The sequence below is a fragment of the Acomys russatus genome, chromosome 31 (assembly GCF_903995435.1).
Source record: "Acomys russatus chromosome 31, mAcoRus1.1, whole genome shotgun sequence".
NCBI lineage: Eukaryota > Metazoa > Chordata > Mammalia > Rodentia > Muridae > Acomys > Acomys russatus.
Genome location: NC_067167.1, coordinates 2,494,609 through 2,563,213, shown reverse-complemented (window position 1 = coordinate 2,563,213; position 68,605 = coordinate 2,494,609). Strand labels below are relative to the sequence as shown.

The 68,605-nt window shown below is 55.3% G+C and overlaps 3 protein-coding genes across 4 annotated transcripts; 1 reads left to right on the top strand and 2 right to left on the bottom strand.

Moving 5' to 3' along the window:
• Window positions 1-27,808: 27,808 nt before the first annotated feature.
• Window positions 27,809-53,317, top strand: Nfic (nuclear factor I C). Of its 2 annotated transcripts, XM_051139889.1 has the most exons (10): window positions 27,809-27,911; window positions 33,949-34,480; window positions 44,363-44,434; window positions 45,741-45,815; window positions 45,908-46,031; window positions 46,511-46,635; window positions 47,994-48,119; window positions 49,044-49,228; window positions 50,879-50,955; window positions 53,208-53,317. In XM_051139889.1, the coding sequence occupies exons 1-9, from the start codon at window positions 27,882-27,884 to the stop codon at window positions 50,927-50,929; spliced, it is 1,320 nt and encodes a 439-aa protein (XP_050995846.1). In that variant the 5' UTR covers window positions 27,809-27,881; the 3' UTR covers window positions 50,930-50,955; window positions 53,208-53,317. The 2 variants fall into 2 exon arrangements, with proteins under 2 accessions (XP_050995846.1, XP_050995847.1); XM_051139890.1 differs by lacking the exon at window positions 50,879-50,955.
• Window positions 53,318-59,845: 6,528 nt separating this feature from the next.
• On the bottom strand, window positions 59,846-63,381 carry Smim24 (small integral membrane protein 24). The gene is made up of 4 exons (XM_051139894.1): window positions 63,250-63,381; window positions 61,885-61,996; window positions 61,671-61,733; window positions 59,846-60,052 (listed from the first exon to the last, which is right to left on the bottom strand). Exons 1-4 carry the CDS (start codon window positions 63,314-63,316, stop codon window positions 59,923-59,925), a joined length of 372 nt encoding a protein of 123 aa, XP_050995851.1. The 5' UTR covers window positions 63,317-63,381; the 3' UTR covers window positions 59,846-59,922.
• Window positions 63,382-65,930: 2,549 nt separating this feature from the next.
• Window positions 65,931-66,573, bottom strand: Smim44 (small integral membrane protein 44). Its single transcript, XM_051139887.1, has 2 exons — window positions 66,259-66,573; window positions 65,931-66,133 (listed from the first exon to the last, which is right to left on the bottom strand). The coding sequence occupies exons 1-2, from the start codon at window positions 66,551-66,553 to the stop codon at window positions 65,931-65,933; spliced, it is 498 nt and encodes a 165-aa protein (XP_050995844.1). The 5' UTR covers window positions 66,554-66,573.
• Between the last annotated feature and the right edge of the window lie 2,032 nt (window positions 66,574-68,605).

Genomic DNA, 68,605 nt, shown 5'->3' with positions numbered 1-68,605 from the left:
AAAAAAAAAGTCAATATGTGACTGTGCCTGTGGGTGACTGTAGGGACCTGTGGGTGACTATAGACAGCCATGAGTGACAGTAGGAGTCTGTAGGTATCTATAAGAGTCTGTAGGTGACAGGTGGTGGGTGCGGGTATTGTAGCAGCCTGTAGGCATCTGTAGAAGTCTGTGGGTGTCAATAAGTATCTTTAGAAATCTAAAGGTGACTGCTGGTGTTTGTGGGTACTATGGAAACCTCTAGGTATCTGTAGGAGTCTTTAGATGACTGTAACGGTCTCTGGGCGACTGTAGGTGATCATGAGTGAGTGTAGGAGTCTATAGGTATTAGTAAAAGTTTGTAGGTGATGTAGGACAGTGTAGGTGTCTATAGGAGTCTATAGGTATTTGTAGATATCTGTAAAAGTCTACAGGTGTCTGTAGGTGACTGTACGAGTCTATAGGTGTCTGTGACTATACTAGTCTGTGGCTATTTGTAGGAACCTATGGTAATTGCAAGAATCTTCTGTGGGTGTCTGTAGGAGGTTGTGGGCTGTTGCGTGAGGATGTAGGTGGCTGTAGGCTCTAGAGATATCTGCAGGTGTTTGTAGGGGTCTGTAGGTGACTGTAGGAGTGTAGAGTTGCCTGTAGAAGTTTGAGTGTCTATAAGAGTCTATAGATGGCACTGTTTGTAGAAGTCTATAAATGTCTTCAGCTGTCTGGAGGAGTCTGTGGGTGATTGGAGGAATGTACAATTACTTTAGGACTCTAAGGGTGTATGTAGGAGGTTGTGGGTTTCTGGAGAGGACTACAGGTGTCTATAGGAGTCTGTATTTGTCTGCTTGTTCAAAGGTGTCTGTAGGCACATATAGGTGACTGTAACTGGGTCTGGGTAACCGTAGGTATCTGTATATATGACTCCTAGAGTCTTTGGGCTTTATGGGTACCATAGGAGTCTATACATGTTTGTAGGAGTGTGTAGGTGTCCTTAGGTGACTGTAGGAGATTGTGTGAGTATGTAGGTGTCTGTAGGAGTTGGTGGGTGTCTGTAGGTGATTATATGAGTTTGTGAACGTCTGCAGATACCTACTGGAGCCTGTAGGCATATCTTGGTTTCTGTAAAAGTATGTAGAAGTCTGTAGGTGATGGTAGGAGTCTGTAGGTATCTGTAGGAATATATGGAGTTTTGTGTAAATCTATAGGTGACTTAGGATATGTGGGTGTCTATAGGTGTCTGTAGGTAACTATACAAGTCTGTGTGTGTCATTGGGAATCTATAGTTATTGTAGCAACCTGTGGGTGCCTGTGGGACAGTGTAAGTGTCTGTAGAAGTCTATAAGATGTCTGTAGGCATCTGTGGGTATCTATATAAGTCTTAGAAGTTTGAAGGTAACTGTAGGTGTCTGTAGGCATCTGTGGGTGTTTGTATGAACCTATGGGTGTCTGTAAATGTCTGTAGGAGTCTTTAGATGTCTATCAGTATCTATAGAAGTCTGTAGGTGTCTATATGTTACTATACAAATTTGTGAGTGTCTGTAGGAATCTACAGTTCGTAGGAATCTCTGGGTGTCTTTAGGAGACTGTGAGTATCTGTAGGAGACTCTGGGTGTGTGTAGGTATGTGTAGGAGCCTGTGTATGTCTCTCAGAGCCTTTAAGTGTCTGGGTGTCTATAGGAGTCAGAAGATGATTGTTGGTGTCTATAGGTGTCTGAGAGTCTGTAAGATTCTATAGATTTCTGTAGAAGTGTGGGTGTCTATAGGTGTTTGTGATTTCTGTAGGAGTCTATGAGAGTTTGTAGAAGCCTGTAGGGATTTGTAAGAGTCTGTAAGTATCTATAGGTGTCTCTAGGAGTCTGTGGCTATCTGTAGGTGTATGAAAGCCTGTACTGTCTAGAGGAGTCTGTATGTGTTTTTAGGAGTCTGCCAGTGTCTGAAAAGAGTTGTAAGAGTCTATAGGTGTTCATAGGAAGGTGTCTGTACAAGATTGTCTGTGTAGGAATCTATAGGTATCTTTAAGAGTGATTAGATGTTTATATAAGTCTGTAGATATTTGTAGGCAACTATGGGCATTGGTAGTTGTCTGTTGAATAGTGTAGATGCTTATAGGAGTCTGTAGAAGTATATAGAAATATGTAGATGCCTGCAGAAGAATATAGCTGACTGTAGACAATTGTAGGTGTCTATAGGTATTTGTGGGTGTGTGTAAGGATCTCTAGTTGTATGTACATTTATAGAGGAGTATATGTGTTTTCAGGTGTCTAGAAGTTTGTAGGCATATATAGGGGTCTTTAGGAGTCTGTAGGTGTCTGCAGGTGTCTGAGAGTGGCTATATGAGATTGTAGGTGTCTTTGGGAGTTTTGGGGTATCTGTAAAAGGTATCTGTAGGCATCTGTGGGTACCTGTAGGGATCTTTAGGTGTTTGTAGGTGTGTACAGGAGTCTGTAGAAGTCTGTGGGTGTTTGTGGGTGTCTGTGCAGGGTTGTAGGTGTTTTCAGGAGCTTGTAGGTATCTGCAGGAGTGTATAGGTGTCTGGAGGACTCTGAAGATATCCGTGGCATCACTGTGTGTCTGTAGCTCTTTGTTGGAGTATGTAGGTGTCTGTAGGCATCTTTTGGTGTCTATAAAAGTCTATAGGGAACTGTATGAGTCTATAGGTGTCTCTAGTAACATGTAGAAGTCTATAGGCATTTGTATGTGACTATATAAGTCTGTTAGTGTCTTTAGGAGTCTATAGTTGCTGAAGCAACCTGTGGGGGGTCTGTAAGAGAGTATAGGTGTCTGTAGGAGTCTGTAGGTGTCTATAGACATTGCGGGTGTTTGTAGGAATCTATGGTTCTCTATAGGTGTCTGTAGAAACATGTAGGTGACTGTAACTAACTGTATCTGGGTGAATTTAGATATCTGTAGGTGACCTTGAGTGACTGTAGGTGTCTACAGATATTTGTAGGAGTCTATAGGAGACCACTATAGTCTGTGTTTTCTGTGGGTATTGTAAGAGCCTATACATGTTGGTAGGAGTGTGTAGGTGTCCTTAGGTGAGTGCAGGAGGTTGTAGGAGCCTGTAGAAATCTGTAGGTTTGTGTAGAAGTCTGTAGGTGTCTGTAGGCATACCCTGAGTCTGTAAAGGTCTGTAGAGCTCTGTAGAAGGCGATTGGTAACTGTAGGAGTCTTTAGGTTTCTCTAGGCATCTGTAGGTGTCTATGGGTGTCTTTAGGAATCTACAGTTACTGTTGCAAGCTGTAGATGTCTGCAGAAAGGTGTGGGTGCCTATAGAAGTCTATAAGTATCTGTAGGCATCTGTGGGTGTCTATAAAAGACTGTAGGAGCCTGAAAGTAACTCAGGGTCTGGAGAGGTCTGTAGGTGTTTGTAGACATCTATGGGTTTTTGTAGTTGTCTGATGGAGTCTCTAAGTGTCTGTAGGAGTTTGCAGGTGTCTGTAGGCATTTATGGGTGCCTATAAAAGTCAGTGGGAGTCTATAGGTGATTGAGGATTCTGTAGGTGTCTATGGAAGCCTATTAGTGTCCATAGGTGACTACACAAATGTTTAGGTGTCTGTAGGAATCTATAGTTACTGTAGGAATCTGTGGGTGCCTGTAGGAGCATGCAGGTGCCTTTAAAAGTTAGTAGGAGCCTATAGGTGACTATACAAGTCTGTGAGTGTCTTTAGGAGTCTGTGGGTGTCTTATGGCATCTGTAAGTGTTTGTGGGTGTCTATAGGAGGCTGAAGGTGACTATATGTGTCTGTAGATATCTGGAGGCATCAGTGGGTGTCTGTAGTTGGCCAATGGAGTCTATAAGTGTCTGTGAAATCTGTAGGTGTGTGTAGGAAATGTAGGTGTCTGGAGATGATGATATTAGTCTAAGTTTCTGTAGGAATCTATGGTTACTGTAGAAATATGTGGGTGTTTATAAGAGCCTCTGTGTGTCTTGGAGAGTCTGTAGGTGACTCTAGGTGCCTGTAGGCATCTGTGGGTGTCTGCAGCTCTCTGATGGAGTCAGCAGGTGTCTGTAAGAATCTGTTTGCATCTGCAGGAGTTAGTCAGTTCCTGTAGGTATCTTAGGTACCTATATATAGGTGAGTGTAGGTGACCACAAATGGCTGTAGGAATCTGCTGGTGTTTGTAGGTGCCTGGGTGGGTTTGTCTATTGGTGACTGTTGATAAAAGTAGGGGACCACGGGTGTTTGTAGGTGACTGGAGTGACTGTTAAGTGGCAGTTAATGTCTGTAGAAGTTTATAGGGGATTGTGGGTGTCTATAAAAAGTCTGTAGGAGCCTATAGGGGACTGTAGGAATCTGTAGATGTCTCAAGGAATATGTAGGTGTTTGTGGGAAACTACGGGTGACTATAGGAGCCTGTCAGTGTAGAGGTGAGTATAAGAGTGTATGGGTGTCTTTAGGAATCTATAGTTAGTGTAGTAATCTGTGGATGCCTGTCTGAGGGCGTCTGTCAGAGACTGTGGGTGTCTGAAGGCGTCTTTGCAAGTCTGGAGGTGACTCTAGGAGTCTGTAGATATCTGTAGGTATATGAAGGAGCATAGAGGAATGTTAATTCAGAGCATGGCTGTTCTGGCAAGAGATCACACCCAAAAACCTTCTAGGTCTATGTGGTCCAGTTGGCAAGAGATCACACCCAAAGATCTATGTCTGGGGCCTGGAGAGATGGCTCAGTGGTTTAGAGCACTGTCTGCTCTTCCAGAGGTCCTGAGTTCAATTCCCAGCAACCACATGGTGGCTCACAACCATCTGTAATGAGATCTGGTGCCCTCTTCTGGCATGCAGAGGTACATGCAGATAAAGCACTCATATAAATAAAATAAAATAAAATAAAATAAATGAAAAAAATTTTAAAATAAAAAAGATTCATTTTTTAAAAAATATCTATGTCTGTGTGATCTCACTGGAATACAAACACACCTTTAATCCAGGAGACAGAGGCAAACAGATCTGAGTTCAAGGCCAGCCTGGTATAGAGCAAGTATCAGGTAAAGAAAAGCTTAGGTCCAGGCATGCTGGTACATGCCTTTAATCCCAAACAATGGAGGTAAAGTTAGTGCAGAAGGAAGCACCCATGCCTGACAGTGATGTCTAATTGAGTGGCAGAAAAGGTGATGAATCAGAGAAGATTTGACAGAATAGGATACGCCCAACTCTCACGAGAAGAGAGAGAAAAGAGGAGCTACTTAAGAGGCAGTTTTACAGAGAGAGGGGGCAGTTTTAACAGGACAGTAATAGATGGGTTGCAGAGAGAGAGAGAGAGAGAGAGAGAGAGAGAGTGAGAGAACTCAGATGAAGACATAACAAGCCAGAAAATGAGAAGCCTGAAGATTAGAGCAGATTGCTGAGTTAGTTTGAGGCCAAGCAGAGCAATTCTGGGTGGAGAGAGAAGCCAGATTGAAACAGTCAGCTGGCAGAAGGGTTTGAGCCAGAACAGCTAAATTGAACGAGCCAGCCCAGAATTCAGAAAGAACAAGAAAGGGTGAGCTTATTAAGCAGTAAGTCTCAGAGGCTAAAACATTCTAGGCCTAGGTTGGATTGTACAGAGGCTAGAAACTTCCGGGACTAGGCCTAGGCTAGCAGAATCTTCCAGACAACAATTGAGGCAAGAAAATAGAAGTTACTTTTGCATAGGAGCATGGAGGTGTCTGTAGGATCCGTACAAGTGTGTAGTTTTCTTTTTCTTTCTCTCTTTCTCTCTTTCTTTCTTTTTTTCGAGACAGGGTTTCTCTGTGTAGCCTTGATTGTCCTGGACTCGCTTTGTAGACCAGGCTGGCCTCGAACTCACAGCGATCCACCTGCCTCTGCCTCCCGAGTGCTGGGATTAAACGCGTGCGCCACCACTGCCCAGCAAGTCTGTATTTTATTGTGGGTGTCTGTAGGAGTATTGTAGATGACTGTAAGTGTATCTGGGTGGCTGTAGGTGACCTTGAGTGACTGTAGGAGTCTGTAGATAACTGTAGAAGTATTTAGCTATCTGTAAAACTCTATGAGTGATTGCTGGTATCTGTGGGTTTCTGTGGGTGCTGAAGTAATCTGTACATGCTGGTAGGGGTGTGTATGTGTCCTTAGATGACTATAGGAGATTTTAGGAGTATGTAGGTGTCTATAGAAGTCTTTAGGTGTCTGTAAGAATTAGTAGGTGTCTGTAGGTGAAATTTTTGTAGGAGTTTGTAGTAATCTGTATGTGGGTGCCTCAGAGTGTCTATACGAAGATTGTAGATGTCTGCAAGAGTTCATAGGTATCTGTAGGAGTATGTGGGTGTCTGTAGACATTTGTGGGTGTCTGCAGTTGTCTGTTGTAGTCTGTAGGTGTCTGTACAAGTCTGTAGGAGTCTACAAGTGACTGTAGAAATCTGTGGGTGTTTATAGGAATATGTAGACGTCTGTAGAAAGCTATAGGTGACTCTGGGAGTCTGTAGGTGACTATAGGAATCTGTGGGTATCTTCATGGATCTAAAGTTAATGCAGGAAACTGTGGGTGTCTGTAGGAGGGTGTAGGTTTCTGTTGAAGTCTGTAGGTGACTGTAGGCATCTGTGGGTTTCTGTAGTTGCCTGATAGAGTCTGCAGGTGCCTGTAGGTATATGTGAGTGTCAGCAGGAGTCTGTAGGTGTCTGTAGGTTTAGGGGAGTTTAAGAGACTGTTGGTGCCTGAAGGTTCAGTAGGAGTCTATAGGAGATTGTAGATGCATCTAAAAGACAGTAGGCACCTACAGGAGTCTGTAGGTGTCTTTAAAAGTTTGTAGGAGTTTGTAGATGTATATAGGCATCTTTAGGAGTCTGTAGGTGTCTGTGAGTATCTGAGGATGGCTGTATGAGATTGTAGGTGTCTGTGGGAATTTGTATGTCTTGTAGGCGTGTATGGGTGTCTAAAGGAGTTTGTAGATACCTGTAGGCATTAGTGTGTGTCTGTGATTGTCTGTTGGAGTCTATAGGTGTCCGGAGGCATCTCTTGGCATCTGTAAAAGTCTGTAGGAGTCTTAAAGGACTGTAGGAGTTTGTAACTGTCTGTAGGAATATGTAGGTGCCTGCTGATGTCTTTAGGTTTTCCTAAGAGTCTATAAGTGTCCCTAGGAGTCTGCAGGTGGATGTAGGCATCTGTAGATGTCTGCAGAAGTCTGTAGGTGTCTATAGAAGTCTGTAGGTGTCTGTAGGTGAACACATGTGACTGCAGGTGACCATGAGTGAATGTAAGTGACTGCAAGCATCTGTAAGAGTCTATAGGTGACTTAGGTGTCTGTAGGAGTCTATGGGTGACTTAGGTGTCTGTAGGAGTCTATAGGTGGCTTAGGTATCTGTAGGTGACTATGAGTGAATGTGACTGTAGGCATCTTTAAGAATCTATAGGTGACTGTGGGTGATTATAAGAGTCTGTACTTATCTGAATGAATCTGTGGTTGACTACATATGTCTGTGGGTGTTTGTAGGTGACTATAAAAGTCTGTAGGTGTCTGTACCTGTCTTTAGAAATATGTAGGGGGTTATAGGTCTTTGTAGAAGTCTGTAGATATTTCTGTGAGTCTGTAAGATTCTGTTTGTATCTGTAGAAGTTTGGTTGTCTATAGGTATTTGTAGGTTTCTGTAGCACCATGTAGGTGTTTGTCTGTAGGTGTCTACAGGTGACTGTAGGTGTATTTAGAAGATTGTTGATGTCTTTAGGTTCAGTAGGAGCCTGGAGGTGTTGGGTGTCTGTAGGAATCTCTAGGTGTCTAGAGAACTCTTGTGTTTTGTTTGGTTTTGGGTTTGGTTGTTATTGTTGTGGGTTTCTTCAGTATTTTTTTGCTTTGTTTTGTTTTTTGAGGCAGGCTTTCTCTGTGCAGCCTTGACTGTCCTGGAACTCACTCTATGTACCAGGCTGGCCTTGAACTCGGAGATCCGCCTGCCTCTGCCTCCTGGGTACTGGGACTAAAGGCGTGCGCCACCACACCCAGCTGGGTCTAGAGAACTCTGTCTTTTTAAGAGTCTGTAGGTGCCTGTAGGCATTTCTGGGTGTCTGTAGTTATCGGTTGGAGTCTGTACGTGTCTGTAAAATTCTGTGGGTGTCTGTAGATTGCTGTAAGAGTCTGTAGGAATATGTAGGTGTCTATAGCTGACTGCAGGAGTCTATGGGTATCTGGCTATATGAATCTGTGGGTGTCTTTAGGAATCTATAATTACTGTAGTAACCTGCAGGTGTTTGTGGTATGGTGTAAGTGTCTGTAGGAGTGTGTAGTTGCCTACAGGCACCTGTGGGTGTCTATAGGAATCTGTAAGAGTCTGAAGGTGACTGTGTGTGTCTGTCGGTGTCTGTGTGTGTGTGTGTGTGTGTGTTGGAATCTATATGGTTACTGTAGGAATCTGTGTCTGTAGGAGACTGTGGGCATCTGTAGTTTTTTGAAGATGTCTTTAGATATCTGTAAACGTTATGGGTATCTTTCAGAGCCTATAGTTGTCTGTGGGTGTCCTTCAAAGTCTGTAGGAGTCTGAAGGCAACTGTAGGTGTCTGTAGGAGACTATGATGGAGCAGTCATCTGATGGACTCTGTAGGTGCCTGTTGGCATCTCTGGGCGTCAGTAGGAATCTATAAAATCTGTAGGTATCTGTATGCAACTGTAGATGTCTCTAGGAGTCTGTAACTTTCTGCAGGTGATTATATGAGCCTGTGCATTTCTTAGGAATCTATAGAATTTGTGAATTTGTGAATGTTTGTAGAAGTAGGAGTCTCTGGGTGTCTGGAAGAGTCTCTGGGTGTCTGTAGGAGTCTCCGAGTGTCTGGAAGAGCCTGTAGGAGTTTGTAGGAGTCTGTAGGTGACTGTAGGAGTCTGTAGGTGACTGTAGGAGTCTATAGGTGACTGTAGGAATCTGTTGGTGACTGTAGAAGTCTGTAGATGACTTTAGGGGGTCTGTAGATGACTGTAGGAGTCTGTAGGTAACTGTTAGGGTCTGTAGGTGACTGTAGGAGTCTGTAGGTGACTGTAGGAGTCTATAGCATCTTTGGGTGTCTTTACTTGTCTGACTCAGTCAGTATGTGTCTGTAGGCATCTGTGGGTGTATATAGGAGCCTCTAGGAGTCTATAGGACTCTATAGTTTTCTGTAGGCATCTGTTTGTGTCTGTAGGAGTCTGTCAGTGTCTGTAGGTATCTTCGGCACCTATAGCTGAGTTTAGATGACCACAGATGACTGGAGGAGTCTTCTAGTGTCTTTTGATGACTGTCAGTAAGGGTAGGTGATACATGACTGGGAGTGACTCTAAGTGACTGTAGTCATCTGTGAGTGACTGTAGGTTGCCATAGGTGAATGTAGGAGTCTTTAGGTATCTGAACAAGTCTGTAGTCTACTACATGTGTCTATGGTGTGTCTTTAGGTGACTGTAGGAGGTAATAGGTATCTGTAAGAATCTGTAAGTGCCGGGCATGGTGGCACACACCTTTAATCCCAGCACTCAGGAGGCAGATGCAGGTGGATCTCTGTGAGTTCGAGGCCAGCCTGGTCTACAAAGCGAGTCCGGGACAGCCAAGGCTACACAGAGAAACCCTGTCTCGAAAAACAAACAAACAAAAAAGAATCTGTAAGTGTCTATAGGTGTCTGTTTTTGTAGGCATCAGTGACTACCTGTAGGAGTCTGTGGCCATCTACAGGTGGACAAAGGAGTACATGGCTATCTGTAGGTGTATTTAGAAATCTGTCAATGTCTGTAGGTTTAGTAGAAATCTCTAGGTGTCTGTAGGCATCTGAGTGTATTTGTAAGACTCTGGGTATCTGTAGGAGTCTGTGGGTGTGTAGAAGAGGCTGTCTGCGTTTGGAGGAGTTTGTAGGAGTCTATATGCATATAAGAGTCTGTAGGTATCTGTGGGTGCCTGAGGCTGTCTATAGGAGACTGTAGGTGTCTGTAGCAGATCATAGGTATTTGTAGGAATTGTGTGTGTCTATAGGAGTCTATAGATATCTGTAGGCATCTGTGGGTGCCTGTAGTTGTCTATTGGAGTCTTTAGGCATCTGTAGACTTCTTTTGGTATCTTTAGGTGACTTAGGAGTTTGTAGATGTCTGTAGGATTATATAGGAGCCTACAGGTGACTGTAGGAATCTGTAGGTGTCCCTAAGTGTCTCTAGGATTCTGTATGTGTCTATAGGCATCTGTGGGTTCCTGTAAAAGTTGGTACGAGTCTGAAAGTGACCATCAGAGTTTATAGGTATCTGTAAAATCTATAGGTGTCTGTAGGAGTCTTTAGATGTCTCTAGGTACCTGTAGGTAACTATCTGAGCCTGTGCATTTCTGTAGGAATCTACAGTTACTGTAGCAACCTGTGGGAGTCTGTAGGTTTATAAAGGAGTATGTGGGTGTCTATAGGTATGTTTAAGATACTGCTGCTGTCTGTAGATTTAGTAGGAATATCTAGGTGTCTATGTGTGCTTAGAGGAATCTGTGTTTGTTTTTAGGAGTCTGTAGGTGCCTGAAAAAGTTTGTGTGTGTGTGTGTGTGTGTGTGTGTGTGTGTGTGTGTGTGTGTGTGTGTGTGTGTGTGTGTGTGTGTGTCTGTAGGTGTCTCTGGGTGTCTGAGATATTAGGTATCTGCAGGATTTTATAGGTATCTGTAAGAATGTGTGCATTTCTTGAGTTTATAGATGTCTATAGCTGTTATTTTTATAAAATGGTATTTGTTTCCCTTAGCTTCTTTCTTTCTTTCTTTCTTTTTTTTTCCCCCCAAAGCTTAGCTTATTTCTTAACCTGGCTATCACACAAATAATTGAGATTCTTTCATAATACAAGGCTTCACAACACAACCTGAGCAGTGTAAGTCTGTTCTTAACTCTATTTGCTATTTTGTTTCACTCCCAGCAATATTTGCACTTTGTAGCTTTCCTCGGCTCCAGCTCCTTCCTCATCTCTCTTGGGCCTCTCCCCGTGTGCGAATCCTCTCACTGAATCCCCTGCTTCTTCTTCTAACTCCTCCTCCCCTGGCTGGCAGGAAGTCCAGCCCTATTCTCTCCCCTGTTCATTGATTGGCTGAAAGCTGCTTTATTGACTCAAAAGGGGGACAATTGGGGAGCAGAGTTTACAACAGTTAGACAGGAAATCGGAATTTAAACTACACAATAACTTTATGTCTACACGTAGGCACTCGTGGGTGTCTGCAGTTGTCTGGTGGAGTCTGTAGGTATCTCATGGTATCTCTTGGTGCTTGTAAAAGTCTATGTGTGTCAGCCAAGGGTGGCGGTGCATGCGTTTAATCTCAGCACTCGGGAGGCAGAGGCAGGTGGATCACTGTGAGTTCGAGGCCAGCCTGGTCTACCAAGTGACTCTAGGATAGCCAAGGCTACACAGAGAAACCATGTCTCAAAAAAAAGTCTATGTGTGTCTATATGAGTTTGTAGATGTCTGTAGGTGACTATAGGACTCTGTGGGTGTCTTTAGGAATCTATAGTTACTTAGCAAACTGTGACTATTATATAGGAGTCCGAAGGTGTCTTTAGACATCTGTGGGTGTCTATTGGTGTCTTTAAGAGTCTGAAGGTGACTCTATGTGTCTGTAGGTGATTATAGCTGTCTGTGGGTGACTGTAGGTACCTGTGTCTGTCTGTGGGTGGCTTTAAGTACCTGTAGCTGCCTGTAAGTGACTATGGGTGACTATAGGGTTTTATAGGTGATAGGAGCTATGTGTTGGTGTCTGTAGGTGACTGTAGGAATCTATAGGTGTCTGTAAAAATCTATAAGTATCTGTAGGTATCTGCTGGTTGCTGTAGGTGGTTGTAGGTTTCTGTAGGTATCTGCAGAAGTCTGTGTCTATAGAGCACTTTTAGTGTCTGCAGTTCTCTGAGGGGGTGAGTAGGTGTTTGTGGGTGATTGTAAGTAACTGTAAGTTTTTGTTGGGTTCTATAGGTGACCACAGGTGACCATGGGTGTCTGTAGGAGGTTGTAAAGTATCTGTAGGCATTTGTTCATGAAGGCTAGTATCTCTGGGTAACTGTAGATGACTTTAGAAGTCTGTAGGATTCTATAGCTATATGTAGGAGTCTGTGTGTCTGTAGGAATGTATAGTTACTATAGGAATCTGTGGGTGCCTGTAGGAGGCTGTGGGTATCTGTAGGAGGCTGTAGGTGTGGATGGGTCATTATGGGGGTCTGTGGCATCTGTAGGAATCTATAGGTGTCTGTATAAATATGTGAAATTCTGTAGGTGACTGAGGGTGTCTATAGGTGACTTCGTTATCTGTAAATGACTATAGGTGACAACAGGCATCTGTAGGAGCCTGTAAGTATCTGTAGGAATTTGTAGGTGATTGCTAGTGTCTGTGGTGTTTATATGAGTCTATAGGTGCCTGTAGGTGACTGAAGGTACAAGTAGGTGACTCAGTGATCATGGGTGACTATATGAGTCTTTAGGTATCAGTTGGATCTGACTATTAGTGTCTGTGGGTATCTATAGGTGACTGTAGGAGCCTATGGGCGTCGGGCATTCATAGGAATATATAGGTGCCTTTAGGGTGTGTGTGTCTGTAGGTGACTATGGTAGTCTGTGAGTATATTAGGAGTCTGTAGCTATCTGTGGAGTCTATGTTTGTCTGTAGGAGTCTGTGAGTGACTAAAGATAAAAGTAGGTGATTGTGGGCAATTATAGGTAACCGGGAGTTTCTATAAGTGTCTGTAGGAGTCTGCAGATTGACTGTAGATATCTGTAGGTGACTGTAGATACTTGTAGCTCCCTGTTGGTGACCAAGGGTTACTGTAGCAGCTTGTAGGCGATGGCTGGTGTCTGAAGGTGATTGTAAGAATCTATAGGTGTCTGTAGCAGCCTATTGGTGTTTGAAAAAGTCTTTGAGGGAGATCCAGGTGTGGTGGCACACGCCTTTAATCCCAGCACATGGGAGGCAGAGGCAGGCAGATCTCTGTGAGTTTGAGGCCAGCCTGGTCTACAAAATGAGTCTAGGACATCCAGGGCTACACAGGAAAACCCTGTCTCAACAAACAAAGTCTTTGAGGGTCTAAAGGAGTCTGAGAGTATCTATAGGTAAACATCTGTGACTATAGGTGCCTGTGAGTGACTGTAACTTAGGTGTCTGTAGGCATCTGTGGGTGTGTTTGTAAAATCTGTAGGTGTCTGTGGGAACTATGGGTACTTGTAGGTGACTCTAAGTGACAGTGACCAGCAATGACTGTGAAGTCTATAGGTGTCTGAGAGTCTATAAGAGTCTGTGGGAGCTTGAGTATCCATAGGTGTCTGTAGGTTTCAGCAGGAGTCTATAGGTGGCTGTAATTGTCTCTAGATTACTCCAAGGTCCCTGTAGGTGACCATGAGTGACTTAGAAGTCTATAGGTATCTGTAGTAGTCTCTAGGTGGCTTTTTGTATCTGTGCTGTCTGTGGGTATTGTAGGAGTCCGTAAGTGTCCTTAGATGTCTTGAAGGGTCTATAGAGTCTATCAGTGTATCAGTAGGAGTCTGTAGGTGGCTGAAAGTGACTATAATAGTCTGTAGGTGTTTGTAGAAATCTATAGCTTTTGTAGGTATCTATAGATGTCTGTAGGAGTCTGTGGTTGTTTGTGGGATTCTGTAGGTGTCTATAGGAGCCTGTAGGTGTTTGTAGGTGTCTGTACTCTCGGTAGGAGTCTCCACATGTTTGTGGGATTCTGTACATGTCTGTAGGTGATTATAGGAATCTGTGGGGGTCTATAGGTTTTGTTGGTTGATCATGGGTGACAATGAGTGACTGTCAATGAGTATAGGTATCTTTTGAAGTCTATAAGTGGTGGTGAGTGACTGTAGGTACCTGTAGGTGACTCTAGGTGACCACTGGTGACTGAGACTATAAATACCTGTAGGCATCTATGTGTGACAGCTGGTGTATGTGGTGTTTATAGATGACTGTGGGAGTCTATAGATGTCTGTAGGTATGAGGGAAACATGTAGGTGTCTTTAAAGGTCTCTAGGTGTCTGTAGGAGTTTAGGTGTCTATATAAGTCTGTATGTTTCTATAGGTGCCTTTAGGACTCTGTAGGTAACAATAGGAGTCTTTGGGTGTCTGTAGAAATGTATAGTTACTGTAGGAATCCATGGGTGTCTGCAGAAGTCTGTACGTGTATGTATATGTGTGTAACTGACTCTGGGTGACTATAGGCACCTGTAGGTGAGTCTAGGTGACCATAAGTGACTTAGGAGTCTGTAGGTATCTGAAGGAGTTTGTAGGTGACTGCTGGGCATCTGTGGGTATCTGTGGGTACTGTAGTAGTCTGTATATGTCAGTAGGAGTCTGTAGGTGTCCTTAGGTGTCTGTAGGAGTTGTATAGGTGTCTGTAGGAGATTATAGCTATCTGGAGGAATAGGAGTGTGTGGGTGTCTGTAAGGGCCTGGGGTGTCTGTAGGAGTTTGTAGGTATCCATACATTTCTGTAGGAGTCTGTTGGTATCCGTAAGTTTCTGTAGGATTCTCCAAGAGTACATATGTGTTTGTAAGGTCCCATAGGCTTTTGTAAGCATCTGTAGGTTGTGTAGGTGATTATAGGAGTCTGTGGGTATTTGTGAGAATATAGGTTTGCAGGAGTCTCTCTGTGTGTATAGGGCTCTATGAGTTCCTGTAAAATTTATGGATGTCTCTAAGAGTCTGTAGGAACCTGTAAGCATCTGTGGTTGTCTGCAGGTTTCTGTTGGTGTCTGTGAGTGACTTTAGGTAAATGTAGGTTCTTGGGGGTGACTTTAGGAGACTGTGAGTGACTGTAGCTACCTGTAGGCACCTGTGAGTATCTGTAGGAGTTTGTTAGTGTGTATAGATGTCAGTAGGAACCTGTAGGTGTTTGAAGTGTTGGAGGTTGCCTGTCTATAGTAGTTTGTAGGTGTCGTAGGAGTCTACAGTTGTCTGTAGATGACTATAGCTGTCTGTAAGACTGTTGTTTTCTGTAGACATCTGTGAATGTCTGTAGGAGTCTGTAGATGTCTGTGTGTCTGTAGGAGTCAGTCTCTTTATGACTCTATTCAGTTTTATAGGTGACTGTAGGGGTTTGTGGGGGGCTTAGGTATATGTAGGTGACTTTAGGCAAAAACAGGCGACTGTAGGAGTCTGTAAGTATCCATTGGTGTTTGCATGTGACTGCTGGTGTTTGTTGGTATATATAGGAGTCTGTAGGTGTCTACAAGTGACTGTTGGTGTCTATGGGTAACTAAATGTATCTGCAGGTGACGCTTGGTTAGCATGGGTGACTGTATGTGTCTTCAGGTATCACTAGGAGTCTGTGGTTGATCACTGGTGTCTGTTGGTGACTATAGGAGCATATAGTTGTCTGTAGGGGTTTTGGTGTTTATAGGTGTCTCTATGTGTCTGTCCTGTCACTTCCTTCATGTTAGATAGCTTTTCCTTCTGGGGTCTCTGATGGGGTTGAAGACTAGATAGCCACAGTATTAATATAAGTTTACTTTTAAAAACATAAAACAAAACAAAACCAAAAACCTTTAGACATTAGGGTAAATCAGTAGCATAGGATAGATAGTGGAATAATTTCTTAAAAATTGTTAACTACAAATGGACTGACTGGTCCTTGTAAATGTGACTTACTGGATAAGTCTTATAATTATTTTGTTGTATATAGCTTATTTTATTTAATAGAAAGGGGAAGATAAAGGAAAGATAAACGTGTTTTTTGTTTAGATCACAAGTGGGGGATGAGAAAAAGACTTGTGAGAGAGCAGGTGATGTTTATCCCCTTAAAAGCCAACCACCGTGTGGGTGAGATTAGTTGTTAACCAACTGAAAAACACCTCTGAAAGGAGGTATAAATGTGAGCCTAAAAAACAGGAGGTGGGGCTTTTGGAGACTTGGGATAGTTTTGGCTGTTCATCACTCCACTTTGAGATGCTCCTAGAGAGACCCACTCGAGGGAAGGCTTCGGGGCTCCGGGCTCCGGCTGAGGTTCTGGGTTCTGGTTACTCCAGGTTCCCGCCACTGATTGCGCCAGAATCATTCCCTGGAACTTATATCCTTACGGTTTTATTATTGTATTCCTTAATCTTCTTTTCCTGTTGTTTAGGTTAGTTGGGTTATAAGTGAGGTACTCTCGGTTAATAAGTTCATAATAAAATATATTTGCTAAGAAAATTGAGCCTGCATATGTGTCCGTGGGTGACTATAAAAGTCTATGGGTGTCTGGAGGAATCTCTAGTTGTCTGTAGGAATTTATAGTTGTCTATAAGTGCGTGTACATATCTGTAGGGGTTTCTAGATTTCGGTAAGAGTCTGTAGGTGTCTATAGGAAGCTGTATGTGTCTGTAGAAGTTTTATGTGGCTAATGGTGTCTGTGAGTGAGAGTAGGCACTTTTAGGTGACTGAAGGTGATTTTATGTGACCTTAGGGCACTTCAGGTGAATCCATGTGCATTTGAAGAGCATGTGACCTGGGGTACCCTACATTATTGTATTTCTGCATAGTTTTTATTGGGGTTAACTTTTTCTGCAACTCTAAGCATAAATCTGTGGTCTCCCTCACATGAGACACAGGCCTCACCACACCCCCAGCCCCTCACTGGGGGATTCTAGGCGGGGCTCCACCCTGACCACGCCCCCAGCCCCTCACTGGGAGATTCTGGGCGGGGCTCCACCCTGACCACACCCCCAGCCCCTCACTGGGGGATTCTAGGCGGGGCTCCACCCTGACCACGCCTCCAGTCCCTCATGGGGGGGGTTCTAGGTAGAGCTCCACCCCTGACCACGCCCCCAGCCCCTCACTGGGAGATTCTGGGCGGGGCTCCACCCTGACCACACCCCCAGCCCCTCACTGGGGGATTCTAGGCGGGGCTCCACCCTGACCACGCCTCCAGTCCCTCATGGGGGGGGTTCTAGGTAGAGCTCCACCCCTGACCACGCCTCCAGTCCCTCATGGGGGGATTCTAGGCGGGGCTCCACCCTGACCACGCCCCCAGCCCCTCACTGGGAGATTCTGGGCGGGGCTCCACCCTGACCACACCCCCAGCCCCTCACTGGGGGATTCTAGGCGGGGGCTCCACCCCTGAGTTGTGCGGCTGTCCTGTGTTTCATTGCCCAGGCTAGTCTAGAATTGATAATGATCCTGCTTCAACCTCCCGAATAACTCAGATGACAATCCTTCCCCAGGCCTGTGCTGCTTGTAAGCTGAGTGTCAGAAAGTTATCTTAAAGGAGATGGCTCAGTGGCTTAGAGCACCTGTTCTTCCAAAGGAGCTGGGTTCAATTTCCAGAACCCACATGATGGCTCACACCATCTTTAATCCCAGTCAGGGGATCCAACACCCTCTCCCCATCTCTGCATGCATGTATATAAACGTCCATGTAGGCAAAACACACACACACACACACACACACACACACACACACACACTTACCTGCAGCTTGCTTTCCCTTGCTTCATATGTCCGGTGCATATAGTGGGGGTTCTGTGGCTGATTCCCCGCTCTGTGCAGAGAGTATGAAACAGGAGGAGCAAGCTGCACACATCTTCCTGTAACTCGAGGAGGAGAATGTGAGCATGGATTGGCTCTCCACCAGAACCTGCCCATTCCTTTGACTTGAAGGGCTGTGTGCGTGAGGGTTGAGTGTGCAGTGCACCTTAAAAGGGGCAGTGTAGGCCAGCACTGGCTGTCCACCAGCATTTAATAAAGCGCCTGGCTGTCTGTGTTCTGCCTGCATAAATAGACACATGCCCGAGTCTGCTGTACAGGGTGTGTGTTGGAATAGGGTAGTCTTATATGGCGAGTATATTCCAAACTCTCTCTCTCTCTCTCTCTCTCTCTCTCTCTCTCTCTCTCTCTCCTCTCTCTCTCTCTCTCTCTCTCTCTCTCTCTCTTCTCTCTCTCTCTCTCTTCTCCTGTCCTCGTCTCTCTCTCTCTGTCTCCTCTCTCTCTCTGTCTCCTGTCTCTCTCTCTCTCTGTCTCTCTCTCTGTCTCTCTCTCTCTCTCTCATATATATATATATATATATATATATATATATATATTGTTTGTTTGTTTGTTTGTTTTTCGAGACAGGGTTTCTCTGTGTAGCCTTGGCTATCCTGGGCTTGCTTTGTAGACCACGCTGGCCTCGAACTCACAATGATCCGCCTGCCTCTGCCTCCTGAGTGCTGGGATTAAAGGTGTGCGCCACCACACCCGGCTCCAAACTCTATATTTTAACTGGGAAAAGTTGGGGGTTGTCTTATACACCAAAAATAAATTATATAATATATATTTTAGAGTCAGGGTCTCTCTGTGTAGCCCTGGCTGTTCTGGAACTCACTCTGTAGACCAGGCTGGCCTCTAACTCAGAAATCTGCCTGCCTCTGCCTCCAGGAGTGCTGGCATTAAAGGCATGCCCCACAATCACCCGGCAAACATCAAATAAATTTTTTAAAGGGAGGATAGTTGTGGGCCAAAATGGTCTCCATGACAACTTCACATGGCTCTTGAAGAGAGGCGGCATCCATAGACAACCTATGGAACTAGTGAGTGTGGCTATTTGCCAATAAAACTTTATGAATAAATTGGGTGTCCACAATCTGGGAGTAGAATTCCATCTCCTCTCGTGAACCTTGGTTTATGTTCATAAAGTCTCATTGGTTGTGATCTATCCCACCACCCCCATGAATGGTTAGCTGTGTCATCACTGCCCTTTGCCAATGGACACATACACATAGTAATTCTCCTTGGCAGCAACAAGGAGACAAGTATGTGACCAAAACCCTGGATTGTGGTCTCGCCCAGCAAACATGGTTGCCACCCCTCACTGGCCCGAGTATACCTGGGGACTGTAATTTGACACGGGGTCCTCCCCTCCCCCCTTCTTGTACATATCAAGGACTCCCCGTTCAAACCTCTTAGGACGCGGGTGGCATTTACCTGCTGTTGCAGCAGTCGAGTTCTCCGTGGCCACAAACCTACGAATTATGTTTCTAACCCCACTTCAAGCTTCTGGGTTGGACTGTTACTCAGTGCCAACTATATACCACACATGCATTCATTTAGCGCCTACCTTACACCAGGCTCCGAACTCATTACCCACACAGCCACCCCTTGCAAATCCATTTCCCAGGGGCCGCAGTCTTGTGGTAATTCAAGGTCCCCGGAGGCCCCATATGCGCCCCAGCCAGGTGAAACAGTTCCCAGAGCGTCATGCCCCTGCGCCAGTCTTCCTACCTGGCAGTTGGCCAGCTGGACTCAGCCTTCTGCACAAATTTCCATCACCAGGGATGGGGGAGGGCAGGCTGGGGAGGGCGGGGCGGAGGAGGGGCCAGTGCGCTGCCCCCCTCCAGCTGCCTAGGAAACCCCAAGCTATTCTGCCTCTGGAACAAGCTTTGTGTATTGCAGAAACTCACTTCTGCCCTTGTCTGCTCAGCACCCGGCCTGTTGCTCTTTAAATCATTTTTCAAAGGCTTTTAGGTCAGGTCACTCCCAGGCTGGCCTCTAGAGGACATGAAGCCTTGGTCCACCCTGTGCTCTGGCCACTCCACTGTTCCAAGCGGGGTGTTTGTACCCGCACAGTCACCTCCTCAGGCCCCATCTGAGTCTCAGTTCCACCTCCCCCCCCCCCGCCCCCAGAGGAAACATTTTTAATAGCCTTGAGTCTAGCCTCTGCGAAGTGCAACTATTTAGTACCAATTGCATCCCTGACAACCAACTAGCGGAGGCCACCCACGTGCCTGACGTGCAACTATTTAGCGGCAATTGCATGCCAGGCTTGTCCAAACAAGGCTCATGAAAAAGCCGCACAGTAAGAATTCACGTAACCCCAGGACGTGCCAACGCCCATCCCTACCCCATGGCAGGACACCTGGGTGGAAGTGAGCCTCGGGCCGGGTATGACACATGGCAGCCCAGGTGCAAGATCACCCATCTGCCTACACGCCCGTCGGTTGTGGACCCACAGTAGGACCGGCACCACGGCGACACAGATGAGGACAGGCATTAAGCTCCAGGACTCTCACACAAAGGACATCTGGGTGACCCTGTGCGAGGCCTCAAGACCCCATCTCCGTCCTCTCCCCAATTCAGGGAGCTGGATTTGATGATCACTGCTTTTTACGGCCAGGCTTGGCTTCCCCGCCCTCCCCCGCCCCCGCCCCCACCGTGGGAGATGGATCCAGTGACACCAAACTGTTTAGCGCAGCTGCACGGGAAGCGGAGGCCGCAAGATGAGGAGTTCAAGGACAGCTTGAGCCTACAAGAGGCAAAATGCGCCAGTTGTGGTGGCGCATGCCATTAGGATTTGCTGAAGGAGGCAGAGGCAGGAGCATCATGAGTTGGAGGCCAGACTAGGCTACACATTTTTTTTTTTTAATGGGCTGCCAGCATTTGGGAGGCAGAGGCAGGTGGATCGCTGTGAGTTCGAGGCCAGCCTGGTCTACACAGTGAGTCAAGGACAGTCAAGGCTACACAGAGAAACCCTGTCTCAAAAAAACAAAACAAAACATGGGCTGGAGAGATGGCTCAGAGGTTAAGAGCACGGCCTGCTCTTCCAAAGGTCTTGAGTTCAATTCCCAGCAACCATCTGTAATGAGATGGGCAGTGGTGGTGCATGCCTTTAATCCCAGCACTTGGGAGGCAGAGGCAGAGGCAGGGGGATTGCTGTGAGTTCGAAGCTAGCCTGTTCTACAAAGCAAGTCCAGGATAGTCAAAGCTACACAGAGGAAAAAAAAAAGGCTGGAGGCGTGGTCAGGGGTGGGGCCTTGTCTAGACGCCGCGGGGAGGGAGGGGCTGTGGGCGTGGCCTGCGTGAGGCCCTTGGTCTTTCAGATTTCCTACTGTCCAGCTGGACAAATTGAGACTCCTGGCCCAAAGCCACTCACAGGCAAAGCCGAGCCTTAAGCCTTGCGTGGGGTGTGGTCTGCACCCCGCCCCTCGGTCTGGTGCACGGTGGTCCCCAGAGGTAGAGCATTAATGTCACCGCCTCTGTCTTCAGCTCCCCTAGAGGCTTCAGTTGTACGTCTGTGGGGGCGGGGGCGTCTCCCACCACTGTCTCAGCCACAGTGCTGCCGGAAATCAGAGTGCCAGCTTCCTCCCTGCAGGGCAACCCGGACTTCCTGTCATGGCCGCTCACTGGCCCTGGTGCCAGCACCCGGTCTGCCTTCCCGTGTTCAGAGCGGTGTCCCGTGTCCTGTGTCCGGCGGTCTCTGGTCTCCACTGACCAAGGAGCCAGAACATGGGCCATGTTCTGTATCATTCCCCGGCCCATCAGATGGGGATACTGAGGCAGAGCGTCAGGGGCTGGGGCCAGGGGAGGGGACGCCCTGTGGCATCCAGCCGTCATGCCAGCACCCGCCTGGAAAGCTCCTGCACCTCCTGCCTCAGTTTCCCTCTGCGGGGCGAGAGTCCGGCCTCCTCAGCCATGCTGGGTGGCCCGGGTCCCAGCATGTGCTGGCAGCTCTCGGGTTCCGGGCTGCTCCGTGCCCACGCCCAGCTGTGTGTTGTGCCAGGCCCTCTAGGCAGGGATGCTGGGAAAATGAGCTTGGCCTCAGCCGCTACTGCCCTTTAGCTGGAGAGAAACGTGCAGAGAGGAGAAAAGTACCAGTTCCTCTCCTGCTTCAGATACCCGCAAAGCTGCAAGTTCTACTAGCTGTCCAACTGGGGAAGGGGGGTGCATCGATTGATCACCTCTCCTCGCCCACAGCTCAGAGTCTGCCCAAGCTCCCGCTCAGTGAGGCTCAGAGACCCCAAGGGTGAATCCCTGAGTTACACAGTAGAACCAAGCACGGGTGAGGGCAATGCCAGGAATAAAGATGGAATCGGCGACGTCAGGGGCAGCTGCCGGCAGCGACCAATCAGACGCCTCGGAGCTGCAGTCTGACTAATCAGAAGCCAGGTTGGAAGACCCTTGGCCAATAGACTATCGCGAGGAACCGGGTCCCGCCCCCAGGTGACAGGCTATGGGAGGGGCTTGTCCTGGTTGCAGTGTGAGGCCCAGGTTCCTCTCCCTCTCCCCCAGCACCTGACCGACCGACAGATAGACGGACAGATGGACAACAGACACCCGCGCCTGGTTGACATTCATTCAAAATCATCTCTTTGCTTTTGAGTCACGGGTTCGGGCACCCTAAAAACGTCCTGTCCTCCAGGCTCCCAGAGGGGTAACCGGCTCATGACTCCCGGTCCTGGTCACACTGGCTGCTGCCACGCGAGAAATGTTCCCCCGCGGGACGGGCGTCTGCGGCCCTTGTTTCTCGGTCTGTGAAATGGGTCTGAATGTGTGTCCAGGCGGTAGCCCACTCATGATATCCCAGCCTTGAGGCTCAAGCAGAAGGTTCTGGAAGGTCAGCCGGGCTACACAGTGAATGGGCCAGCCTGGGCTATAGGATCAGAACTTGTCCCCCAAATTGAAAGTCAACAGAAAAGGTGGCTGTGGGGTGCTTGCCCAGCGCACGCATGCACAGTTTTAAAAACCACTGTAGAATGAATTTTTGCTGTTGTTGTTTTCTTTTTTTGGTTTTTCGAGACAGGGTTTCTCTGTGTAGCCTTGACTGTCCTGGACTCGCTTTTGCAGACCAGGCTGGCCTCGAATTCAGAGCTCCACCTGCCTCTGCCTCCCGAGTGCTGGGATTAAAGGCATGCGCCACCATGCCCGGCCTGTAGAATGGGGTCCCCCCTCTTTTTGTAGTAAAGAGCTCAAAGGTCAAACCCACTATAGGTCAAAGTTCACAAACCCAAAGTTTAACCCCCCAAACTCGGCAGTTCTTTGCTGGGTGACTTTGGACCCGTCGCTCACCCTCTCTGTGCTTCTGTGGCCTCATTCATGAAACAGAAATGAAGACAGAACGGGCACAGAGAATGCCCTAGGCTGGCTTTGAACCTGCATGCTAATCCTCCTGCCTCAGCCTCCCCAGTGCCGGGGCAGGATGGCAGGCAAGTGTCACCGCTGGGACAGAGCTGAGCAAGTGGCACACAGCTTGTCTCAGACCTGAACACACTTATTCCCCGGTTTTTACAGAAACAAAAAACAAAAAACAAAACAAACAAACAAAACGCTGCCTGACCTGGGCGTTACCGTGCGACCAGGCATTGGCTGGTTTCCACTGTTTACAGGGGGCTCTGGTCTGTGTAGCCCAGGCTGCCCTGGAAGTCGCCACCGTTGGGCCTCAGTTTACCATCTATAAAGGAAGGATCTTGGGGAAGGCGTCTCCAGGACCAAATGAGTTGATATTTGAAAGGCCTGGTGGCGCATGCCTGTCATCACCTGGGGATTTTAGACAGGGAGGGCTGTCTCTGTGTGTGTCTCTTCTTCTTCCTCCTCTTCCTCCTCCTCCTCTTCGGTTCTGGTTTTTCGAGACAGGGTTTCTCTGTGTAGCCTTGGCTGTCCTGGACTCACTTTGTAGACCAGGCTGGCCTCGAACGTCAGAGCGATCCGCCTGCCTCTGCCTCCCGAGTGCTGGGATTAAAGGCATGCGCCACCACATCCTCCTCCCCCGCCACCTCCTCGCACAGGGTCTAAGTGTCTCGCCTAGGCTGGTTTTGAGCTCGCCATCCTGCCTGGCTGCCCTCCCTTCTCTGCTCCTGCCTCCAAATGAAAGTGGAGACCAAGATGAGCAGAACAGGGTTGGAGGTGAACAGAGGAGGGGGCGCGGCTGTCCCACCCGGTGCTCCGCTCCGGCTCCCGCCACGGCAGAGCCAGTGGCTGCTGATCCACCGCAGGGAGGTGGACTATCCTCTCTGATCCCCATGGGTTCTGTTGCAGGAAGGGGGTGTGGGTCGGGGAGCAAAGGCCGGGACCGGAGGCAACCGCCTGGATGAAGAGGGGAGGGAAGGAAAACGCGCGTGCACGAGCGCAGGGTCCGGTCACCTGTGCTGCGCCCCTCACCCCCGGCAAGCACCCTGAAGTGGGGCCGGGACGAGCGGCAGGGGAACACGGTGGAGAATCCCAGGCGGGCGCACCGAGAGGCTGGGCCGAGGAGTGGGGACTGCGGCGCTCCGAACTCCCTAGAGGAAGGGGGAGGGGGCGGGAGCGGGATACACCTGGCCGCAGCGGAGTCTGCAGCGTGGCACCTGTCACTCCTGTCCTGCGGTCTCCCCTCCACAGCCTAGGGGCTCTGGTCTGGCGCGGTGCGCCGTGCGCGACCCGGTGTCGCCTGCACGCGTGTCCGCGAACGCGAGTGTGCACGAGCACGCGCGCTCCCGCGACCGCGGAAGGCGGACTTGCGGCCGGGGATGCAGGCGCGGACGCCGGAGCAGCGGCAGCCTCGGTCAGCAGCCGAGGACCGGCTGGAGCGCGGGCTGGGGGGGAAGAGGCGGCGGGGGGCGGGCCGGGGGAGGGTCCGCGGGCGGGGCGGGCTGCTCCCCACGCGCCTCCCCACGCGCCTCCCCACGCACCTCCCCGCCGGCCGTCGCTTCGCCGCACAGCGCCATGGTACGTCTCCGCCCCCGCTCCCACTCCGCGCGGGGGGACTTTCCCGGGACGCCGCGCGTGGGGTCCGGGGGGGAGGGGGAGCTGCGGTTTCTGGGAAGGAGGGAGGACGATGAGAGTCCTCATCCCTCCCTCCCTGGGGGGCGGAGCCGGGTCTGGGCGCCGCGGGGACCCCGAGTGCTTTAGGGTCCCCAGTGTGGACGGTGGGGTGTGCGGGGCGGGGTTCCCGTGCTGCCCCCTTCTTCCCCGGTTTCCCCCTCCCCGTCCCCACCCGCGTCCGGGACTCTGGGCGGCGCGCGCAGCTTAGCGGAAAATGGCCGCTGCGCCCGGTCGCCCCGCCCACGGCCGCCGTCCGCAGCCCCGGGGACCGCACTCGGCTGGCTGCAGCCCCGGGCCAGGCCCCACGCGTGCACGGTCTCGGCGGGTGCGGGCTGCGCCTGCGCGGGAGGACGCCCCGCACCGGGACCCGGGAGGGCCGCGACAGGCGCCGCCGCGTCCTCGGCTGCTCGGGAGGGGAACCCCCGCGCGATTTTAGTTTTTATATCATTTTCTAAATATAGCAACGCAAGGCCGAGCCGGCGGCCGCTGCTTTTTCTTTGACCTCTCACCCTGTGGTGGGGTGTTTGGGAACGGGGAGCAGGGCGGGGGACGCACACACATACACCCTCAGGTGCTCCGACTGCTGCAGTGGACAGGCGGGAACGCGGCGTCCGCATAGACAGCTCCTGTGGCACAGCGCCCTCCGCAGCCCGGCTCGCGCGGCGAGGCCACCCGAGGGACAGCCTGCCTTTCCCTCTTGGGGCCACACACCTCGGGGGCTCCCCTCCCAGAGCCTCAGTTTCTCCTCTGCAACATGAGAGGGGGCCCTCTTCGGACACCCCAGCCCTGTCACCACCCTGCCTGGTTGGCTGGCCCCTGTGTGGCCTGCACTGCTGGGTCCCTCGGTAGTGACACTTGGACGGTGGAGTTGGAGGTCAAAGACTGAACGATTCCAGGAACATTAGTCCATTCTCAAAAGTTTGTTTTGGGGGAAGCTGGGGGGCGTGGCTTGGGGCGGAGCCCCACCTGGAATCCCCCAGTGAGGGGCTGGGGGCGTGGCCACTGGTCTAGCCTGCAGAAGGACCTGGGTTCGGCTCTGGAGGAGCAGGTAATGCTACAGAAATATCCTTAGTCATAGTCTCGCCCATCACCTCCGCTGTCCCTGAGGAGGGGTGTCCCTCATCAACCCCCAAGCGCCCGCCGCTCCACAGTCCAGTTGTAGCCTTTGTGCAAGTCACACAGTCGCCAACAAAGTTGCTGGTCTGCCCAGCATCAGATCGGGAATTCAAGGCCAGCCTGGGCTACATGTGACCCTAGGTCGAGAAAACCAACACACACACACACACACACACACACACACACACACACACACACACACACACACACAGAGTTCTCTGGCCGGGTCTGCACTGTGGGTTTCCAGCTGGGGTGGCTGTGCTCTGGGGACATGCGTGAGGTGCCAGTGCCAGTGTGAAGCAGATGGAAGCCAGAGAGAGAGTCCCAGACACCTGTACCACACCCCCACAGTGCTGGGTCCCACTGGGGAGCCTGCCTGGACGGGCGTGGGAGACAGCACCAGGGACCAGCCCTCCTGGCTGTAGGCTTGTCCCCTGCTAAGGCTTTGGAATGGGCTGTCTTCTGTTGGACGCAAAGCAGCCTCACGGTGTGACGTGTTGGTGGTCACCTCCGCTCCCTTAGTGCAGTTGTGTCAGGGACAATTCCAGACGCACCTGTGGTAGGAGCAGCAACGCGATGATTTTGTTTTATTTTACATCTCGCGATGTAGACCAGGCTAGCTTAGAACCCAAGGAGATACAACTGCCTTTGCCACTTGAATGCTGGCATGAAAGCCATGTGCCACCATCCGGCTTTTTTTTCTTTTTTTTAACATTATTTTTTTTATTAATTTATTCTTGTTACATCTCAATGTTTATCCCATCCCTTGTATCCTCCCATTCCTCCCCCCACCTTTTTTTTTTTTTTTTTTTGGTTTTTTGAGAAAGTTTTTTCTCTGTAGCCTTGACTGTCCTGGACTCGCCTTTGCAGACCCATTTTTAATGAATGAGTTGTGTGCTACTGAGGTATAAGTCTAGTGTCCACTTGCTCCTCCCGCCGCGCCCTTGGCACGCTGTCACCTCAGTGCAGGTGTTGGCTTGTGTCTACACCTGCAGGGGAAACTGAGGTGCCGAGCGACTAAGCTGGTTGTTGGCTGGGGCGGAGCCACATTCCCGCATTATTCATGTATTGGACCTACTGTGTGCAGCCCCTGGTATGAGGGAGGTGGCCAAGATGGGCTTGTGTAGACCAGGCTGGCCTCGGCCTTGACCTTGCTGCTGGATTGACAGTTGTGGGCCATAGTATCCCAGGGTTTAACGTCCACTCTGCCTGGAAGTTTGGCTGCTGTTTGTGGAAGCTCCTAACACGTTAACTATCGTCACTGTCGCAGTCTTCTCTCAGTGTGTGGATGTGGACCAGGTGGCAGGTTCTGCCCCAGTATTCCTGGCAGCTGCCACCCCGGCCATTGGCTTCCTTCTTCTGGCCTTGGCTTTTCTGGGGTGACTGGGATGAGGGCTTGGAGCATCTTCCTGCCCTAAAACACCCCCACCCTACCCCTAAACCCAACACCCCCCTGTTTAGCTTCCATCCTATGCAACCCCTGGAGAGAAAAGCGATTGAAAATGGCCCAATCTTGGAAAAGAATGTAGTGGACACTGGCCAGGGGGGACCAGGCTCCACCAGACATCCCCTTCAGAAAGGTGACCTCCAGCTGCTCCAGGCCCAGCACACCTGTCATCCCAGGATGCTTGAGGCAGTAAGGTCAGGTGATCAAGGTCATCCTCGGCTACATAATGAGTTCAAGTCCAGCCTGGGCTACTTGAGACCCTGTCTCGAAAGTAGTCATATTCTTTTTTTTTTTTAAAGAAAGATGTGTGGGGTTAGAGTGAGATTTCCATGAGCGTCAGTTTCCCCATATTGGAAATGGGCAGCCTAGGCACTGAGGTAAGCTTGGGGACCCATGTCCCTGGGTTACCCCACTCTGCCCTTTAACAAGGCCTGGGGTCCTACAAGTCACCCTCCCCAGGGCTCCCCCGCCCCAACTTCTGCTAGGCCACTTGCTCGCTGTTGAAGGGAAAGGCTTTCCCACCCTGGTCCCCTCCTCCTGACTGGCGTTGGCCAGCCTGAGGGCACAGGTGGGAGAGGAGTACAGCTGAGAGCAGAGACGGGGTGCTTCAGGGATACAGGTGGGGTGTGGGGGCCAGCTAGGGGCTGGGGCCCCATCTTCTGGACCCGATTGCAGCGTCCTTGTGCCCCGAGCCGCAGATGCACATATTTTGGGGGAGGGGACTCCGGGGGTCCTCGAGCCATAGTTAGTTAGTTAGTTTGTTTGTTTGTTTTTGCTGTCGGCGATTTCTTTGAAAGTTAGATGCGGACGGCAAGGAGAGAGCGGGGGCGGGCGGGAGGCGGCGCGGGGCGGGGAGGACGGCGGAGGGAGGAGCGGGAGGCGGCTGCAAAAATGACTCAGTAAGTTCGGCGGCCGCTCGGCCTCTGCGCCTCCGGTGCCAGCGCCCCGGGATGTATTCCTCCCCGCTCTGCCTGACCCAGGTACGCACCCCGCGCCCAGCCTGGCCCCGGCCCGCACCCCGGCTCCACCTGGAACCGCATTTTTGCAGACTGGAACCTCCCCTCCGCAGCGGGGGTGGGAAAAAAAAAAGGCGCGCGTCCTCCCTACCCACCCCTTTCCAGGCCAGGGTGTTCCTGGCATGGACCTGGGGTGCGGGCAGCTCTTGAGATAGGGGATCTCATCCTCTTTAAGCCTGCCTGCATACTTGGAACCCCGCATTCTGAACCCCCACTTTGATCTTAATCGGCTAACTGTTTTTGAGACTCTCCCATCCCACCGGTCTTTGGCTGGATGTTGCGGGGGGGGGGGGCTGGCGTCCTCCCTATAGATACCTCATCCTTTGCCCCTAGGAAGCGTGGGGTCCCCGCCAGATGGAGAAGCTGAGTGGGTGTCTGCAGAAAGCCCCCCACCCACCCGTGGAACTGATCTTGGGGTTCCCTGCTGCCCCGTGGGTCTCCCTGGCTGTGAGGGAACGGGACCCCTAGGCTCTTGTTCAGGAGCCCTCGGTTTCCCAGGTGGCCAACACCCCCCCCCCCAAGCTGGCATTGCCCCCATCTACCCCTCCATTTCAGGCCCACGTGTGCGCGAGAGGGGGAGGGGCGCGCAAAGTTGGCGCGCGGGGGGAGGGGCGGCCTTGCCGGTGTCCATCGCGGGTTCCCCCCCTTCCCTGGTTCAGCTCCCCCCACCCCAGCTCCGCATTGATTCTTGAATTATTGAGCCGAACAGGCGCTGCCAGGCGGCTGGCGGGAGGAGCAGAGGCCAGGGCTGGAGGAGGAGGAGGAGGAGGGGCGGGGAGGAGTAGTGTGGAGGCAGGGGACTGGCGGACACTGCGGGCTGCGGGCTGGGGCTGCGGACTAACTGGCCAGCCCAGCACCTGCCCAGCTGCTCCCCTCTGGCTGGATTCCAGCATCTGAGGGAGTGTAAGGAGGGGGAGCAGCCATCCCACCAGGGGACCTCCTCCAAAGAAGCCCCCCACCCCAGCTGTCTCTCTGTCCTCATGGATCCTGGGCCTTTCTTTTCCAACTCCACAACCCTCTTGTGATTTTTTTTTTTTTTTTTTTTTTTGGCTTTATGACTCTTGACTCGGTTGCCCCTGAGGGAGTGAGACACGGTGGTCTCCAAGCACACTGTTAAGTGCGGTGCTGGGGGAAAGGGGTTGCAATTGTCTGGTGTCCTGAGGAGAACTTTGTGAGGGGTATGGTTGTTTTTGCCAGGGAAGGCCCAGGTGGAAGATCTCAGGGGCAGGATCCTGGGGGTCCTCCACTCCTGACAGCCCCTTCCAGCTTGGCAAGAAGTAGAGTTCTCTGATCCCCAGGGAAGCCCCCCCCCCCAGTAGGGAACCTCAGCCTGCCCTACCCAGGGTTCCCTGGTGACCTTGGACAAATGCCTGCCCCTGTGCAGGCCTCAGTTTCTATTTCAAGCCAGATTTGGGGAGGGGGTAGCCCACAGCCCAGGGCAGGCATCACTTGGTTGCCTGCTGGACTACCAGCCTTGAGATGGCATTGCTCTGTGACCCTAGGAAGACCCTGCAGGGGTCTGTGCTCAGTCCTGCGGGGTGGCCTGCAAGGTCTGAGGCAGACGTGGCCGGCTGGAGGGAGGCCTAGGCACATGGAATTCCCCCGACTGGCCTTCTCCAGCCCAGCCTCCATCTAGGTTGCTGCTGGGAGCCAGGGGTGGGGACAACCCTTCGGTCGAGGGAACTTTCTGTGTGGCCTTGGCCTCAGTTTCCCCCATAGGAGGATGTGGGTTGGCTTGGTGGGTGAGGACAGGGAGCAAGGCCAAGGGCAGAGGGGGCAAAGGCAGAGCAAGATGGAGGAGATCTTGGGTCTGGGGTTCTCCCCCCACACACCCCTATGATCTCCCATTCTCTACTCTCCTGCCCTGGGGGAGCCTGGCCTCTCCAATGTCCCATGAGCCTCAAATGTGGGCTCCCCAGCTTCTCACAAGCCTCAGCTGTGAGGGCTCAGAAGGACCCTAGCAACAACGCTGCAGCCCCCCCCCCAACCTCCTGTCCCTGTCCCCCACGCTGCTCACAGTGTGTGTCTTGACCTGTCTGTCTCTGTCTGTCTGTCTGTCTGTCTGTCTCTCTCTCTCTCCTCACCTGTCCCTCCCAAATTGGCAAGTTTTGCAGCCAAGGTTCAGCCTGAAATAACTCCTTTGGTGATCCGACCAGATCCTACCGGGAGCCTGGCCCGGGGTGGGGTTGGCCCTGATGTCAGTGCCAGGGCCAGGGCCACCAAATGCCCGGGAGGATTCTGGGAGCCCCGTGGGGTCCCCTGTCCTGTCTGTCACTCCGGGCAGTGACTCAGGCCCCTTTTCACTTTTACTCTCTGGAGGAAGCCGCCTGACTTCCATGAATCCTGAGCTGAGGCTTCCCTCCCCTCCCCCTTCCCCCTCCCTCCCTCCCTCCCTCCCTCCTCTTCCCGCCCTCCCGCCCCACGTTAGTTATTCCGGGTTTGGGGCCAAATCCCTGTTGGCTGAGCTTGAGGATTCCCCGGGCCTGGGCTGAGGCCATTTCCCTCCTCCATTCATTCCTCCTCATGGCTTCACCTCTCTCTGCTGCCATCCTGGTAGTGGGGAAACTGAGGCAGCACAGGGCACCTGACATTTAGGGCTTCATTCCAGAGGGGGCCTGAGGGGTTGGAGCGTGGGATCAGAGAGGTTAAAAACTGGCATGGGGCAGCACAGCATGCACTCGGCGCCCAGTGAGCCCCTGAGTGGACACACAGTGACAGCCCCCTCCTCGCTGCTGCGGAGAAGGTGCCTCTGCCTGGGCCGAGGCCTGTAAATCAGGGCGCTGGATTCTGGCGAGTCAGCATTCTGGCCTCTCCCGCCACCGCCGCAGCCTCTGCTCCCTCTCTGGCTCTTCCTGCCTGCGGAGCGGCCGCCCTGCGCCAGACACAGGAGCCTCCCGCCTCCTTCCTGTCCCCTCCCCTCTGTACAGTCCCCCCCTCCCTGGTGCACAGAGACCCACTGCCACCTAGCCCTGCATGCTCAACCCCCAGGTATCCCCAAATATTCGAAAATGGGAGCATTTTTTTACAGTAGGTGCCTGGTAAATGCTGCTGCTGTAGCTTATGGCCCATAGGCATTTCCCAGCTTCCTCTTGTCCTGTTGCTTCGGTGAAGTAGACATGAGGTGGGTGATGGGGGGAGGTAGTGACCCCCAAACACCTGGGCACACATGGAGGCCAGAGGTCACCCATAGGTATCTCCTTAGTCAAGATCTGTCTTGTTCTGAGACTTTGACGGGAGGCTGGGATTTGAACTCAGGTCCTGATGCTTGCACACAGTCACCTCCCTCCAACTCCACCTCCTGCCCCGATCTTGAGTCTGACCAGCCCGTGGCAGCTGCTGGGGTGCGTAGGATAAGTTCAGGTGCATGTGCACCTGGAAGGAGGCAAATAGAAGAAAAGATCCACCAGGCAGCCGGACGTGGTGGCGCACGCCTTTAATGCCAGCACTGGGGAGGCGGAGGCAGGTGAATCTCTGAGTTCGAGGCCAGCCTGGTCTACAGAGTGAGTTTCCGAACAGCCAGGGCTACACAGAGAAACCCTGTCTCAAACAAACAAACAAATAAACAAAAAAGACCCACCAGACATAGCGGCATGGCATGCACACACCTGTGACTTTAATACTCAGGAATCTGAGTCGGGGATTATCGTGAGTTTGTGACCCTGTCTCAAAAAAAAAAAAAAAAAAGATATTTGTGACCAAGGACTGACTGAAGGATCCACAGAGAGTTGGCGGCGTCCCCTCCCTGTGTGCCTCCAGCTCCCTGTGTGCTGGCTGAACCCCCCCCCCCCTTGTATCAACCTGGCAGAAAGTAAACGCTTGGAAAATGAGGTAAGGCCATAAGCGCCCAGCTCTGGACTTGGGCATGGGGTATCACTATCCCAGGCTTGTGATCATGAATCTAGAGAGTTCTAATAGACGCTCTACCCCTCACCAGCCTCGTGGGGAAGGGGCTGGGATTTGAAAAACGCCTCCGAGTTTGGGGGTATACAAGCAAACTCTCAGAACTGTGCAGTCACTTCTGTAAGGGAACCCGGGTTTGGGGGAGTGCCACTGACACCTGGACCCCCACACTTGGAGGGCAGAAGGGTCGAGGAGTGGCCCAGCAAGTACCAGTCCAAAGGCCCAACTCTGTGAAAGGCCGGGTTACTACCACCTCCCACTTCCACATCTGTGAAGCCTCCACCAATGATAGTCCTTGGCTGGAAAAGGCTACAATAAAGAGGGGGCACTGGGGATGGGGCATCTAAGGGTGTGTAGGAGTTGAGACAAGCTGTCAGCCCCATGCCAGTCTTGGCTCTCTCTTTTTTAGGTCCCCCTGAGGCCCTGGCTGGACCTGTGGGACAGAGAGGGCCTGGCTGACCAGAGGAGGGCAGGGAGCATGGCCAGAAGGTCTATGACCCGGTTACTTGGTGTTTACTTCCCTGGCCAGCTAGGGCCACCAGTGACGGTGACATGGGTACCCACCACACCCTCCCTGAGGGGGCAGGGCCTAGAGGGCAGTGACAAATGGAGTTCAGAGGGCGGATGCACTTAGAGTGAATTTAGAGACAAGACTCTGGGATGCCACGACCCCTCCCTCACTGTCCCCCACATGGTTATTGCACCCACAGATCCATCCTAGGGACAAGGGACCCTGTATGACCCTGGACAGATTCCTGCTGTATCTGGGTTCACATGTCAGTTACCACCCAGACCCAAGAGGAGCCCGCTCTTGCCCCACCCCAAGGCTAGCCCAGTCTCCGCAACTCCTCCTCAGCCTCAGCAGCCAGCGTGGGGGAAGGGCAGAAGCACCCCCCTTCCCAGGTCCAGGCCAGGCCACAGCTGTTCCAGTGACTCACAACTCAGAGGACATTGGCCTGGGGATGGGGTGGCCCGGCCTGGCCTCCTCAAGCTCACCGGCTATTTTCAGAGGTTTGGTAATAGGGTGGCATTTGGCTTCCTGACTCTGGGGTGCGGGGACTTGGAGCCCAGATTGGGAAGATGCTGGGGAGGGGTGTTGCTCAGTGAGCTGGCGGTTTGGAGGAGACCCCTGACTCACAACACTCATCAGAAGGAAGAAACGGGGCCAGCGACCCATAGTCTGTCTCTTCGAGGCCCCGTTAGGACCTTGGGCAGATCTCCACATGGCTTCGGCCTCAGTTTCCCCACCATGCCACAGGCGGTGGAGCACTAAGGATGCTCCCTGCCGGTCCCCTTCTGCATGGGGGAGCACGACTCACATCCCAGTCGCCACTTCCCTCTCCCCTCCGTAGGAACAGGGACAGGATTTGATTTTTCCCTCAAATTCTTGGCACTTTCTGGCTGGGACTCAGGCCCTGGTGTCCTCAGGACGATCCATTTCAGTCCTGTATAGAGCAGGACAGCCCATGCTGCTCCCAAGGTCCCAGGGAGAGCCCAAGGGCTGCCCACCTGGCTGTCCCCACAGGGGACACACTCAGGCCTGCAGCCCCTGCATGGTTTGAGTATCACTGTTTGCTTGGCCCTGCCTATGTGGTTGGGGACCCCACAGCGGGTGATTGGAACAGCAAAAAGTCAGCTGCCTGTGTGGGGCTGATGCACCTCTTCTGTCAATAAAATTTTATTGTAAGTTAGCTATGTTGTCACTTTTCCCTAAGGTGTCACCAAAGCTCAGGGTGTGTTGGGAGGCTTAACTACAGACTGCTCAGGCTCCCATTCTGATCTGGCCCTGGGTGGCCTTGGCTGGGACAACCCCCATCTCAGAACCTCAGTTTTCCCATCCGGGACATGTGTATCCCCAAGGCCCCCTGTTCACTCTATTGTCCCCTGGGAGTCCTGTGGGCCATTTAGGGCTTCATCTCCCGACCCCCCCTTCCCCGCCTGTGGTGGAACCATCCACACTTTGGTTTCCACATCTGTATGGGACAGTCTGGGCCTCAGTTTCCCCGTGTGGGCAATGGGTCTATGTTCACCTAGGCCCCAGTTTCCCCGCCTGGGCAGCGGGCCCAGTGCACCGAGCCTCAGTTTCCTCGCCTCTCCGCAGGATGAGTTCCACCCGTTCATCGAGGCGCTGTTGCCGCACGTGCGCGCCTTCGCCTACACGTGGTTCAACCTGCAGGCGCGCAAGCGCAAGTACTTCAAGAAGCACGAGAAGCGCATGTCCAAGGATGAGGAGCGCGCGGTGAAGGACGAGCTGCTGGGCGAGAAGGCCGAGGTGAAGCAGAAGTGGGCGTCGCGGCTGCTGGCCAAGCTGCGCAAGGACATCCGGCCCGAGTGCCGCGAAGACTTCGTGCTGGCCGTGACCGGCAAGAAGGCACCGGGCTGCGTGCTGTCCAACCCCGACCAGAAAGGCAAGATGCGGCGCATCGACTGCCTGCGCCAGGCCGACAAGGTATGGCGGCTGGACCTGGTCATGGTGATTCTATTCAAGGGCATCCCGCTGGAGAGCACGGACGGCGAGCGGCTAGTGAAGGCGGCCGCCTGCGCGCACCCTGTGCTGTGTGTGCAGCCGCACCACATCGGCGTGGCCGTCAAGGAGCTTGACCTGTACCTGGCTTACTTCGTGCGCGAGCGCGGTGAGTGTGGGCCGGGACCGTGGTCGGGGGTGGGCCGTGGTCGGGGTAGGAGGACTGTAGACCTGGGATGGTCTGTGGGCAGCCGACGGGCTGTGACGGTCGCCGTCATAGTCATAGTCAAGACCGGTGCGACATCGGTGGTCAAGGATGGAACCAGTCAGTGTTGGGCCGTCGTCAGGGGCAAGTTGTCAGGGGCAAGGTCAAGGGTGGGACCGCAGTCCGGATCAGGGTGGGGCTCAGGACCATTGTTAGGAAGCTGGTAGTGGTGGTCATGGTTACAGTGGGGAGCTGAGCCACGGCCGCGGTCAGGAGTGGGACCATCATCAAGGTTGTGTTTGGGATCGAGATTATTGTCAGGGCAAGGTCATGGTTAGGGGCGCTGTCAGGAGCAGGGTTACCGCCATGGACTGGGGCATGGCCTTGGGGATACAGGGCCAGGACTGGGTCACTGTGGGAGGCACAGTCAGGGCTGTCAAGGGTCAGCATCAATGTATGCCTGTCCTAGTTCAGAGCAGAGCCCAGTGAGCAGGACCCCGTCAGGCCTGGGAGAGATGGGCGGATGTCAAGTGTGTGGATTCACAGGAAGGAGCCGCCATCAAAGGGCTAGCCTCCACCTGACAGGACCATGTGGCTCCTGGGGACGGCGCAGGACAGGGGACATACTGGCCACGCATCTGGGGCAGGGGGACCTGAGCAGGATCAGACTTGGAGAAGGGGAAGTGGGCGTGGCCATAAGGGGGCATGGCCTGTCAGGTCTACTTTGTGCAGGAGCAGGAGGTGTGGCCTTACTTATGGACAGAGACAGCCACGGCCCCGCCCACTCCTCCCTCTATCTGAGGGCACCCCAAATAGGAGTCAGGGATCCCTCCTGGCGTGAACCAGTAGGATGCTGGAAGCAGAGGCAAGGGGCATGGCTGTGAGGAGACCAGCGGCACATGCTCCGTCTGCCTGAGGGTCTTCTTTGGAAGCTACCAGGGTCCTCAGCGCTGGGTATCCACGTGGGTTGCCCATATGCGAGGTGGAGAGGACAGCCCTAGGCCGGGTGGACCACTCCTGGGTGCGTGGGTCCAGGGGATCCCTATCATCTCTGTGCCTCAGTTTCCAGCCCCATCCGCTGTTGTCACACAGCAGAGCCAGCCAGGGCCTCCCCCATCACTGACCTTGAGTCTAGCTCCTTGACCTTAGCCTCTGTCCAGTCCTGCCCCCACCTCCCATCAGCCCCCAGCTGTGTAGGTCAGAGGCTACAGGGCCCGGTGAAGTGGGCAGGGGCCAGCTGGGGGTCCAGGCTCATTGGCATTCAAGTCCCGGGCTCTCCCCCGCCTCCTTGGAGCTGAGCTGATAAAAATTTCAAAGGCGCTTTCTGCTATGTCAGCACAATTTCCCCACGTCTCCCCTTCCCCACCCTCCCCTGCCCAGCGGCGAGTGACCAGGAGGGAGACATCTTCCCACGGGTCACCCTGGTCAGCCACCTGCGTCTCTAGAAGCTGGGGAGAGCCGAGGTTAGCCAGTCTGGCATCCCACAGTGCTCTTGCCAGCTGGCCGTGTGACCCAGACAGGTCCCTCCCCCTCTCTGCACATCATTTCCGTATCTATAAAGGAGGAAGCTCAAGTAGAAGCGCCCTGGAAATTGCCAGGAATCCCTCAAAAGAGGGGGGGGGGCGGGAAGTGGAGAGAAAGAAGGGGAGAGAGAGCCAGAGAGAGGGGGAGGGAGAGAGAGAAAAGGGGGGAGAGAGCCAGAGAGCCAGAGCCAGAGAGAGAGAGAGAGCCAGAGACAGACAGAGAGAGAGACAGCGCCAGAGAGAGAGGGAGAGAGAGAGACAGAGACAGAGAGACAGAGAGAGAGAGAGAGAGAGAGAGAGAGAGAGAGAGAGAGAGAGAGAGAGAGAGAGAGAGAGAGAGAGAGAGAGAGAGAGAGAGACAGAGGAGAGGGGAGAAGCACCCGGAAGGCCACCAATACTGTCACAGGCTTCAGCTTTTGCCCCATTGTGTTCCATTTTCCCAGAATGCTTTTCCCCTAAGCAAAAGTCCTGAACACGCTCCTAAACCCCAATTCCCGGCTCCATTCTCCCTCATCAGAAATGTTTTGGAGGCCTTGGGTTGCTGTGTAGTCCAGGTCAGATTCCCTGCCTCAGCTCCCCTGTGCTGAGAGCCCAGACCTGTGCCACCCGGCCCAGCCCCAGCCATTCTCCTGTAGTCTGGGATGTCAACAACGCCTCCAGTCCCCAGAGACCCCCCCACCCTGAGCAAAGGCCGGGACTCAGCTGTTTAAGCGACCAGCTGTAGGTGCAGTGGGGGCTGGGGGGCATCCCTTCCTGTCTCGGGGGTTCCCAGGCTGCCCCTTGCCTGTGATGCTAACACTGGGTGGCAGAGCTTGGGTTGACCTCTTGCGGGGGCACAGAGCCAGTGTTGGGGGTCTGATGGGAAGTTAGTGAGGGGCTAGGGCTGGTCCTGTCCCCGTACCGCAGGTCCTGCCTGTCATTGCAGCACTGGGAAGTTCAGGGCCAGCCTCTGCTACATAGCTGATTTCAAAGCTGACCTTGGCTCAAAAGAAGAAGTGGGGAAAGCAGCTGGGGGAGCGGGGAGCCCAAGGAGAGGTGAGAACCCAAAGCCCAGTGAGGAGCCTGCCGAGAGCTCTGAGGCGCGGGAAGCTGGGGTGGGGGGTAGCGGAGTGGAGGCCAGCGCGGGAGGAGCGGAGTCAGGCTCCTGGCCGGCCTTGCCTTCTGGAAGGAGTCTGGGAAAGCTGGGCCGCGGGAGAGGCGCTGCCAGCCCGCCCTGCCCCCCGCTGGCAGCCTGCGAACCCAAAGCGCGGGCGGGCGCCATGCCAGGGGGGGAGGGGTGCCAGGCCCGCCCAGGCCGGCAGCTGCTGCCAGCCCAGATGGTGCCCATGTGCTCGTCATGGCCGGACTCGCTTCCCGCCAATGGCCACGGGGACAGGGTGGCGGCCACGGCAGGACTCAGAGAGGGGAGTGTGTGGGCGCTGGTGCCAGGAGGGGGGCGCAGCGCTGCCCCTATCGGTACTGGGATGGCGGGAGGCGGGCTTGGGGCCAGGAGGGACTCATCCCTTCTTCAAGGGGAAATCTAGGCGGGGCTCCACCCCTGACCACGCCCCCAGCCTGTTACTGGGGGATTCTAGGTGGGGCTCCACCTTTGACCACACCCCCATCTAGCTCATCACTCGGGATCCTGGGCGGGGCTCCACCCTGACCACGCCCCAGCCCCCCTCACTGGCCCAGTGTCTCCTACCTTTAGGGAAGGGGTCTCCTACTTCTTGCCAGTGTCACTAGCATGTCTGAGCTGTGACCCCTTGGCTGAGTCCCTAAGAAACATATTGAAACTCCAGAAAAAAAAAATCAGTCAAGGCACAACCTGCCCAACTGTCCCTTTGGCCCCAGAGCAGAAACAAGTGACTCCTGTGACTTCAGACCCAGCTTGGGCTATGGAGTGAGAACCTGCCCTCCAAATGCCCAGGCTGGACCCACTCCCTTCTGGATACTTGAACCTAGCAGTCCCATGGTCTGCTCAATCTCCCAGACCTCAATTTCCCATATGTGGCTCTATGGCCACACAGGCCCTGTGGTGTCTCAGATTGTGGGGGCCAGGCCCTGTGTTCTGGGGCTCAGCAGTGGACATATCCCCAACACCTGTGCCCACCACAGTTGGTGTCTTGGCCCTTCGCCTGGTACCAGCTGGGGGCAGCTTGGGACAACTCCGTCACCCCCAGACAGCTGCCCTGCCGTCTGTCCCTCCCTGTGTGGGCCGAAAGTCACAGGTGGGTAGGACTTTGCTGAGCGGGGAGTCGTGGCCAGATGGGGAAACTGAGGCCTAGAGAACGAGACAATGCCCTTCCATCTGGCTGGGTTTGGGTTTCCAGACTAGGCCTTACATAGCCCAGGCTAGCCTCAAATGTGTTACTAAGCTGGGGACACCTCAGAGTCCTCATCCCCCTACCTCAGCCTCCTCACTGGGCTAGGCTACCTCCTTGGTTCTTGAGACAAAGACTCACTGCAGTACCCCCGCCTCAGCTTCCAGAAGCCAGTCCCTGGGAACATCCCGAGCCCAGGTTCTAGAAAGTTCCTGGACAGGGCCAGGTTCTCACTCTGCTAGGAAAGTTCGAGGACGACTCTGGCCTTGTGCGTTCCGAGGCGGGGGTGGGGGGGGGTCCCTTCCTGTGACGTGTTTACTTCACTGATCCCTGAGGGCTGAGGTTGGGAACCAGGGCCCAGAGAGGCACAGCAGCAGCCTGAGGGCACACAGCAGGATTGGAACCCACACCCTAGGGACTGGACCAGATGGGGACTCTCCTCATTCCTGGGCCTGAAGGACTTCTCTGCTGTGTGTGTGTGGGGGGGGGGGAGAAGGGGGAGATCAGCGGGGGGGGGGGTCAGCTGATTCAAGGAGTCGGAGGGGTCAGAAGTGGGGGTACAGAGGCAAGGGAGGGTTCCCCTTAATGTCTGACTCCAGGTATCTGTCAATCCATCCTAACACACCCCCACGGGTCTCTCCGCCAGGGCCCGCCCTGTCCCCCCTCCCACCCCACCCCCACCTCAGCCCCAGAACTGAATGGGCCCCTTGTTCCCGGCCACACCCTCCCCTGGGGTCACTCTGGGACAGACCCAAGCCGCAGACCGCCTTAAAGGGCCAGCGTCAGATGGAAGCCCAGAGGCTCAGTGTGCCCAATCCTCACCCCAGACACGTGGAGGTTCCCGGATTGGGGGGCAGTGGGGACCCAGACATCCAGGGGCTGTTCCGAGGCCTAGGTTCTGTGCAGTAATAGGACACCTGCTGTTTCTGCTGCGTTGGCATGCAGTGTGCAGCACTTGGGGGCTTCCCTTCCTTTGTGCCTCAGTTTCCCCGTTGGAAGCAGCTCTGTCCCTTCTTCCCAGAGAACTAGACAGAACATTGAGACAGCCCGTGGATAGGACGCAGACCGGAGGCCTAAAAGGTCACCAGATGTGACCACAAGGGTTGCGTTTGAGTGCCTACTGCATACCAAGCCATGCTGAGAGGCAGGGCGGAGGGCACGGGAGAGTCACAGCCCTGAGGGGTCCGCGCCGCGTAGAGGGTCCGCGCCGGGCACCCTCTGACTGCGCGCTCGCCCTCTCTGGAGCAGTGAGAACGTGACCCACTCCGTCTGAGGCTGGAGACTGGTCGTTTTTCATGGCTGCTGGGGGTGGTGGTGTAGGGAGCTGGGGGGGGGGGGGAGCAGGCGGCCCAGGTGGGAGCTCACGGGGTGGGGAGCAGCACCCCAGCTGCTGCTGCTGCTCACAGGGCTGGGGTGCAGGGGCCTGCAGTGCGGGACCGATCCCCGCCGGATGGAGCCGCCCGTTCCCGGCTTCCTTATGTAACTGGGTTATGCAAGGACAACGGCCCAATTACATAAGGAGGCGCTGGCCGCGTGGGGGAGGGGCTTAAAGGGGCCGCATCCCCGGCCGCACCCCCCCCTCCACGCGTGCCCTCTTCCACCGGCCCACTCTACCCCCTCTAGTGACAAAGTCAGATATCCGACCCAGTCTCAGTTTCCCCATGTAAAGGAGTTTGGTTATAATGTGTGAAGAGTTCAAGATGGGACTCAGGTGAGCCCAGCCAGAGGGGAGCAACTGTTAAGCACTTACTGTGTGCCAGGCCTTGCTGACCAAGCCACAGAGAAAAACCTGAGGAGGGTGGAGGACAGAGAAGGGGGCGAGGGAGGGGCGGTACACGTCAGAGAGTGAGACAGGACCAGAGGTGGCAGCCTGCAAGCACAAGGACCTGAGTTCAAATCCGACCTCTCATCAGAGGCCAGGCTCAGGGAGGGCAGGTCCCTGGCATGTAGCCAGGGGGAACTCAGGACAGGGCGGACCCCTGTGGGTGACCTCTGACCTCCATGTGAGCCAGAGAATTTCAGGGTCACCTCTGCCCCCCCATAACCTACCTCATGTCTGTTTCACTCATGCAACGGGGTGAAAGGTAAAGGACAGAGGAGCGTAGCAGGGGTGGGGATGGGCTTCAGGAAGGTGGGAGCCGCAGGGGGAGGGGCCCCTCAGTGCTCATCATGCCCTCTAGTGGGTGCTGTGCAGGATGAGTGAGTGGGGAATCTGGTGAGTCCCAGTCGACCTGCCTTGCCTCAGTTCTCCCATCTGTACATTAGAACAGTGGATGTGAGCGAGCACCGCAGAGCGCAGAGGACAAAGGGAAGGGCGGTTCACACTTGAACCCAGGGCGCTCCAGGCCGAATCGCTGGGGTGGGGTGGGACCGGGGAAGGTGATGAGCTCCACGGTTGGTTCCTGCAAAGAGGTCCCTGTGCTAAAGGATGAAGCATCTCAGTGGCTCTGAAGGCTGGGGAAGCTGAGGCCAAGGAAAACCAGAGAGGGCATCGGGATCATCGGAGTCCCCACATATGGACCCCCACGACCAGCAGCACCACAGACCTTTACCTGAGTAAAGGTGACCCCAGGAGGAGTTAACCCTCCGTTGAGCTCGACCCCAAGTAAGGGTCTGGGGGCGTGGTCAGGGTGGAGCCCTCCCCCCAGAATGCGCCAGTGAGAGTCTGGGGGCGTGGTCAGGGGTGGAGCCTCACCTAGAATCCTACAGTGAGGGGCTGAGGGGTGGTCAGAGTGGAGCCCCCAAACCCAGAGTCCTTCCCCGATGGGCTGGGATTAGTCTCTATCCATCCAGGCCCCACTGCCAACCAGGGTGGGTGAGGCTTGCTTGGCTCCACCCCTCTCCCTCCTGTCACTAGGTTGGTGGCTCTGATTTCCTCCTCAGATTTCCTTGTCCTGCGAATGTTTGTATCAGGCCTGTTCCGTGCCCACCCATAATGCAAGTCAGCCCTGAGCACCCGCCATGGGTCAGACAATGGCACCTGCCGAGTTCCTGCTCTGTGTGTGCACTTACTGCGCTCCAGCTGTGTGCGAAGCTCTGAGAAGAGGGCGTGGAAAGGGGGTGATGGCACGGACAGGAAGGGGTCACCATGAGTCTTACAGCCGGTTCAGAGACGGCAAAGTTGGCCTGGAGCCACACAGCACCGGGCCTGTCTTCCCCCAGTTCCGGGTCCTAGCTGCTGACCTGTGACCCCTGCATGCCTTGGGGACATGACAGGGAAGGGGCTGCAGATGGGACCGCTGGGGTCCCCCTGTGGGGCCTTGTCTTGACCCTGTCGCCTTGCAGCCACAGATGGATTCCTGGGACTGGCCAGGAAGGTCCCCCCCACGGAGGGGGGGAGGAGGGCCAGGAATCCGCTGAGTGTAAACATGGGTTATTTTCAGCTCCTCCTGGCTGGCGGGTGACACATTTGACTTTGGAAAGGACCAGGGTCCGTCTGGTATTTTTAACCTCAAATCTCACAGCCCAGGAGCCACCGGGTTGCAGTGTCACTGCCAGGGTGTGGGTGAGGTGAAGCCCAGGATGGCCCACTGTGGCCACCTGGCCCCACCCCCTACATGGCCGATCCACCCTACCCTACCCACGTACACCCCCCCACACACACACGCACACCTGGCTCCGTGCCCCAGCTTGGCACCTACTGCTAGACAGGCCACCTTGCTCTATACAGGGTTCTCTTTCCTGGTCACCCCCACATGGGGAGAGGTTGGCACTGTGTCCCACCAGCTGGCCTTCCCCAGCCACAAAATGGCCTCCCAGGCCACGGAAGCGTTTGGAATCCCGAGGAAATGGCTGCCCAGTTGGTGATGTCACTGGCCATGTGGCCTGTCCACCAGCCCTGCGCCTCAGTGTGCCTCCCTGGCCACGTGCACCAGGGTGACCAGGCCTGAGTGTCCCCTTGGGGGTCCCTGGGCTCGGCCACCAGCCAGGGTGCATGCCACGGAGTGCTCAGTGTGGATGGGCCAGGGTTGGCAGTGGCCAGGAGGACTCGTGGGAGGACTTGGAGGGGAGGACAGGTTGGCGCTGGCCCAGGCCGGCTGGATCTGGAAAGCCAGGGCCAGACAGGGAGGTCAGCCCCGCCCCACCCGCCGCCTCCACATCCCTAGGGCTCTCCGCGTGTCTGCTGTGTCCATCTGGCTGGTCCCCACTTTTATTTATGCAACAGCGGATGGCGGGAGTTTCAAGTGCCGTCTGTCAAGTGCTTTCCCTGAAGCCACATAGAGCAGCAAGGCAGACGGCTGCTTCTGTGGGCAGGTGGAGGGTGGCAGCCTGTGATGTCACCAGGGAAGTCCACCTTCAGTCTAGCCTCTGGCCTTCATGCTGCAACCCCTGCACACTTGCTGGGATGAAAGCCACAGCTGGGAACCTCGTGGTCTTGATTGTGTATACAGCAGGCGTCTGTTGTGTGCAGATGAAAGGTCTGATGCCAGGCTCGCAGAGAAACCGGTGCAGGGTGGGGCAGGGAATCAGGACCCAGCAAGTTGGATCCGAACCGGATGTGCGTGGGAGGATGAAGGGGATTTCCAGGCTGCTCAAGCCTGCACCACTACATGCTGGGGAAAGGGGAGCATTGTGCAAAGGCCCCAGGGCAGGATGGGACTTAAGCTGGAGCCAAGAGGAGGAGGCCCCGGGCTGCAGGGAGGATGCAGGAGGATTCCCGCCAAAGCCCCTCTGCTGTTCCGGGCGCTATCATGCTCCCTGACTGGCCCGGTCTTAGGTACAGATCTGAGCCCCATTCATAGATTTTAGGAACCCGTGCAGGAGTGGGGTGCGTGGTCACATGACCATCCCTCACTTATCGGTGGTGTCCGTGTGTGTCCATCAGTATCACATGACAGCTCCAGGGGCCTTGAGAAACGACAGCTGTCTCAGCTGCTGCTGTGGCATCCGCAAATGTCTGTCTGTCCATCAGTCACTGCCGACCACTCCCTTGTCCCTTCACCTTCCCACATCACCTGGGTTCTCAGCATGTGGAGAGCAGGTGGACTCACCCACTGGGAGGGACAAGGTGGCGCCCCCCACTCTTTATAAACAAGTTGGGGATCCCATGGCCTGCACAAGAACAACATGGACACTGGAAAGTGAGGGGGCAGCAGCTGATGTCCCAAACCGTATGGCCAGCCAGAGCCACCTTCTCACACTAGTGAGCTTCTCTCATTGGGGCGTGGTCAGGGTGGAGCCCCACCTAGAATCCCCAGTGGGGGCTGGGGGCGTGGTCAGGGTGGAGCCCCGCCTAGAAACCCCAGTAAGGGGGCTGGGGCGTGGTCAGGGTGGAGCCCCACCTAGAAACCCCAGTAAGGGGCTGGGGGCGTGGTCAGGGTGGGGCCCTGCCTAGAATCCCCCAGTAAGGGGCTGGGGGCGTGGTCAGGGGTGGCATACTTTCCAAGCATATGTGGTTCCCCTCCAATATTGTACAAGGGGTTCCATGAATGGATCTGTCATTGCGTGACCCCTGACCTCTGGACCACACTTACAGTGATGATCTTGGGATTCAGGGTCAGCAGGTTTTTAGGGGACATCTCCCTGTATCTGAGGCCAAATGCAGGAGCCGAGGACCTGGGAACTTCTCAAAGGCCTTCAGCCAGGTGATCCTGCTAATCCCCTCTGCCCAAGCATGGGGAAACTGAGGCAAAGGGTCAGGAGGTACCCTTCCCCTCCTCCTGACCTCAGCATGTCAGGGAGTGACAGCACACCTGTGGCCCCAGCACTTGAGGGTTGAAGCAGGAGCGTCTGGAGTTCAAGATCTTCCTGGCTGCACAGGGAGTTCCCACCCAGCCAGAGCTACATGAAGGCCCATCCTGAAGAAGCACAGCGACCAGACGCCTCCAGGATCTCAGTCTTGTGCTCAGTTTCCCCATCTGTAACACTGGCAGACAGCCTTAGCCTTCCGCAGCTGACGCCAGAGAGGTCAAGTCACACACCCAAGGCCACGCAGCACAGAAGTGGCAGAGCTAGGATCTGAACTAGACCTTCACTCAGGCCTCTGCGGCGTCACCAACCGTCCCCTCCTCTCTTCTCAGATGCGGAGCAAAGCAGCAGCCCCCGGACAGGAGTGGGCTCCGACCAGGAGGACAGCAAGCCCATCACGCTGGGTGAGTCTAGAGAGCTGAGGCAGGAGGATTATGGCTTCTGTAGTGGGAGCATCTAAGCAGAGAGGTGCTGGGACCGTGGTCAGGGCAGAGCCCTGTGCCCACCACCGCCCGTAGTGAAGCCCACTATGTAGTTTTAGAATGTTGCGTCTCATCAAGTCTCAATCCACAGGAGTGGCCATGATGCCCACAGATCAGTCTTCATGGCTGCGTAGTACTCCACCCTAGCCTTTCCCTGCCATGTTATACCCCATGTCCCACCTGAGCTCCCAGCTCCCAACGAGTGGGCTGAGGGCGTGGTCACAGCAGAGCCCCGCCTAGAATGTTCCAATGAGGGGGCTGGGGGCATGGTCAGGGTGGAGCCCCGCCTAGATCCCCCAATGAGGGGCTGGGGGCGTGGTCAGGGTGGAGCCCCGCCTAGAATCCCCCAATGAGGGGCTGGGGCGTGGTCAGGGTGGGGGGCATGGCCAGGTTGGAGCACCGCCTAGACTCCTCCTTGCACAGAAATGACAGAACAGCGGCTTCCTGGGCAGGGAGGGAGAGGTACAGGTCTGATCCCGGCAGCCCAGCTGTGCCATGAGGCTCCTGACCCCGCGACTCTGGGTCCTCCCGGGCCTCTTCCTGCCTCCTCCCTTCCAGCCAGATGGCGAAGGAAGGCGGGGCCCCTAGGGAGGATCACAGTCCTCAGGACTCCCCAGCCTCCGGACACGGGCCTGATGCGCGCTGTACAAACAGGAAACACCCCACACACAACCCCATCCCCGGGGCTCCTGCCACCATCTGGGTCAGCAGGAAATGAGTGGGCCACTTCCTGTGGACACAGCAGGACCAGCCCCAGAGTCACATGGGCCGTGCTCAGTGAGTGTGGACTGTGCTGCCCCCTGGGGGCCGGGCCCACTGCTGCTCTGCCCTGAACGCTTTGTGCAGCCTTCATGGCTTGTGTTCTCACCCCTGAGGACATGGCATCTTCCTTGCTGTGGTTGGGTCTAGCCTGTGCCCACCACCACCCGTAGTGAAGCCCACTATGTAGTTCTAGAATGTTGCGTCTCACCAAGTCTCAATCCACAGGAGCGGCCATGACGCCCACAGATCAGTCTTCATGGCTGCGTAGTACTCCACCCTGTCCTTTCCCTGCCATGTTATACCCATGTCCCACCTGAGCTCCCATCCTGAGCATCCATGTCACAGCTGAGCATGTGGGGGGCGCGTGGATGAGTCACGTGGCCCTCGGGAAGTCACAGACCCCCACACACCAGGGTAGGAGGTGGCCGTCTTGGCCTGCTGCCCTCTGACCCTACGCTCCTTGCAGACACCACGGACTTCCAGGAAAGTTTTGTCACGTCAGGAGTGTTCAGCGTCACGGAGCTGATCCAGGTGTCCCGGAGTGAGTGTCCCTGTCCCCAGGCCCCCTCTCCAGGGTGGGGGTGGTCCCGTGGGGGCAAGCCCCCCCCTCACCTGGTCCGTCATCCTCTCCAGCACCTGTGGTGACGGGAACTGGACCCAACTTCTCCCTGGGAGAGCTGCAGGGCCACCTGGCCTACGACCTGAATCCGGCCAGCGCCGGCATGAGGAGGACTCTACCTAGCACCTCCTCCAGTGGGTAGGTGCCGAGGTTACCCCGCTGGGTGCATCTGGGTCTCAGCGCATGCGCACACACACACACACACACACACACCCACACCCATCTCACCTTAGCCCAGACACTGTTCTCTCTGCAATACCTGTTTTCACCTTACAGGCGGACTGGCAATTTCTATTTATCTGTCAGAACCCTAGTCCCAGTGCCCTGTCCCCCACTGGGAGGCCAGTAAGGCCGGCCTGAATCCAAGTTCTTGCAGAAATTTATGGTATAGGGAGCTGATCACGTGATGTGCCTGTGTGTCTCCCTCCCCATGACCCCCCCTCCCCGGTGTGACACCCTGCAAGGCACTGGGGCGTCCTCTCCTCTGCCCATGGCGTCTCAGGCAATCAAGCTATGTCTCAGGATAACTGTCCCTACAAACCGGAAGGAAGCCACCTCCCCCCACCCCCGTCTCCATGGTAACCAGGCTGTAATTCCACCCTACTCCCTCCCCTTAGGAGCAAGCGGCACAAGTCGGGCTCCATGGAGGAGGACGTGGACACCAGCCCTGGAGGCGACTATTACACCTCGCCCAGCTCGCCCACGAGTAGCAGCCGCAACTGGACTGAGGACATGGAAGGAGGTAGGGCCTGAGGGCCAGGAAGCAGAGGCACAGCGAGGACTACATATCCCGGCGGGCTTTGCTCTCATGCCCAGCCACAGGAACTAGGCTAATGTTGCAGGTCCTCCTGGGAGTTGTAGTCCATCTGTTTGCTACCTTACCTTAGACTAAGCTATCCCTTCTGCAACTGTGCAGGTACCATAAGAAGCTAACCCGAGTCTCAGGATCTCCTGGGAGTCGTGTGCAAACGTCCTGTCCGGAAACAACGGGTTCCCACAACTCTTTGTTTCCGGGTTCCACCCTAGACACTAGACATCTGGGGCCCCAACTGTGCAGCCCCATGGAGCGCAGCCTCCCAGCCCCTGAAGCCTGCGTTCTTCATTTGCAATACGGAGATGGCCATTCTTGTAGAAGCATCGCGGGAGGAAAAGGGTCCAGTCAGGGGCAAACCCTCGCTCCACCCCTGCCCGGCCCACTTAGTCGGGAGATGAGAGCCTTGGGCTTGCTTCCCAGAGTTCTCCAAAGGCCAGGATACAGCTGGGGGGGAAACTGAGGCCAAGCAGGGCGGGTGGCGCACTGGGGGCTCTGGGGACCTAGCCTGGCGGTAGCAGTTCCTGCGCCTGAGGCTGGGGACAGACAGGCCGCTCTAATCAGCTTAGTGGCCTTAATGAGCTGGTAATTGGGGACCAGTCTAGACAGGAAAGGGAGTGAGTTGATGCTGCCCCAGGGAATGCTGGGTAAGATAGTGTGACTGGGGAGGTCAGGGGGAGAAATGTATCTGAGGCCATGGCCTCCGGGATAGTGGAGGGGGGGCCCATGCGTGCCCCCACTCTGGAGAGCCTGTGAGGTGCTGTGGTCATACTGGATGCTGCTTCCAGAAAGTCTGGCCTCATCCCTTTCATGCCGCTTCCCGTGTCACCCACAAGGGAGACAGGGGTGTCCAAGGCTGTCTGTCCCCCCTCAACGTGGGACATGTGCTTGCTGAGGGTGGCAAGCGCAGGGTGCTGACAGTAGGTGCAGACAGTAATGGCATCATCCCCCCAGCACTTGGACAGCTGAGGCAAGAGGATTGCCATGAGTTAGAAACCAGCTTGAGCCAGTGGGGCAGAATACAAGCAGCTGATGACCTCTGTGGGCAGCCCCGGCCCCAGAATCCCTAGAGGACGAGAGGTCTCTGATGATGGCGGGGAGCCCTGCCCTCAAGACACATGTCACGGCCTCGTGCCTGTTGGTGGCCGCGTACTATTCCACAGTGCTCTCTCCCGAGCTGCTCCAGGACTTCCCGAACGTCCCTCACCCGCCACATTCCCACTTACAGCCTTGGGCTTCTGGGGAAGGTGACGTCACTGCTACCCTTCCCCTGCCCCTCCCCCCCCCAGGCATCTCGTCCCCAGTGAAGAAGACAGAGATGGACAAGTCTCCGTTCAACAGTCCATCCCCCCAGGACTCCCCCCGGCTCTCCAGCTTCACACAGCACCACAGGCCCGTCATTGCGGTGCACAGTGGTGAGTGTCACCCGCACCGGGAGGCAGGACTGCCACCGGAAGTGCTGCTAGGTTTCTGTCCTATTGCTGTAGCCTTCCAGCCAAGAGGGGAAAAAAAAATTTGCGTGGTGTGGTGCAAGTCTGCAGAGTCCACTGTCACCTGTAGAGCAACCTGCCTGGGTCACTGGCAATGACTGTGGCCATTCTTATACTCATCTGTATGAAGTGTTGTTTTGTTTTTGTTTTCCCAAACAGGGTCTCTCTGTGTAGCCCTGGCTGTCCTGGACTCACTTTGTAGACCAGGCTGGCCTCGAACTCACAGCGATCCGCCTGCCTCTGCCTCTCGAGTGCTGGGCCTGAAGGTGTGTACCGCCACCACCCAGCTGTATTTTATTTATTGGCACCAGGGCCCAAGCAGTCATTTAATTCAGGGGGCTGGGGAAGTGGGTTCTCGGAGGCCTGGGAGGGGGTGGGGCGATGGTCACAGCATAGTGTTGTGACAATAGTGGAGATTGTAAAGTTGGGCATTCCGTTTTAATCAGGCAGCATCTCACTCTTTAGCCCAAGCTGGCCTTGCGCTCACAGCAATTCTCTTGTCACCGCCTCCTGAGTGCTGGGGATGGCTCTGCCTGCTGCACCCAGCTCCTGTATTTTCCTTTATTGTGTCTTTTCATGTTTTGCTTTGTTTGGTTTCTTTTTGTTTTGGTTTTTTTGTTTGTTTGTTTGTTTTTGTTTTTTGTTTTTTTTTACTGCCCTCTACTGGGGACTATGGTGGCATCCCTTTAGAAACTGAGGCAGGAGGATTGCCTGAAGTTCGACCCAGCCTGGGCATCAGGAGAGTTTGAGGATGTCAGCAGCACACACCCCCCACCCCCAGTCCCTCCGTCGGGCGCATGTGTCACGTGCGTGTAAGTCCGGTGACCACCTGCATCCGTCTGTCCATAGGGATCGCTAGGAGTCCTCACCCGACCTCCGCCCTGCATTTCCCCGCCACTTCCATCCTGCCGCAGACAGCCTCCACCTACTTCCCCCACACAGCCATCCGGTACCCGCCACATCTCAACCCCCAGGACCCACTCAAGGATCTGGTGTCCCTTGCCTGCGACCCGGCCACCCAGCAGCCTGGACCGGTGAGTGTGCCCTTGAGGGCTCCTGTCAGGGCAGGGGCCAGGGTGACTGGTGCCTGGGGCGGCAGCTGCCACCTCGTGTAGCCCGGTGGTGGCTCCGTGTGCCGAACCCGAACCCAGACCTCCCCCAAAAAGGCGTCGGTTGTGCCAAACACAAAACATGTCTGAGATTCAGAGCACTCGGGAGGCCGAGGCAGGAGGAGTGCTCCAAGTCTGTGGCCAGCCTGGGCTGTCTGCAGAGACCCACACTCAAGTGACAGAAAAGCATTGTTGGACTCTGGGCCACTGGGATTTGGCTCTTGGGGAGAATTTGGGTTGGGGGAGCGAATGTTTGGTGTGTGGTGTCGCGGTGTGGAAAGGACTCACGGTGGCTTAAGGTGATACCGTGGGGTTCCAGCTGAACCCAGGTCCCTGTAGGTCCACTCCCCGAAGCGTGATCCTCACCCAGCATGCCCCAAACCACAACTGACCATTGGATCTGTCCCAAGACCCTGAAGTTCCCAGCAACTGAACGTCATCAGCCACAGCCCAACTATGGGTGTGAAGGTTGTCATTCCCACCCGCCTGACCTCAGGCAATCGCCTCTCCCTCTCTGTGCCTCACTTTTTACACCAGTTACATAAGTCAGTCTACAATCCCCAGGTCGGAGGCGTGGTCAGGGGTGGAGCCTCGCTTAGAATCCTACAGTGATAGGCTGGGGGCGTGGTTAGGGTGGAGCCCCACCTGGTTCCCCCAGTGATCGGCTGGGGGCGTGGTCAGGGATGGAGCCCCGCCTAGATTCCTCCGTGATGCTGTGGGCGTGGCCAGGGGTAGAGCCTTGCCTAGATTCCCCCAGTGATAGGCTGGGGCCGTGGTCAGAGATGGAGCTCCGGCTTGGCATACAGCAGGAACTTTGTAGATGCAAACTTCCCCACCACCAACCTCCCCTTCTCCCTTGGCCTTCCTTGTGATCTGTTTTGCCCTTCCTAACCCTACATAAGCTATTCCCCCTTTCCTGCCCCTAGTTGGGTGAGAGGCCCATTGCTGTCCTTGCCTCCCTAGTGCTGAGCTTTTTCGTACCAGACAAGATACTATGGCTGAGACAGATCTGTAGAGAATGAGACACACAGGCACAGAACTGTCATTCCAGCACTCAGTGGGCTGAGGCAGGAGAAGGATGGCTTCAGGTTCAAGTCCAGTTTGGGCTACAGAGAGAGACTCTGCCTCAGAAAAGAGCACTAAAAGCCAGCTAGATGACAAACAGATTTGTGCGGACACCTGCCCTGCCCCACACTCCTTGAGGGAAATCAATAAATAAAACGTCCTTAATAATTGATGGCGCCTGCGCGGGACGCCGCCAGCCTGGCCGCGGCTGGAACACCCTGAATTATTCACAGCCAGCCTTTGGTTATTAATATTTTATTTGATGCCTCAGCCCAAGGCTGATGCCCCACCTGCCTCACCACCTAGGGACCCCACTGGGATCCCCAGGTCCCCCAGGACCCAGGGTCTCGAGGTGGCCAGATTCACCCCTAGTGGGACGGTGAGGGCTGCAGCCAAGCGGCCACTGCAGCTGGGAGCGAAGGGAAGGCTGTGTGACCCCTAGGCAGCAGATACCCTCTCTGGGCCCTGTGCCCTGGTGCTAACGGGCTCTGGTCTCTCTCCTCCCCACAGCCTGCTCTCCGCCCGGCACGTCCCCTGCAAACAGTCCCTTTGTGGGATTAGGACGGAGGGATCCTCTTGCGGGACAGGTAGGGGCCCGAGAGGCCGGCTGGGGGGTCGGGGGTGGGGCAGAGGGGCCGGCCCAGGGGTCAGGGACAGCAGGCCTGCTGGCCACAGCCGGGGGCAGAGACTCGTGGGAAGCCAGCCTCTTGATCCCAACCCGGGCCTCGAGCCCACCCTGGGGATGTGAGGTCTCCCTCTGCCCTGTCTGCCACTTGCCTGGTTCCCACCTGGCAGAACACCCCTGGCTGGGATGCGTTGGTCTAGTTGGGGACCTGGGGCTCAGAGAAGAGAGGCAGCCAGCCCAGGGTCACATGTTGCACTGCAGGCCAGGACTTCCCCCATATGCCCCTCACCTCACTGCTCCTCTCCAGAGAGAGTCAGAGGCATCGTGCAGAGCAGGTAGAGAAGGGAGGTTAGGGTGCGAGGCTCAGAGAGGGCAGGCAAGCTGCCTGTGGTCACACAGCAGTGGGGCGCTACAAGGCGTGGCCACCTCTATCCTCACCTGGTGTGGTAGCTGCCTTGAGACACCCAGTTCAGCTGTCTCTTCCTCGGGCCTCAGCCCTGGCAGCCTCCAAAGCCCCCCACATCCCTGTAGTACACCGTTCAGCCCCCTCACAAGGCTGGGAATGTTCTAAACACTCAAACCACGGCCCCAGCCTCTCCCCCCCGCCGCCCCACCCCAGCTCTCAGCTCCCCAGTCCTTCATGGGGCCAGAATCCAGTCTTGGCAAACTGAGGCAGGTGATGGTGGCTCCCTCCACCTCCTCCTCCGGGTCCAGGGGCCAGTGCCACTGGCCATTGCTGGCTGAAGACAAGCACAGTGACCCAGTGACCAGGCCTGGCCCACAGGGACACAGGGACAAGGGCAAGCTGGCAGGAGAAGGCAGGCCTCACCCCAGGGTGTACTAGGGAGCCACAGAAGGCTTTACGGAGAGGGAGAATGGATAGGACTTTCCTGAGATGGGGGCTGGTTGTGGGGTAGGCAAGGTTTTGCACCCCCAACCAGGGAAATCAGGAGGCTGCAGAGTGGGCTCTCCCCTCCTCCAGGCCCCTGTCTCCGCTCTGGGCCTCAGCCCTTTCTGCCTAGTCAGCACTTCCTGGCTGTCTACACTGTTATTCCTGGCTCGGCCTTCCTGCAGCTCAGCTCCCTCCCTACCACACCCCCCATCTGCACACCAACCATGGTCGCACCCCCTACCCACCCACCACCGTCCCCAGGCCCCTCAATACTGAATCACACAAAGAACCCTGGGTGCCCAGGCTCTTGCTGCCTCCCGCTGCCTTGGTCTCCCAGTCTGTCAGACTTGGGGTCCCCAGGGAGGCAGAGGCGGAGGCTCTGGTCCAGCGCTGGGCAGGGTCACACCCCAGCCTGTCTGGTTGCCAACGGAAACCAGACATGAGGTAAGGGACAGAGGAGCTTGAACTTGGCTGAGGGCGGGGCAGGAGAGGCGCTGTCCCTGAGGCCACCCTGCCCTGGCCTCTCTCATAAGCAGCGCCTATGCGCCCTGCCCCCCACCCCGCCTGTGGACTCCCAAGACAGTGCTCCGCTGATACCCCATGGGCCCTGGAGGGGACAGAGAGGGAATGCGGAGCCTGACTGGTCCAAGCTGGGTCTTCTCCATCCTCTGAGTCCAGCGGGGAGCTTGGCGTCAGCTGGGGCAGGGATACGACTGTTGGAAAGATGCCACCATACCAGTGTGGGATCACAGGCTGGCACCCTGGCACTAGGGAAACTGGGGCAAGAGGATCAAAAAGTTCAAGGCTGTCCTGGCCACACAGTGAGTTCTTGGCTAGCCTGGTGTAATATTGAACCATGGTCCCTCCGCTGGCTTTGGCTTTCGCAGGCTCAGGGGCGGGGGGGTCGAATTAGCAAAGCCACCCACAATCTTAATATATTCATGCCCAGGCCCTGAGGTCACAGCACATACTTACACCGAGTCCCTGACGTCACAGGACGTACCCATCGTCACATGAAATGTACTCACACGAACCCCTCAAGTCACGCAGGATGCCCTCCCATAAGTCTCTGACACCACACTGAGCGAGTGTATGCAGAGTCCCTGATGTCATCACGCGGGACATACTTACACCAAATCCCGACATCGCTCAGATGGAGGACCTCTTGTAAGGGGCCCTGCAGAGGTGGAGAGCACAGACCAGGTCACACCCGGTAGTATGGCCCTGGATACAGGGCCCCATGTGCCGTAGGGGATGGAAGAGGCAGCTATGCTCCTGACACCCCGTTTCTCTCTCTCCCCCCATCTCTGTGGACCACTCAGTCCTGGTACCTGGGGTAGCCGAGGTCGCCTCCCATGCCTCCTTCATCGCTGGCAGAGTCTCGGGGGTGACAGCCCTAGCCTGCATTTTTGGTGGAAAATCAGAAGGAGCAAGAAGCACCCTGCCGACTCCCAGCACGACGGAAAAAACACAGACAGGAAGTGGGAGAAAAGGACAAAAGACAAATAAGAAAGAAAGGAAAAAAAAAAAAAAAAGAAAGAAAGGAAAAAAAAACTTTCCCAACCGAGACAACAGCAGGTGGAAGCTGCAAGTCTCTGTGGCACCTGCTGCTGAAGTGACGGCTGCCTGCAGCCCTTCTGCGCCCTGAGGACCCTGCCATCACCCACAGACCAGGCTAGCCCAGCCTGGCACCCGCACCCAGCACCAACAGATGGACGAAATAGACGAGGTGGGCTACCCAGCCAGGCCACCTCTCCCCAGACCCCTGCTGCCAGCCACCAGCGCCAGCTTCGGGGACCTCCGCCGGCCATCCTCACCCCCACGACTGTGTTTGCCAAAGACAGGAGGCTGGAGGCGGTGCTGGTGAGGAGGTGGACAGACCGACCGCATGTACGGTGGGCGGAGGAGGCGCGTAGGAGCCGCCCAGCGCAGGCCCTGCTGGGGATGGACGTGCCACACAGGTACTTTGGGACCCCCCCCCCCGGGAGGGTCCTGCGTCCAGCCTCCATCTCGGCCCTCTGGCCCCTCTCTCCTTGCGGACCTCATTTGGAAGGACACATCTCTCTATGCAATTTGTCCCCACCCTACCCCGGCATGAGAGGCCACGCAGCTCCCGACCCTCCGGCCTCCTCTCGCACATGCAAAGTATCAGCACTTTGAGAAACAGAGGTGGGGGAGCCGGGGACCCCCCACGCCGAGGCCCCCGGAGGCGGGAGGTGCCGCGATCTAAGTGCCTAACCCCTCCGCCCACCCGCCGCCCCCCTCGTCCATCGGGGACACAGAGTGGCCGGGGCACCCCCACCCTTGTCCCATGTAACCCAGCTCCTCATCGCCGGCGCGCCCTCTAAGCTAGAGAGATGGGACCCTAGAGCTGGGTTTCCTGAAACCCAGGCTGGAGCTGTGCGCTGTCCCCCTACACTTCTGCCAGTGCCTTACTTCCTGGAGACCCACCCTGGGGTGCCCCACTGCAGGGGGATACCCCCTTTGCACTTTGACCCCCCTGTTGATGTGGGGCCCTGCACAGGGACCAAGAAGGCTGGTGGAAGTGCACTCGGACCCCGGGTGGGAGGGCTCTGGGAGTGATGGGGTGACAGGGTGGCCAGGTGACTGGGTCCCTCATCTGCAATGCGCACTTCACTGACCTAAAGAGAACACTAAGATGGGGGGGTGCAAGGGCCGTGGCCAACCCCAGCTCTGCAGCCCCCATCCGCACCCACCCGGGTCCTTACCTCGGGTGGGCCGCCCTGGGAGGGGATGTCGGGTGTTTTAGGGTTACTGAACCTACAAAGGCCCCTCCTCCCCTCCCATCCATCTTGGCCACGTCATGCCTGGCGCTGTTGTGTCCCCCTCCCTGTGGAGGCCGCAAGCCATCAACCCCTGCAGCCCTGGGCTAGGCCCCACCCGCCTGCTGTCCTCCCAGGGACACCTGTCTATACAAAGCTCCCCAAGACTCTTCCCCAGCCTTCGAGGCCTGGAACTCCATCTGTCCATCTGTCCTCAGGGACCCTCCAGCAGGGGGACCATTGGGGACATCGCGGAGGCCACTGTCCAGGTGTGGGGCTCAGGCCAGTGGGTGTGGACCTGGCTGGTCCCCTCTGACCGCCCCCCCCAAGCCAGCCAGCCAGGTCCCAGGGGTCAGGACAGAACCAACTATTTACCTAACTGCATGGTGCTTAAGGCCCCGCGACACCCGAGAGCCCCCAACCCCAACCCCGGGCTGCTGCGTGCATGACAGGTCCTCCCCACCCCACCCGCCCGCTCCCCTCACCGCCTCTACTAAAAAAGGAAGAAAAAAAAAAGGATACACAAAAATATATATATATCCTTACCAAAAAAAAAAAAAATCCATTATTTCCGAATTTGCACGAACTTTCTACCACAACATGTGCCTTGCTCTCCGAGGACAAGTATTAACTTTTAAATAATATCCGCGCACACAGACGCATGCCCTGCACGCATAGTTACAAACAGACAAGCAATTACATGAAATAAAAAATAAAATCCAAAAGGGTGGTATTTCTATTTGTAAAAAGAAAAGAAAAAAATCAAAAGAAAAGAAATTTTTTTTATAAAAGAAAAAGGAAAAAAAAAAAAAGGCTGGGCGTGGTGGCGCACGCCTGTGATCCCAGGCCTTGGGAGGCTGAGGCAGAAGGATTGATGTTAGTTCCAGGTCTAGCCTGGTCTACAGAGCGAGCCGCTGCTTCAAGAAATGGGGGAAAAATGAAAACACCAAAAAAAAAAAAAAATTTACAAACAACACCACTATTAAGGAAGTTACAATATTGGGTCATGGTTTGTGATCCCCGCCCGCCCCCCTCAGCCCCGCCCCCCTCACCCCACGCATTGGGGGATGGGACTCGCCTGGTGCTCATTCTCTGCCATGCAGCCCTGAGGGTCCCTGAGCCCCGGCCGGGGAGGGGCTCTCAGGCCTTCCCCGCCCCAAGGCCAGCCTGGGGGCCCATCCCTCCCCAAGTCCCCCCCTTCTCGTCTTCCAGCCAACCCACAAAGCTGAATATATGCAATATCCGTCCGTCTGTCTGTCTGGGTCGAGCTCAGCTGTGGGGAGTCCCGGTCGGGGCGGTGGGGACACAGCCGGCCGGTGTCACGTCCGTGATTTCAATTTTCTTCTTCCTTTTTGGTTTCGATGTTTGTGGTTGCCTTTGGGTTTTCGTTCTTGGATTCTTTCTGTCTTCTGTTAACTCTGCTCTTAAACTTCACCAAAGCTAAGACAATAGCCAGGGGTTTAGTGGGGCGGACAAGAGTCCCAAGACAGCTCCAAGCCATCCTCCTGCCTCTTCCTGCCCCAGCCCGAGCCCCAAGCAGGCCGCCTATGCCACACTTAGCCCTCTGCGTGTTGGGTACGGTCAGAGTGGCCATGGCAGGCACTGCCTGGGGAGGGGAAAGGGGAGGGCTCGGCGGGGGGGGGGGGGGGGGGGGCGCGGAGACTTGGCCTGCAAGTCAGTGTCCTTGTGGCTGACTTAATGGCTTTTTTTTTTTCTTTCCCCCAGCTGCTGTCCTCCACCCCTGGGGAAGGAGGGAGTCAATGGAATGGTGGCAGGAGAGGTGGCCCCGTTCCTCGGGGACCATCATTGGGTGGAGCTTAGGACAGTAGACAGAACATGCCTGATGACAGGTTGGGAGGGGGCAATCAGGTGCCCCCCCATTTCTCAGAAATTCTCCAGTTTTCACCCAGGGACCCCATACTGATGGGAGGCTGGGGTGGGGTGTTGGCATTTGGGGGTTCAGTTTTTTCTCTATATGAAACTAACACTTTTCAAACCCATCCCCACTTGAGGCCACCATCCCTTGCCCATCCCCCTAACCCGGCATCACGCCCTGGTGAAGCCCTCAGCCTGCTGCTTGGGGTCTAGCCTGTGCTCCTGTTTCCTAGGTGGGGACCATAAGACATCTGGGGTCCTGAGCCCTGAAGTCTTGAGTTTGGTAGCCAGGAATGCCTAAGGTGGGCTTCTCCCAGCTCCCCACACAGGGCCTGGATCCTCTGTGGAGGGCGGGGAGGGGTGTCGGGAACTGGCCAGCCAGGCTGCCCCCACACTGTGGGAAGGCAAGACTCCCACCCACTGGAGGTCACCAGCAAATGTCCCTGCCTTGGGGACAGTGTGCCCTGGTGGGGGGGGGCGGCGTAAGTTGGCATATGTACATACAGACGCATTTAGTTTGGAGTTAACACTGCCCCCCCCCCCGCAATGCTGAACAAGGTAGCTTTCTCCCTCTATTCGGATCCTCCCGGAGACCCCTGAGTGGTCCTTGCTCCTCTGGGGTCCAGCCACTTACTCTCCCCACTGATGGTTTTGTTTTGATATCTTAGAGACAAGGTCTCCTCCAGGTAGCCCAGGCTGGCCCCCAACTCCCAGCAATCCTTCTTCCTCCTTTTCTCAGTTGCTCTGACGACAGGCGTGTATCATCACTCCTGACTTCGCTGCCCCCCCACCTCTGCCTTTACAAACTTCAGACCCCAAATGGCTGTCCTTTCCCTCTGTCCATCTGTCCAGCGCTAAGTAGTCCAGAGCACTCGCAGGGCCAAGGTGGGAGGAGGACTCGCAGCGAGTCCCCGGATCTTGTAGCCAGTGATACCAAACAATCATTTCCCCGTCAGTGCCTCACACATCCGATGGTGCAGTTTTGGGGTCCTCCCCTGCCTCCCTCAGTCCCCACACTTGCTCCCCTCAGAGGTGGGACAGGAAACAGCAGGTGTGATGGGTAGGGAAAGGAAGGGATGTGCCCCCAAGCCAGTGCCCCTACCCCAGTACCCTGCATCACTTCCCCAGCTTGGGGGACCCAACTGGATACCCCCCAAAACCTCACACCCCATCAAACCTCAGATCCCAGCCAGGCAGCCGTGTCCCCCCTCCAAACCGAAGTCTCTTCAAGTTTGAGGGTCCCAGTGTGAGCACCCGGAGTTCCCTGCAGTGCCTGGACAAGCATTGGGTTGGAGGGACTAAACAGGACGCTCTTGGGTTGCAGGAGGTGAGGGAAGGCTTTTTTCTCTTGACTTCCGCTCTTCCCACCGGCCGGCCACCGCTTGCTCTCTGGGTAGAAGGCTGGCCGGTCCATTTTCCTGCCGAGATCTTTTGGGTTTACTTTTGTTTCCATTCAGCCGTTTTGTATTTTATTCCTGGGTTGATGCACCTCTGACCTTCAGCTTTTCATAGCTGCGCTTGTGAAAGTCTGCAGTGACCTCTGCCCCACCCCACCTCCTCCCAGAGCAAGTAGGGGACTGGATGGTGATCAGAGGACACCCCAGGCCCTTTTGCTCCATCACCCACCCCACCCCCTGCCCACAGCATACACTACTCATAACCTCATGTATTACAAACTCATTTTGGTTTCTGGTTTTTTTGTTTTGTTTTGTTTTGTTTTGTGGACGCGCCTAAGCACCATTGACTGCCTGCTGTTCCGTTTCTCCCTATGCAAAAAACAAAACAAACAAACAAAAAAAAAAAAAGTGAAGGGGGGGGGGAGTCCATAAAAGATTTAATAGAAAACACAAAAAAATAAATAAAAGAAAGAAAAAAGTATATAAAAATTAAACAAGCTTAAGCTGCAGCTCCTCTTGGGTCTTCCTTTCTGTGCGTCTCTGAAGGGCCTGGGTTGGACCAGGAAGAGTGAGGCGATCCCAGCCCCAGGGCCTTTGCACAGGCTGTGCCTTCTGCTTTTGGGCACTGGCCTGTGTTCACAAGCCCAGGCCTATCAAGTGGCCTCTCTCGAGCCCCCTGCACCTCCCACTGCTGGGTGGGCCGCCCAGGCTCAGGGGCAGTGATTCCGGCCTTGGGCCTTCACCCTGGGCTCCATCAGCACATGAGCCATACAACCCGCATGGTGGCTCGGGCCTGTCTGTAGGCAGGAGGATGAGGATTTCAAGGTCATCTTTGGCTTCATGGGGAATTTGAGGCTAGCCTGGTCTGAGATCAAGTCTCAAATAAGAACCCAAGCCCCTTCCCTAGAACGAGCTGGGGTCCCCTGTGACCTCCAGGTTCCACTAGCTCTGCAGGGAGGGGGAGGAGGGAAAATGTTCATGCACCCTGACTCCTCAGGTTGCTGAGCCAGGGCTGTCAGAGTGGTTGTACCACCTTCCCAGTGCCACACAGCGCGGCAGAGTCCCAAAACTCTTGTCTTTCGGATGTGAGTCTAAAGCTATAACCTACATGAGAACCAATTAGATGCTTGTGTCGAGCTGGGCGTGGTGGCGCACGCCTTTAATCCCAGCACTCGGGAAGCAGAGGCAGGCGGATCGCTGTGAGTTAGAGGCCAGCCTGGTCTACAAAGTGAGTCCAGGATGGCCAAAGCTACACAGAGAAACCCTGTCTCGAAAAACAAAAACAAAAAACAAGAACAACAAAAAAAAAGATGCTTGTGTCACAGCCCAGGGCCCAAGTAGCCAGGAACTCCCTGCCCTAGGCTCTGGCCTAAGCCACACAAAGGGACTAAGCATTAAGAGCCTTTATTAAGTGAAGGTGCTGGAGGGTTTTTTCCGCCCCCTGGTGGCCATTGCTGGAACTGTCCGCTGAAAACCTTCCCCTGGAGGACAAGGCCCTCAGAAAGAACCAGGTGACCTTAGGGACAGCGTCGGGACAGAGAAGAGAGACCTTGGCTGAGAAAGCATGGACCACATGGTATCCCTCCCCCGAAACACCAACGCACACACAGGGTGCAAGGCCTCCCAGGAGCCGCACTGGGGCTCAGGGCCATAGGGGACAGTCATGTGAAGCCAGGAGCGGGCCTGGAGGGGGCAGGGTGGATTCCAGAGAGGGAGGAGAGGGAAAGGAAGGCGGGGGCGGGGGGGGGGGGGGTCCTGGGGAGGGGGGAGTGTAGGGGGGCAGGGGGACTGGGGAGGGGTGGTGACACCAGGTCGACGGTGGGTGTGTGAGTGGGGGAGGGTGGGAGGATAGCAGGTAGGTTCATGGAGTGTGGAGGTGAGGGGCAGAGCTGGCCTGCCGGAGGTGAGGGGCAGAGCTGGCCTGCCTCAGGTGGCGGCTGTGACTTGAGGGGTGTGGACAGAGCAAGCTCAGGGTACAGGCTTCACAAGGCGGTTTTCTTCCCTCTCTCATCGTCTGAGGACTCCTTCTCCTCCAGTTCCAAGCCTGCATTGCTCAGTCCACCCTTCCTATCCGCCTTCTTCTGCTTCTTCTGCTTCTTCTTGTCTGTTTTACTGTAGGGTTCACAGTGAGAGATGGTCACCATGCTAGGAGCCACCTTGTCAGGCCCCGTGAGGACAGTGACCTTAGGATGGCCCAGCAAGAAAGAAAGCGTGTGCAGTCCATGGAAAAAGAAGGGTGGGGTGGATGGATGGGTGGGTGGATGGATGGGTGGATGGATGGATGGGTGGATGGATGGTGGGTGGATGGATGGATGGGTGGGTGGGTGGATGGATGGGTGGGTGGGGTGGATGGATGGGTGGGTGGGTGGATGGATGGGTGGATGGATGGTGGGTGGATGGATGGATGGGTTGGGTGGGTGGATGGATGGGTGGGTGGGTGGATGGATGGGTGGGGTGGATGGATGGATGGGTGGATGGATGGTGGGTGGATGGATGGATGGGTGGGTGGATGGATGGATGGGTGGGTGGGTGGATGGATGGGTGGGTGGGTGGATGGATGGGTGGGTGGATGGATGGATGGGTGGGTGGGTGGGTGGATGGATGGGTGGGTAGGTGGATGGGTGGATGGGTGGGTGGATAGATGGGTGGGTGGGTGGGTGGATGGATGGATGGATGGATGGGTGGGTGGATGGATGGGTGGATGGGTGGATGGATGGGTGGGTGGATGGGTGGGTGGGTGGATGGATAGGTGGACGGACAGAAGGTTGGATGGATGGATGCATGGGCGGATGAATGGATGGTTGAATGGATGGATGGATGTGTGGATGAATGGAGTCATGATGATGGTGTTCAGGAAGCCATGTTGCATCATAGGGCAGGCAGCTATGTTCTCTGCAGTTCTGAGTGTAGGTGTCCCCAGTTGCTAATTGTCAACCCTTACTTCTTCAGGACCCTATCATGTTCACGGGGCTCAGCTGTACTCCCAGTTGGGAGCTAGACTGGTGTGTTCAGATGCTACTGTCTGGGCCCCAAGACCAGTACACAAACAGTGTTGTGTAAACTTTGTTCCTCAATTATCTCCAGGTGGTTAATAAAGCAAGGCTGTGCAGCCTGTGACTGGGCAGAGAAGTTGGCAGAGCTTCAGGGCTGAGGCTTGGGGTCTCACGTAGGGACCAAGAGGCAGAGAGAAGAAAGAGGAGAAAGATGGGGGGAGAGGATGTGGCCTGGTGGAGCAGATCCAGCCCAGACAGGAAGACACATTGACAAGTAACTCGGGGCATGCTGGGAGGCAGCTAGACTCGCTTAGGAAACTAGTATAAACCACACCTGCCCAGTTACTGTGCTCACAGCTGTTTGAATAAATGAGTACATCTCTGACTCAATTGTTTGGGAACTAGCTGGCCTAGAAAAGCTCTCTCCAGAATTAATAAGTATTCTACACTGGATGGTGGTGGCGCACGCCTTTAATCCCAGCACTCTGGAGGCAGAGGCAGGCGGATCTCTGTGAGTTTGAGGCCAGCCTGGTCTACAGAGCGAGTCCAGGACAGCCAGGGCTGCACAGAGAAACCCTGTCTTGAAAAACCAACCAACCAACCAAATATTCTACAGTAATTCCCCCTAGCTGCCTATTCCAACTTTGCCCCCACTTCTGTCACCTGAATTGTTGGACAGAGCTGACCTGCTGGGCCTCCCGATACTATTTGCCTACGGGTAGTCACCCACAGGGTACCTTGATGCCATGTTCTGGCTTGCAATGTGCTCCATCCTGACCGTGGCCTCTTCATCTTCCCCTCTGCATACATGGAAAGAAAGGTTCATGTCATGGATGCTGCCATGAACTCCATGAACCAGGAGGGATAGGCAGAGAGCAGTGAAGTAAAGAGACTTTCACTGAGGGGCAGGGGGCGGGGAGGCCCTCTAGGGGTGCAGGGGCGGCTCCTCACCTGGCTTTGGAGCACCAGACTCGGTTGACCAGCATGAGGATGAAGACTATAAACAGGAAGCCCACTACTGCAGCCAGACCCACCAGCCAGGGCTTCAGGCGGCGTTCTGTTTCTGTGGAGGGCAGGACAGGTCAGAGACACAGTGAGAGGAGGAGCCTGCAGGGAGAGGAGGGGCCTGAGCGAGAGGAGGAGCCTGAGGGGAGGGGAGGAGCCTGTGGGGAGAGGAAGAGCCTGAAGGGAGAGGAGGAGCCTGAGGGGAGAGGAGGGGCCTGAGGGGGAGAGGAGGGGCCTGAGGGGAGAGGAGGGGCCTGAGGGGAGGGGAGGTGCCTGCAGGAAGAGGAGGGGCCTGAGGGAGAGGAGGAGCCTGAGGGGAGGGGAGGAGCCTGTGGGGAGAGGAAGAGCCTGAAGGGAGAGGAGGAGCCTGAGGGGAGAGGAGGGGCCTGAGGGGGAGAGGAGGGGCCTGAGGGGAGGGGAGGGGCCTGCAGGAAGAGGAGGGGTCTGAGGGAGAGGAGGAGCCTGAGGGGAGGGGAGGAGCCTGTGGTGAGAGGAAGAGCCTGAAGGGAGAGGAGGAGCCTGAGGGGAGAGGAGGGGCCTGAGGGGAGGGGAGGAGCCTGAGGGGAGAGGAGGAGTCTGAGGGGAGAGGAGGGGCCTGAGGGGGAGAGGAGGAGCCTGAGGGGAGGGGAGGGGTCTGCAGGAAAAGGAGGGGCCTGAGGGGAGAGGAAGGGCCTGAGGGGAGAGGAGGAGCCTGAGGGGAGGGGAGGGGTCTGCAGGAAAAGGAGGGGCCTGAGGGGAGAGGAAGGGCCTGAGGGGAGAGGAGGAGCCTGAGGGGAGAGAGAGGAGGAGCCTGAGGGGAGGGGAGGGGCATGAGGGGGAGAGGAAGGGCCTGAGAGGGCGAGGAGGGGCCTGAGGGGGAGCGGAAGGGAGGAGCCTGAGGGGGAGAGGGAGGGAGTTAACGAAAGCGTAGGGTCCTGAAGGGCGGGGCTTATAAAAGGCAAGAAAAGGGGCTGTCTCGGACCTAAGGGGCGGGGTTTGTGAAGAAGGCGGGGCAGGGAGAAGATGGCTTCCTGGATGGTGGGGCTGTCAGAGAAATAACTGGGGTGGGGGGCTCATAGGGGCCTTGACCGGGCTCGGTGAACCACGTTGGAAGGCAGTGGCCTCAGCTTGTGGATGCCGAGAGGAGGAGAGAAGTGTAACATGCAGGAGCGGGGGCCTGCGGAGCACTCATCCCTACCAGAGCCCTCCACACTTCTTCCTGCGCCTTTTCTGTGCCTCAGTTTCTCCTAGTGGGAAATGAGGCTCGTGGAGAGGCCCTCCTCCTCGAGTTCCCAACACCCACCCGACATGAGCTCCGCACCCCAGTCCTACCCTGCTGGGCCTCAGCGGGCGCCAGGAGCAGTGTGGCCAGCAGCAGCAGCCTACCCAGGGTGTCCATGGCCAGCGCGCTGGTGACAGGTCGGAGTCCAGATGCGAGTGTGACTGGCGCAGGGCCCGGGTGGGGTTAAGACAGGGTGGTTGGGCAGGGGCGGGGCGGCGAGGGGGGGACCTGTGTGTCCCGGCCTCCTAGGCCTGGCTCGATGGCCATTAGGCTCCTGCTCCCCGTAGGGCAGAGTCTGCAGCTGGTTTAATATTAACGTGGACTGTCCCTCTCCCCACCGCCCCCTTACCCAGGCACCTTGCATCCCCTGCTAGAGGTCAGAGTACTTAGATGTGATGTCCACACCCTCACGTGCGCAGAACCGGGTGTGGCAGTCAGGCTCAGTGGCTGGAACAATCTTGGCAGCTCTGTGCCTGCTAAGTCGCCCCTGCAGGGTTGGCAGCTCCATCAGCAGAGGCTCCCAGGGTGGGGGAGAAGGAACCTCAAGTCTGTCACAGAGCCACCTGCCTTCGGAGCATGCGGACACCTCCACACACATGGAACATGCTCCATACACACACACACACACACACACACACACACACACACACACACACACACACGTGCGCATGTGCGCGCGGAACATGCTCCACACACACAGAACGTGCTTTCTGCCCTGACCTTGGGCCTCAGGCCGATTAGATAGTGAACCCTACCTGGGCAAAGGGGGCCCCACCCACAGGGGTCACGGGAGCAGCCACAGCCTGGAAACGTGAAAGACTAATGATTCAGGCATCGGTGCCTTAGGCCTGTTGCTCCCCCACACCGGAAGCCTGAGGTAGGAGGATGGCTAGCCCTAGGCCTAGCCTGGGTACCAGAAATAAAAACTTGTGCTGGGGAGGGGGGGCAGAGAGCTCTCCCAGCATGCTACACACACACACACACACACACAAACACACACACGGGTTCCATCCCCAGCACCCCAGAAACCAGGTAAGGTGGCACATGTCTGTCATCCCAGCACTCAGAGGTGGAGGCAGGAGGAAAAACAGTTTATCGCTTCAACATGGTCTGGAAAATAAATTACAGTTTTTGTGCCGGAACTTAACTGTGTAGACCCAGGCGAGCCTTGTACTCACAGGGGTCCTCCTGCATCTGCCTCCTGAGCACTGTGACGAAAGACGATACCTCACCAGCTTGAAACAGTTTTTTAGAATGATCCTAAACTAAACGTTTTAAAACCATTACAGAGCGGCTGGAGAGATGGCTCAGTGGCTAGGGGCATTGACTGCTTGCTCTTCCAGAGGACTTGAGTCCAAATCCCAGCACCCACATGGCAGCTCACAACTGTCTATAACTCCAAGATCTGAGTTACATAGACATACATGCAGGCAAAACACCAATGCACATAAAATAAAGGTTTAAAAAAAAAAAAACCAAAACTGAGCCAGGTGGTAGTGGCACACGCCTTTAGTCCCAGCACTCGGGAGGCAGAGGCAGGTGGATCGCTGTGAGTTCGAGGCCAGCCTGGACTACAAGGCGAGTCCAGGACAGTCAAGGCTACACGGAGAAACCCTGTCTGGAAAAACCAAAAACACACAAAAAACTGTTTCAGAGTATCACTCTCTGGATACTCAGTGACAGACAGAACCTTCAGATGAACACTGGCCAGAGCCAGCAAGGACCAGCTTCAACCAGCCAGGCATGGGAGATTAATCCCACTGTATGTGGGTCCTCAGGATGTCAGGAGTGCAGACTGACGGGCCAAGGTCTCACAGCCCAGGGGAAGCCGCACCACGTGGCTGGTTTTGCTTCATAGCTCTGTCTGGCCTGGAATTTGCTCCTGCCTCAGCCTCCTGAGTGCTGAGAATGACAGGCTCCCTGGGCTGTGAGACCATGGCCTACACATTTCTCAGGGGCCTGCCTCACTTTCCCATCTGTGCTGCCAGGCTCACCGGAAGGCCCCAGGAGGGTTCTGTGGGAGTGTGGGGGTCTGGGCTGAGACACAGAGGTGGGAGGACGCACTTGGATAGTCAGACAACCTTTTAATTTGTATGTGAACTTGGCGGCAGAACTTTCTCCTTTCAGCAAACACCCCGGATGCAGGAGGAGGTCGAGTGAGAAATTATTCACAATGAAGAAAAAGCATTGTCTGTCTGTTAGCTTCAGGACAGCCAGGGCTGCTACACAAGGAAACCATGTCAGCACCGTGGAACACAGGCGGGGCGGCCCACACCTGTCATCCCAGCACTCAAGAGGTGGCGACATAAGCCGGGCGTGGTGGCGCACGCCTATAATCCCAGCACTCGGGAGGCAAAGGCAGGCGGATCGCTGTGAGTTCGAGGCCAGCCTGGTCTACAAAGTGAGTCCAGGATGGCCAGGGCTACACAGAGAAACCCTGTGGCGACAGGAGGATCAGGAGTCTAACCTCCTCCTCTGCTCTATTTCAATTGGAGGATAGCCTGAGCTACATGAGATCTTAATAAAGTGGGGGTGGAGTCTGCAAGCCCAGCACTCAAGCTGAGGCAGGGGAACTTTTGAGTATCAGGCCAGCCAAACCCTATGTCTTACAACACACGTCACACAACACTCATGTCACACAGAATAGGTGGCCCAGCCAAGGTGGGGGGGGGGGCACAGGGGCACGGGAACCGCCAGGCCCACCAGCGTCCCAGGTGCTGTCCCCTCCATGTCAGTCCAGCCTCCAAAAGTTGGTTTGCACAGGAGGATCCTTAAAGGCGATGGAGGGCCGACGAGGAGCCCGGGCGGTGTCCTCCTCCCCACGCCAGGCCAGGGCCAGCTGAAGGTCCAGCTCTTCCAGGTCCTCCATGGCCAGGCTGGCCCGCAGCTCCCGGGGACCTTCCTCCTGGTCAGGCTTAGGGCCAAAGGCCCAGTCTGCAGGACCAAAGGCTGGTGAGGGCGTGGCTGGCCCCGCCCCTGGCCCCGCCCACACCTTGGACAGACCCTGGCCACCCATGATCCCAGCCCAGGATGGATCAGCGGTACGGGGCATGGCTCACCAGCCAGGTCGTGAGCTAGATCTTTGATGAGGTGGCCAACAATGGCGTAGGCCACGGCTACCACCAGAATGGCGGCCATCAGCAGATACAGGGCATAGCGAGGCAGGCGGATGGCGTCCAGTGGGGGTGGCCGGTACTCCTCATACATTGGAGGGGTTGGGCTCCAGTCCTCCGCCTCCCTTTTATCGAGGGACCCCGCCATGGCTGGGACACTACAGGAGCCTGTGGGAGGTGACCCACCTACGGAAGTATTAGGGGATGAGCTAAAAGGATTAGGACGGCTTCTCCAGGCCATCTGTCCGGATCAGGGCAGAATCCCTGGGCCCCTCCCTAGAAGTGATGCTGACATCCGCATCTGACCCCAGGACCTTTGTGGGGCGTAGCCCCTCTACCCAGGCGCATCCTAAACAGAAGGCTCGCCTATGCGAGGCCCCAGGGAGTCTGGTGCTCTTGGGGAGCATGCAAGTGTCGGGGGGGTGGGGGAGCTCATGTGGCTGGGGGGCCAGCAATGGAGGGACCAAGTGGGGACTCTGCTCACAGGTGTCCTCTGGTGGCCACTGTGGGGAGGATGGAGAGCAGAAGGTGGCATGGACCATAGCTCTGGACTGGGTGCTTACAATGGCTGCCTGGCTAAGCAGGCATGGATGGAGCCCTGGGAGGTTCTAGAAACACCAGGAGCCAGGTGGGGGCAGCCTGAGTGCTCCGTGAGAGACAGGGGTTCAAATCCCAGTTCTGAGAGTCGCTCTGGGCCCTGGCTATCCCAGGCTCTGGGTGGGTGGATTGCTTTGGAGCAAGGAGTTGGTGTGACATCACAGGACAGCAAAGCCCATGCGCCCTGCCTCTGCCTTCCCAGGTGGAGTCATCCCGTATAAGCCCAGCATTCCGTGCAGCCGGACACAGGACGTTGGTCTTTGCAGTCTGTAAATGAGTTTTGCTCTCCAAGAGTATCAGGCACAAGAACGGAGGCGGAGAGAGAACCAGACTGACAGGGGAGAACCAGACCAGGAAAGTATGAAGCCAGGGGGGTGAGCCAAGGAAGGGGGGGTGGTCACGCGAGGGTGGTGCTCCCAGGAGGAGAGAGATCGGCTGGGTCAGATGGTATCACGGAAGGCATCTGTACTGTGGCTTTCAGGTCTCCCAGGGGCAGTTCCTGGGGACAGGGCGGCCATGGCTGGTGGCGCAAGTCATGACGGGAGAAATGGAGGGTGAGGAGGCATGTGCTATGACGGACAGACAGAAGTGACCAGCCAGGAAGACGGAGACTGGCATCCCAGACTGAGGCAAGAGAACTGCCATGAATTCCAGCCCATCCTGGGCTACGTTCTGCACCCAACTAAAAAGAAAGTTAATCTGGACATGATGTGTACCTGCTGTCACGTAGGCGGGGGTGGGGTGTGGGGGCGCAGGAGCCATCTTTTGCTACACTTCAGGTTGAAGTTCAAGGCCAGCCTGGGCTACGTGAGACCCAGCCTGGAGAGGAGCAAAGATGGAGAGCTGGCTCATTGGTCAGCGCACCTGCTGCTCTAGCCCAGGCCCTGGGTTCGATTCTTAGCACCTACATGTCTGAAGAGCACACTCAGCTGGGGGCTAGCTCATGCTAAGGTGCTCATCCTGCAGCCACAAAGACCGAGGCATGGTGACCACACCTGCACCCCAGCACTGGGGGTGGGGGGCTGAGACAGGAGAATGACCCGTCAGGCGCCAAGGCTTAGTCGACTCAGCAAGCTCCAGGTTCACTGTCACCACACACGGAGCCAGCGCTTGTGAAAAATAACTTATTTTATTTGTGCAGCGCCCTAGGGTCAGCCTGTGCTCCCTGCCTGACCTGGATGTGAGGTGAGGCACCCCACACACTCCTGAATCCATGTGAACTCAGCATCAGTCACCCCTGCCCTGGGGCCCCACAGCCTTCCCAGCGCCTGGGAGCTTCAGAGCTGCAGTGCCTGCTGGTCTGGATCTGCATACAAGGCACAAAATCACAGAGCAGACAGCACCAGGAGTGAGCACTGTGCACCAGCACCCAGCAACACAGGCATAGCTGGCAGAGTCCCCCGCACAGGACAGGCGGCCAGGGCTGGGGCAGGCCCAGGACGAGGTTCCAGAGTCCCAGCAGGTGGCCAGGCGACGAGCAGAGTCCTGATGGTGCAAAGGGCAGGTCAGGGTGCAAATCTGAGACATTCTGAGTGGTGCTCTGCGTGCTGCTGGGTGCCGTCCTGGGTGGTGCTGAGTGCCGTCCTGGTGGTGCCAGGTGCCGTCCTGGGTGATGCCGGGTGCCGTCCTGGGTGGTGCTGGGTGCCGTCCAGGGTGGTGTTGAGTGCTGTCCTGGGTGCCGTCCTGGGTGCTGCTG

Bases quoted from the DNA above. Each gene is read 5' to 3' on its own strand.
- Smim44 (XM_051139887.1), bottom strand. From the start codon at position 66,553: ATGGCCTGGAGAAGCCGTCCTAATCCTTTTAGCTCATCCCCTAATACT. The intron at 66,134-66,258 runs GTGAGCCATGCC...TTGGTCCTGCAG, and splicing joins TCTAGCTCACGACCTGGCTG to ACTGGGCCTTTGGCCCTAAG.
- Nfic (XM_051139889.1), top strand. From the start codon at position 27,882: ATGTATTCCTCCCCGCTCTGCCTGACCCAG. The intron at 44,435-45,740 runs GTGAGTCTAGAG...CGCTCCTTGCAG, and splicing joins CAGCAAGCCCATCACGCTGG to ACACCACGGACTTCCAGGAA. The intron at 49,229-50,878 runs GTGAGTGTGCCC...TCCTCCCCACAG, and splicing joins CCACCCAGCAGCCTGGACCG to CCTGCTCTCCGCCCGGCACG.
- Smim24 (XM_051139894.1), bottom strand. From the start codon at position 63,316: ATGGACACCCTGGGTAGGCTGCTGCTGCTGGCCACACTGCTCCTGGCG. The intron at 61,997-63,249 runs GTAGGACTGGGG...TGCCCTCCACAG, and splicing joins GCCCGCTGAGGCCCAGCAGG to AAACAGAACGCCGCCTGAAG. The intron at 61,734-61,884 runs GTGAGGAGCCGC...CCATGTATGCAG, and splicing joins GTCTGGTGCTCCAAAGCCAG to AGGGGAAGATGAAGAGGCCA.